This window comes from Bidens hawaiensis, unplaced genomic scaffold, assembly GCF_021521415.1.
Source record: "Bidens hawaiensis isolate Kalapana, Puna unplaced genomic scaffold, B.hawaiensis_p1.1 tig00014686_1, whole genome shotgun sequence".
NCBI classification, from domain to species: Eukaryota; Viridiplantae; Streptophyta; class Magnoliopsida; order Asterales; family Asteraceae; genus Bidens; species Bidens hawaiensis.
The window spans coordinates 94,608-154,116 of record NW_027492284.1 but is presented as its reverse complement, the minus strand read 5'-3'; the positions used below and the strand labels follow the sequence as shown (position 1 = coordinate 154,116).

The 59,509-nt window shown below is 34.6% G+C and overlaps 7 protein-coding genes and 1 pseudogene across 7 annotated transcripts; 4 read left to right on the top strand and 4 right to left on the bottom strand.

Annotated features, from left to right (window-relative positions):
• Positions 1–762: 762 nt before the first annotated feature.
• Positions 763–1,776, bottom strand: LOC143547238 (uncharacterized). Its single transcript, XM_077038712.1, has one exon. The coding sequence runs from the start codon at positions 1,774–1,776 to the stop codon at positions 763–765; it is 1,014 nt and encodes a 337-aa protein (XP_076894827.1).
• A 5,415-nt stretch (positions 1,777–7,191) lies between these two features.
• Positions 7,192–9,393, top strand: LOC143547250 (zinc finger CCCH domain-containing protein 14-like). Its single transcript, XM_077038721.1, has 3 exons — positions 7,192–7,366; positions 7,603–7,663; positions 8,423–9,393. The coding sequence occupies exons 1-3, from the start codon at positions 7,285–7,287 to the stop codon at positions 9,192–9,194; spliced, it is 915 nt and encodes a 304-aa protein (XP_076894836.1). The 5' UTR covers positions 7,192–7,284; the 3' UTR covers positions 9,195–9,393.
• An 861-nt stretch (positions 9,394–10,254) lies between these two features.
• LOC143547265 (nucleolar complex-associated protein 2-like) lies at positions 10,255–16,709 on the bottom strand. The gene is made up of 11 exons (XM_077038735.1): positions 16,580–16,709; positions 16,379–16,497; positions 15,575–15,649; positions 14,939–15,490; positions 14,505–14,807; positions 12,978–13,307; positions 12,504–12,710; positions 12,330–12,416; positions 11,223–11,317; positions 10,848–11,009; positions 10,255–10,705 (listed from the first exon to the last, which is right to left on the bottom strand). The coding sequence occupies exons 1-11, from the start codon at positions 16,596–16,598 to the stop codon at positions 10,423–10,425; spliced, it is 2,232 nt and encodes a 743-aa protein (XP_076894850.1). The 5' UTR covers positions 16,599–16,709; the 3' UTR covers positions 10,255–10,422.
• A 2,257-nt stretch (positions 16,710–18,966) lies between these two features.
• LOC143547248 (uncharacterized) lies at positions 18,967–20,457 on the top strand. The gene is made up of 2 exons (XM_077038718.1): positions 18,967–19,223; positions 19,338–20,457. The coding sequence occupies exons 1-2, from the start codon at positions 19,176–19,178 to the stop codon at positions 20,250–20,252; spliced, it is 963 nt and encodes a 320-aa protein (XP_076894833.1). The 5' UTR covers positions 18,967–19,175; the 3' UTR covers positions 20,253–20,457.
• Positions 20,458–22,418: 1,961 nt separating this feature from the next.
• Positions 22,419–26,327, top strand: LOC143547249 (metal tolerance protein 4-like). Its single transcript, XM_077038719.1, has 6 exons — positions 22,419–23,054; positions 24,126–24,324; positions 24,412–24,590; positions 24,688–24,838; positions 25,851–25,981; positions 26,061–26,327. Exons 1-6 carry the CDS (start codon positions 22,596–22,598, stop codon positions 26,238–26,240), a joined length of 1,299 nt encoding a protein of 432 aa, XP_076894834.1. The 5' UTR covers positions 22,419–22,595; the 3' UTR covers positions 26,241–26,327.
• Positions 26,328–30,634: 4,307 nt separating this feature from the next.
• On the bottom strand, positions 30,635–31,208 carry LOC143547247 (dirigent protein 22 pseudogene; annotated as a pseudogene).
• A 10,254-nt stretch (positions 31,209–41,462) lies between these two features.
• On the top strand, positions 41,463–43,581 carry LOC143547245 (uncharacterized). Its single transcript, XM_077038717.1, has 2 exons — positions 41,463–43,395; positions 43,441–43,581. Exon 1 carries the CDS (start codon positions 42,194–42,196, stop codon positions 43,076–43,078), a length of 885 nt encoding a protein of 294 aa, XP_076894832.1. The 5' UTR covers positions 41,463–42,193; the 3' UTR covers positions 43,079–43,395; positions 43,441–43,581.
• A 990-nt stretch (positions 43,582–44,571) lies between these two features.
• LOC143547264 (uncharacterized) lies at positions 44,572–48,589 on the bottom strand. Its single transcript, XM_077038734.1, has 9 exons — positions 48,506–48,589; positions 47,871–48,203; positions 46,719–46,832; positions 46,599–46,635; positions 46,423–46,505; positions 46,259–46,336; positions 46,131–46,184; positions 45,924–46,058; positions 44,572–45,851 (listed from the first exon to the last, which is right to left on the bottom strand). Exons 2-9 carry the CDS (start codon positions 48,171–48,173, stop codon positions 44,691–44,693), a joined length of 1,965 nt encoding a protein of 654 aa, XP_076894849.1. The 5' UTR covers positions 48,174–48,203; positions 48,506–48,589; the 3' UTR covers positions 44,572–44,690.
• Positions 48,590–59,509: the final 10,920 nt, after the last annotated feature.

Genomic DNA, 59,509 nt, shown 5'->3' with positions numbered 1-59,509 from the left:
GCAAGTCTGCAATTTAAGCATTACCTTTTAAGTACTCTTTCATCTTCAGCAAAAGTAGAAATAACTAAAGTTATAATAACCGAATCAACATCTTATCTCATGATAAAATCTAACCATATGAAAGTAAACGCAACATATAACATCACAGGACACATTTCCAGCTTTTAGACCTGTCAAAAAGCATGTCTATCGACTTCTGCACCCTCAATATATCAATTTTCTCGACCGCACGCGACGCCTTTTGCAATTGTTCAACTCCCCGACCCAGAGACGCAACTGTCCGTGCAGATGGCACCGCTTCAGCAGCACGTACAACACGATCTCTACCCATAACCAAACCGCATAAAGTAGCAGTGCATCACCCAAATGCAAAGTATGGAACAGCCCTGACTCGTCTATTTTTTATCACATCATAAAGGACCACACTCATTACATTTAACATCTTTCGTTCAGCTGCAACAATGACAGTGTTAGCCACGATCCTAATAATCTCTTCAGAGGAAACGGCTTTTACAAATGACTTGGCCTTTGGTCCATAACTAAACACACTTGGGGCTGGAGCGAATTTTAACAGAAATGCAGCACCGATTATAGCAGTTGATGCTGTACCAACCGCCACTCCATGTTTCAGTTTTCTTTCTTTATCACCGGGATGGCTGGTTGAGGGTCGCATACTTAGTTCATCCTCATCCGAGTCTATGAGCCAGCATGCAGGAGCGACACATTTCCAGTGTTTTCTTAACCTGAGTAGTTTGCTCGCATCTAAAAGCACCACAAGTGAGTTATATTTTTTGATTCAGCATGAAGCATGTTCGCAAGGATTGCGTACGCCTTCTCTTCTTGAGATAGTGAATCAAAGTCAACATCAGCAGGCTGACTTTTGGTTTTAAGTGGCGTTCGAGCGGCATCATTCAGTCTAACTCTTAATCCCTCAATTGCCACTCTAAACATAAAAACTCCCGAAACAGTTTGCGTGTCGATACCATGGCCTATACTGACATCATAGAGCAACTTTTGGGCGTAGGGTAGAGCCTGTTGGATCAACGGTATTTCACTAAAGGCGCTATGCAAGTCTCTGAGCAATGCGTATAGGGAGAGAGTGTATCGCGGGGCCACATACTCGTCTTTTGATTGAATGTTGGCAAGGCCCGCGTCTTGATCAGAATCTAACTTAATCAAATCAGAGGTAATGAGTTCCAACTGCTGCACACCAAAAGATTTTCTACCAGTTTCAAGTTCAACCTCACTTGAAGAAGCGGGAATGGTATATCCAGCAGGCAAACCAAGAAACAAGAAGGACGAGCCGTCATCGTTAGCAGCCTGTTCAGCGGCTGAAAGATGACCGGTAAACCGCGCACCAAAAATCTCATAACACACCAAATTCGCAGCCACTTTTTCAAACCAGCCCTTACATATTCTATGAAGAAAGCACTTTTTGAGGACTTGTAATGGTGAAGTAGGAAGCACATTCGGATCATCAGTACCCACCAGTTTAACCGTGTCATCATACTCAGATTGTTTTGCCACGGCCACAACCGCACCCGGCTTAATAGACCTCACGACGCGGTCAACATCAATGGCTGATCGCTCGGAAAGATTCTGAACACACAGGACATACACCACCGATTTTGTTTTCGGTTCACGAAGCGCGAACATGAACCGCTTTGTCTGATTAGGTATATCTAGTTCACTCAGTAATTTGTCAGATTCTTTTAAATCATCGTCTTTAATCTTTGAAAATGGCCACAAACTCCGCAGGTATGTCAAGATTGCCATTTTTACCTAAATGTACAAGTGTAACAGTTAATTACCAAAAATAGCACATGATCAACAAATTAAATATAGAATTAATGAATATAACCCTAACAAGGAAACAAATATAACAAAAGGATTTAACGAGATATTAATAACTAGAGGTGCACAAAAAAACCGAGCCCGGAACCGGACCCGAAATATAAACCCGGAACCGGTTTTTTTATGCTCGAACCCGTACCCGACCCTACCTGTAGGGTACGGATATGGTATGCATTTCGGTACTAAAACCCGAACTGGACCCGATTTGTACCCGGTAATACCCGAAAACCCGAACCGGTTCCATACCCGGAACCGGGATTTTCCAATACCCGAAACTGGGTATTTCAAATCCTAGATCTATACCCGAAAAATACCACTAAAAAGTGCAACATTTTAAAAAAATATTTTATTATACCCGGAAAAAAACCCGAAAATAGGGTATTCAAATACCCGACCCGAACCCGATGCATAGGGTATGGTTTTTAGAAACAATACCTGGGCCCGAACCCGACCCGGGTAATACCAATACTCGATTTTCCAATATCCGGTCATACCCGAACCCGGTTCCATACCCGGAACCGGGTATTTGAAAAACCCGATTTGTGCACTCTATTAATAACAGTTCACACATTGTGCAACATGTTTCACAAACGGGAAATTCCCAAAATAAACGTTTATGAATACGTTTTTCAGGTTTTAAGTGTCATTTCCAACAAATTCCAAAAATATGTATTATAAACTAGTCGGGACGAATAGTTTATGATTACACACGAGTAGTTTGTATAACCATTTAAAACTTGCCACGCGTCCATAAACTAACCGTAACGACCAGTTTCACTAATCATCTACTTGTAGCGACTAAATAAGTTTCAAGCCTCGTAATCAACGCCCACGAGTAAATAAGAAACTGTTTAGTGGCGACGAGTAGATTTTAAAACTTTACGAGACACGAGTAGTTTATCAAACTAACCACGACGATGCGTTTGTTTACCAAATACATCAAACCGGTTAGTTTTACAAAATACTAACCGGAATGGTTAGTTTAATAGGTCAACTAGTCGTTACGAGTAGATCTTGGTGAACGACTAGTTTACGTTCACCATACGAGTATTTTATTAGTAATTAACTCGTCTCAATAACTTTACCTGGTTTACATTACGCATATGAGTAGTTTATATGTAGTTAACTCGTCGTGACTAGTTTATAAAATAACAAATAATTTATAGTTGAAACTAGTCGTTATCGGTATTGAGATTGTGCCCAATATAAATTATTTGTTATTTTATAAACTAGTCATGACGAGTTAACTACATATAACCTACTCGTATGCGTAATGTAAACCATGTAAACTTATTGAGACGAGTTAATTACTAATAAAATACTCGTATGGTGAACGTAAACTAGTCGTTCACCAAGATCTACTCGTAACGACTAGTTGTCCTATTAAACTAACCATTTTGGTTAGTATTTTGTAAAACTAACCGGTTTGATGTCTTTGGTAAACAAACACATCGTCGTGGTTAGTTTGATAAACTACTCGTGTCTCGTAAAGTTTTAAAATCTACTCGTCGCGACTAAACAGTTTCTTATTTACTCGTGGGCGTTGATTACGAGGCTTGAAACTTATTTAATCGTTACGAGTAGATGGTTAGTGAAACTGGTCGTTACAGTTAGTTTATGGACACGTGACAAGTTTTAAATGGTTATACAAATTACTCGTGTGTAATCATAAACTATTTGTCACGACTAATCTATAATACATATTTTTGGAATTTGTTGGGAATGACATCTAAAACTTGAAAAACGTATTCATAAATGCTTATTTTGGAATTTTCCCTTTCACAAATTCAAAATAACATCAACTCTTTCATTCACTCTAGATTTAGGGTTTCAATTTCGTTTAATTAATTTTATTAGCTGCCATTCCTGTGTAAAACAGTTATCGTCGTTATTTTTACGTTTCTGTTCGGTGTCAATCGAATGAAGTAAGTTGATAATAAGTTATGTAATTATTATAATGAAACGTAAAATGAGAGTAAAATCTAAATAATGAATCTGCTGTAACAGACATCGAGTTGTTTCAATCCGGTTTAGGAAGCAAATCAGGTTATAATTCTAAGAAACTTAATTAATTAATGAAGCATTAATTACAGTTCACACATTGTGTGGATTATGATTATTATATTGGGTACCTGAATATAGGGAATTTGGAGGGAAACGGCCAAGAAATTTGGAGGAGAGAGAGTGTTTCAATTATGTCACAACAAAAGGGTGAGTTTTCTAATTATGTTATAAAATTTAATTTTCAATTAGGTCTCTCAACTTTTAAGTGTTCCAATTGAGAGTTCGGTCTAGCTATTTGGTTTCAGTTATTTTCTGTCATGTTTATTTTCAGGATTTCTCTGTTAAATATTCAGCTGAATGATTAATAGGTTTGGGTCTCTTACCTCCGATGCTGCTACGTTTCTAAAAAGAGTTCAGCGGGTCGTGCATAGTAACTCGACGACGCCAAAGAACAACAACTTTGTTTTCAGTGGGATCAAAGGGTGGCGGCGCAACTTGTTGCCCACTTACCTGTCTCTCTATTGTAATTGGATCCTTTTATTTGTTTTAAATTACATTAATTGAAATAATAGGTTTGTACAAAAATGTGAAAATTCAAAGCTCTCATCGGTTTAGCCGAATTTGATTCCTTAAAACCGAATAACTAATTCTAACAAATCAAAACCAAATACGTAATTCGTTCAATTTTAAATGATTGATTTCGGCCCGATTTGATTTTGTACAATTCATGCATGCAAGTTCAAACTTTTGGCATCTAATTCTCTTATAGTTTTGTCTTACATATTATATAGTTCAATTTCTTGTCAAGTCATATAACGTTAATAGAGTATTTCTTCACTGGTTTTGTACAATCCTTAACCACCATTATATTTTTGAGAATCAATTATGGGGAGGTTAAAATAAGAAGTGAAGTGTGTTTAAAAAGTGTAAGAAGTGATCTGGTGCGTTGGATTGTGTGATCTAATGATTAATATTCGTTGTAGTGTTTTTTCGATGTGTGTTTAATTTTTAGACTTGTTTTATAACACTCCAAGGGCATAAACGTCTAGTGTGTTTTATTATTTATGGAAACACTTCAATCCATAATTATCATTTTTTTTAATCCAAATTTAAAACACAACACAAATAACATCACAAGATTTATTACATTGTGTTTTTTTTCAAATAATTATCAAAATTTAAAAACAACACTAAATTTTATCCAAATTTAAAACATAACACCACAAACACCAAGAACAAAAACACACTTTCATTAACAGAAACCACACTTTCGTTAACAATAACACACTTACAAGTAACCAAAATTCAAATTCAAAACACGACACCAAAACTTCCATGATCAACATCATGAGCAAAATGAATAAAAACACACTATGCACTAAATGAATAAAAACACAAAATACACAGTTTTCTTTACGTAAAATAATAACTACATATAAAAGAAATACATCCAATATTTTAATAATTAATTTTATTCTTTTACAACCAACAATATATATAATAAAAAACACGCTACAACATAAAGATTGCATTCAGAATCACACTTAAGTCCTTAAGCCACAAAGCAATCGTTTACCTAAATTAATTAACTACCCTCAAAATACACAGCTTATGAAGTACGCTCTTCGTTTGTTCACACCTTTTGGAATATCTCTTCTGTGTCGCGGAAAAATGGTAGAAACTACCATGTCAACGTCAAAGGCAACTGTGTTTCCAATCGCCCTACCCAATGGTGAGCGCGAGACGGACGTCGACATCATTACGATTGACCCAATGGGCGGCGACATCTATCGGAACTAATCTTCCTTCGTTAACCTATCAACTTTGTTTGTGGTTTAAGTTGGGCGGTGGTTGTTGGTGCGGGATCAGGTTGGTGGCGGTGGCTTGTTAAACGAAAGAGGTGGCTGGTTGTAGATGGTTTAAGAAAAATATTTAGAGGTAGGCTTTTTATTTTGATTTGAAGGTAGTAGATCTGGATATGATGAAAGAGAGAAATTAATTTGTTTATTAAATGCTAAAAAACAGGATCACCATTAATAAATAAATAAATTTCTAAATTAAAAAAAAATTGAATGTTGACCATCCTACCCTCATTTGTTACATTTCATCCGATGGTCAATATCATTTCCTATACTTTTTAGAAAATGTTAGTCTTTTTATTATACAATTATGGCGTCATACATACAAAATGTCCTAATAGCCGTTATGTAAGTAGAATTAGTTGAGATTGCCATGATTGACTTGGTGATATGTGTGTAAAATTTTATAAAATAATCATATTATATATATATATATTGGGTTAGATACTTGCTTTAACAAGCTAGGATGAGTTTGAGTAAAGGAGAAAAGTGAAGAAATCTTTGAGCTTGAGCCCTTCAACTCCTTGGAAATCCTTGAACTTGAAAGCTTGAAAGGTGAGTGTGTGTGGTTACTTTGATATGTTGTATCGCTTGGTGGTTCATATAGTAGCTTGAATGGAGGCTCGCCACAAATCAAATCAAATCAAACCATGTAAAGTATTGAGTAAAAACGGAGTCAACTCTAAACAAATTTGTCGGTTGACCGGAGTAAAACTTTCCATAAGAGACCATGAGTCAGACCCGAGCCTTAAAAACATTGAGATCGAGGGCACGTTTGACCAGTTCAAACAAGCGAGTCAGATGGTTCATGAGCTTATAGTCAACATAAAGTCAACCTCGGGACCAGTTGGACCACAAAAGAACTTTGGTGCGACCCCACATGCGAAGTTTAAGACCAAAATATGTGATAACTTTATGAAGGGGTCTTGTACTTTTGGTGAAAAGTGTCATTTTGCATGTGGTGCGGAAAAGTGTCATTGTGTTTATTTTCGTCATTGATTGTGTCATTTTTTCTTAGCATTGTGTCTTTTTTTCTTGATATTGTGTTATATTACTTAACATTGTATTATATTTTGTTCGGGATTGTGTTATATTTTACTATCTTTTGTGTCTTTTTTTAGTTATTATTGTGTCTTTTGTTTACTTCCGTCATTGTGTCTTTTCGGCGGGGTTTTTTTGGAATGGGAATGACGAGGGAAACATTTTAGTTTTCTTAATGTTTTTGTTTATTATTTATATATTGAGTTATGATTTTTTAATTAATTTTTGATTTTTTGTATGTGGCCACGAATCCTTCTCACATTTTACATTTTATTTATTTCTCTAAAAAAAATTATTACTTAGTATGTAAATGTACATAGTAAACGGGATCAAAATCAAATATATAACCGGAAACAAGTTAGATTTGAAGCCCAAGAAGGCCCAGTATGTGATCAACCTATTCTGGGCTATGATTTATAAACCTTTTGACTTTGACCAATTACAAGTACCCTAGATCCGTTTTCACCTTCTCTTTTGGGTTTTTCTTCGAAACCCTAGAAACCTCTCGATCTGCTTTCAATCTTCCATGGACTTCGCGGGCGCTAAAAAACGTTTCCGGCCGGAAACCGGTCTGAACGGCAACCATGGATTCAAGAAGTCCAAAAAAGGTTAACATTATTTACAACTCTTTCCTTCACTCTAGATCTAGGGTTTCAGTTTCCTTTAATATTGTGTTTAATTTTATTAGCTGTCATGCCTACGTGAAACAGCTATCGTCGTTATTTTCACGATTCTGTTTAGTGTCAATCGAACGATAAAAGTCGAATTAAGTTAATAATAATAAGTAATAATTATTATAATGTAAAATGAGAGTAAAATCTAAATAATGAATCTGCTGTAACAGACATGGAGTCGTTTCAATCTGGTTTAGGAAGCAAATCCAAGCCTTGCACAAAGTTTTTCAGGTTATAATTCTAACAAAACTTAATTAATTATTTATATACATTTTGTAATGTTTTTTTAAACTTAATGGATAGTATACTGTATCGAAGTAAAAGATGTGTCATCTGGACTAATGGATTGGAAATTAAAAGTTTTGGTACAGGTCACGTAATCAAGATAATAACAAGGAGTACAGAACCGAACTACAGTAAATGGTTGTTTAATGAAACTACATTGAACAATTAAGTACATGATATATCTTTATAACTTCAATATTTAGCAGAGTCGTTTACAAGTAAAGTTATATGGTATGCTGGAATTGTTAAGCACATTACATGATACGTATTGTGCAAGTTATGATACTGTTTGATGTAGTATATAGGTATATTTGATCTTTATAAGCAAGTAAGTACATTTATTTTAGTCACTTCTGGTGTTCTTTCTGTCTGGTATGTTTTTATGAAATTGTTTTTACAAACGTGTTTTATAAATTCAGTTTTCCAAACGAGCAAGCCTGCTTCCTAGTGTTTGCTTTTTATTTTACCATTTATTTCATATTAAGTTGCTGAATTTAAATGGTAGTGCTAAGAATATTTGTTGAAAAGTAACACAATAACATGTTATACGTGTCTTCAAGAACAGATAAATAAGAATTTGCAAATGCTAGTGTTTTTGACTTTTTAAGTCATTTGGATAAGTATCTGGTATTGATACAAAAAAGTGTGTATTTATTTATTTTTACACAAACCTTTTATCTTCTTTTTTGTGTATTTGATGTGCAGTACTTCTGGCTGTCCATATGGTGAGGGATGCCATTTCTCGCATTATGTACCCGGAGGGATCAAAGCCGTCAACCAAATGGCAGGTGGCAACCCGTCATTGCCTCCAACCATCAGAAACCCAGTACTCCCACCATCGTTTCCAGACGGGTCGTCACCACCAGCTGTCAAAAACCGCTTGTGCAACAAGTACAACACTGCAGAAGGATGTCGGTATGGTGACAAGTGTAACTATGCACATGGAGAATGGGAGTTAGGAAAACCAACAGCCCCGTCTCACTTTGAAGACCCGCGTGACATGGGGCCTCCACCTGGTAACAGATTTGGCAGTGGTGCCGGCAGAATGGATTTTAATCTGGCGGCTAACAATGCAGCTGCTGTCGGCTTTGGCGCCTCTGCCACTGCCAAGATCAGTGTCGATGGTACCCTTGCTGGACCGATCATTGGTAAAAACGGTGTCAACTCTAAACAAATTTGTCGGTTGACCGGAGTAAAACTTTCCATTAGAGACCATGAGTCGGACCCGAGCCTTAAAAACATTGAGCTCGAGGGCACGTTTGACCAGATCAAACAAGCGAGTCAGATGGTTCGTGAGCTTATAGTCAACATAAAGTCAACCTCTGGACCAGTTGGACCACAAAAGAACTTTGGTTCGGCCCCGCGTGCCAACTTTAAGACCAAAATGTGTGATAACTTTGTGAAGGGGTCGTGTACTTTTGGTGAAAAGTGTCATTTTGCACACGGTGCGGAAGAGTTGCGCACGTCTGATGTTTGATGTTTTGACCGTTCATTCGTTTAGAACATGAGCTTGTGTTTGCATTGTGCCAAAATGTTTTGAATTTGTGATGTTGAGGATGGATATTATTAGACAGTAGTGACTTTTTAAGGTTATTCTTCCTTTTTCCAGTTTTAGTTTGGTTTTTGTTATTGTGGTATGTTTGTTGTGTAATAGTATTGTGTCATGAATGAGGCATGCACCCGAGTTTAGAGATTTTGAAGTTGATTAAGGTTCAATAAAGTCAAATTCATCTATCATTCCAAACATGTTTACATTCTCTTAGTAAAAACTAAAACCCTGACAAGTGAGACAAATTATAAACTGAAACAAATCCTGAACCAAAAAGTATTTAACTGTTCCGGGTATGGAACTGGGTTCGGGTATCACTTATAAGCAATAACCTGGCCGGGTTCGGGTATTGTCTCTAAAAACTATACCTTATGCAACGGGTTCGGGTCGGGTATAGAACCGGGTATTTGAATACCCTATTTTCGGTTATTGAAAAAACCCTATTTTCGACTTTTTTCCGAGTATTTTTCGGGTATAGATAGGGTTTTTTAATAGGGTTGCGCTTTTTAGGGGTATTTATGGGTCTTTTTCATGTATTTTTCGGGTATTTGATAAACCCGGTTTCAGCCTTTCAGGTGTTGGAAAAACCCGGTTTCGGGTATAGAAGCGGTTCCGGTTTTCGAATATAACCGGGTACAAATTGGGTACAGGTTTTGGTACCAAAATGCATACACTTTCCGTACCCTACGGGTAGGGTAGGGTAGGGTCGGGTACGAGTTCGGGTATTAAAAACCCGGGTATAAAAAACCGGTTTTAGATTATTTTTTTCGGGTCCAATTCCGGGTTCGGGTTTTTTGTGCACCTCTAACGTCAACTGACCAAACCGAAACAAGTTGGTCAGTTTGAGAATTAAATAGCTCACTTCATAATTTGTCTGAAACCTTATAAGAAAACCGATCCAGCCAACTTTTAGGACTTATCAACTATATTTTCTAATACAACAAATAATTTTCATGCAAAAAAAATTAAAATCAACTCAAATTGCCAAACTCTTTTTTTAACTTTTTAAAATCTAATGCATTACAAGGACCAAAATTTGCAGGATTTCAAACCCCAATAAAACATAAGAATCAAACAGTACCATCAACTATGAAATGAAGAAACAACAAAACAAACATTTGATTTTATAACAATCTAACAATATCACTATCCTTTGTTAGTTGGCCTTGTTCTTTTTCCTAGACTTGTTCTTTGCATGAAAGTTTCCTTTCCTTTTATTAGATGGTTTCTGTTTCTGCTTTCCTTGTTTCACAGGTGCAGGTTTCTTCACTTCAACACCCTCGGTTTCGTTCACATCTTCTTCATCGTCACTCATTGATTCCTCTTCATCTGAACTTAACACAAAATCCTCAACAACATCCTCATCACCACCAGCCTTTTTACCATCTTTCTTTCCTTTCTTTCCCTTTTCCTTTTTATCCTCTTCGAGATTCTTCGCCCTGCAATTCAACCACCACATTAGGTTGAAAAAAATACACAAACGAGTTTTTGTCAACTCGTTTGTATATTAACGGGTCAAAATAACCACCTCTATAATAATGCAATAAAAGAAAGAAACCAAGAGATTGAGAAAAACCGTACTTGTGGTCCCCACTCGGTAACCATGAAGAGCTAAAGGCAGCAGCACCATCCACATCCACGTCTACATCCAGATCATCATCATCATCATCCTCGTCGTCATTATCATCATCACGGTTTGATCTCCTCTTACCAAAGATTGATGCTTTTTCACCCACAATAACACTGTAAACACATACACCCAATCTTTAGCAAAACCGTAATTTTAATTTCTAGCGTATCATCAAATCTAAAACAACTCTCGAAAATCTGAATTGTTAAAATCTTTAGCAGCAGCCAAATGTGAAATCTTGCAAACAAGTCAGAAAATGCAGCCCAACACAGAAATGTGATTAAATTTAACATTTCTGAAAATATAAAGATGACGCTTATACGAACCTGGACTCAACCAATGAGGCATTTCTTTGTTTTGCTTTTTCGCGCAGTGTGGCAGCATATTTAGACAGAGGACTCAAACCCTCCTTTTTCTCATCCTGTTACAAGTCAAAAACCATATTATTATTCCAATAACGGACTTAACAATTTCATTAGTTATTTATACAAATAAATAACAGGAAACAAAAGGTGTTTGTTTGCCATCCTGACTCAACCTACTTTGCCCCGCTAAGACACTGAAACCGTTTTGACCCATTAGATTATTATAACCAAAAAATCCCCAATTGTTTAATATAGTTAAAAAACATATTTAAGTGTTAAAGAGTAAACTGTGGTTTTCGTCCCTGTGGTTTGTCCAAATCTGCAGTTTTAGTCCAATAGTTTCAAATTTACAATTTTCGTCCCTGTGGTTTCATTTCACTTGCAATTAAACCCAACCACACTAACGTCGTAAAGTCTGATCGTTAAACTCATCAATGAGCCCCTCACTTGAGGGGCAGTTTTGTACTTTTTTTTCCTCAAATACACCCCAACCATCCCGTGAAGGGAGCTTGCGAATTAGGGTTGGGGTTTATTTGGGGAGAAAAAGGACAAAACTGCCCCTCACGTGAGGGGCACATTGATGGGTTTAAGGACCAGACTTAACAGGGGTTAGTGGAATCGGGTTTAATTGCAAGTGAAATGAAACCACAGGGACGAGAATCGCAAATTTAAAACTATTGGACTAAAACCGCAATTTTGGACAAACCACAGAGACAAAAAATGCAGTTTACTCATTGTTAAAATATAGCTATAAAACTAAAAGTCAAAAAAAACAAAAAATGCTTGGACGACCCGCATTTTTATTCGTGTAAAATCAACCATAATCTGCTCACACTTAAAATCATGTAACCCGAACACGACCCGTTTAAATCATTAAATTAAAAGTGTCAAACGAGTTGGGGTGCTGGCTGACAACAACCAAGTTGTAAGCGTGTAAATCGAAAACGTGGGTTGTAAAAAATGGAATAAGTGGGCCATAAAAGGGTTAGTAAATCGACATGTTTAACTAAACGGGTGAGTCAGGTCAACCCAAACACGACCCATTAAATTAAATAACTAAACACACACCTCCATAAATGATGATGCAGCAGGATCATTTGGTAAAAATGAAACCGACATTCGTTTTTTGTTAGTGAACTCAGCGTTAGACTCAATCTGCATAATATCATAAAACACCAAAAACATTAATTCTTTAATCCACCAATATCAAGAAAAACCACCAGATGAACAATGTGGACCCACCTCACGAATTAATTGCCTCATCTCACGACGAAATCTCTCAACTTTTGTAGATTTGCAGAAATTACGCAAACGGACAAGGGGAACAAAAGAAAGCTCAAAGAACGCAGGCGAATAACTCCATTGTGATAAATGTTCAGCAAGTTCTTCAATAACAGAAAAAACACATGCTTCTTGAAAAGATCGTGTCTTTATAGTCGCTTTGCTGACCTGTATTTCAAATCCATTTAAACAAAAATAATGAATTTATTCATAGAATCTTATTCCCTTTTAATATTTTTCAGTACCAACTTTTAACTGTATTCTAGTAAAAAAAGTGACCAACTTTCACAAGCTTAAGGTTTGTCAAATAATATTATTCTTCAAATAAAATTAAACACACTAATATTTCATTAAAAACCAAAAATAATGCACAAAGATATCAACTCTATGCATAATCAACAAAGTTTTTAAAAAAGTAAAAAAAAAAAAGGTTACCCTTAAAATAGTGCGCAAGTCAACAGCTTTCCCAACACCCCCCGTAGGTGGTTTATTTAATTCTTTCATATCCAACATATCGGTAAGCAACACAGCAACTGGAATAAAAGTATTTGTAGCAGCAGCAATACTATTTAGCATCCTAATGCACCTTAATCGGAGAGGAAGATATCGTGCGGTTGGAACCAACCGAACAACACCTGATATTATTTGAGTTAATGGATATGCGAGCGGTTTAAAATCAGCTTCTGAACCGTATGCGCAAATGGCCCCGGTCCAAAGTTGAAGGCAGTTCATATACTTCCATTCGTATACTTTCCGGAATATTTCCTGTTAACAATATAGCAAACAACTGACTATTTAATTTTAAATAATAAAATATATCAACAGACGTAGTTGGTTTGGGTTGTTTTGGGCAAAAAGCAAACCGAACAAAAAAAATTTAAAACTCGAAATTTTTTAAAACAGTTCAGTTTCGGTTATTTTGGCTTTCACAGGTTCAGTTCAGTTTCGGTTTTACCAATAAAGGCTTGAAAATTTTGACCCAAACAGTGGCCCAAAATAATGATTCTGTGACTGAAACTTTGGGCATAAAGTCTTAAACTTTTCTGTTAATTTTTTATTTTTGCACATTTGATAGGGGTGTGCAAGAAACCGAAAAAACCGATTTGACACCAAAAAAAACAAAAAATTCAAACCGAAAAAACCGAACCGAAACAAAAACCGACGATTTGGTTTTATGTACTTGCAAAAACCAAACTAACGGTTCGGTTTTGGTTTTTCATGTAATAAAAACAAAAGAAACTGAACCGAACCTAATTCCTAAATTTTTATTTTTTTATATTTTATATTAAGTAATTTACAATAATTCAATAAATATGTAACTTAAATAATTTTGGTCAAATGTATAATAATCTATAATTTTACAATTAACAAAATTATTTATACATAAATTTATGTAATTTTGCCCAATAAAATTTCAGTTTAAAATTTTCAGGCTCAAAGGTAAAAACCGAAAAAACCAAAACCAAACCGAAATCAAAAAGAAAACCGAAACCGAAAAAACCAAAACCGAACCGAAATCAAAAAGAAAACCGAAACCGAAAAAACCAAAACCGAACCGAAATCAAAAAGAACACCGAAACCAAAAAACCAAAATCAAACGGTTTCAAAAACTCCAAAAACCGAAGTTTTGGTTTTCGGTTTGGTTTTAGCCGAAAACCACACCACGCACACCCAAAACATTTGAACCAAAACATTTTGAACTCCACCGCTACACTCTATATAAATTACTTAAAATCGGTTTCGTTTTGTTTTTTGGTTGACAGAAAAACAAACCAGAAAAATCGATTTAATAAAAAAACATAAAGCAAACTGTCAGTTTTTAATTGGATTCGGTTATATCGGTTCGATTATGGTTCAGTTATTTTGATTTTGTGCACAGCCATCAGAAAATCAAACATAAAACAAAAATGTGAACACTTCCATAACTAACAGTAACAATTAAAATAACATGAAATCAAATACCTTTCTTTTTGTAGCAAACGCTTCACGTAAAATCATAGCTAATTGGCGTATGAAAACAAACGCATGTTGGTATGCAGACGGAAGATCAACCCTAAAAAGCTCATTGACACAATTTCCAAGAAAGTAAACGTGTTGAAGTTTAGTCGCATTTACAAAATGGCAGTTCAAAATATATGCTTTGTATATTCCTTTGAAACATTCGTCTATACAGTCGGAACCGAGCCGAATGCACATGTCTCTTAAAAACAGTAAAGAGACTGTTGGTAATGCACCTCCACCCGTACCCCAGAAATGAAGAACCACCTAAAAAATAAATAAATAAATAAATAAATAAAAGGCTTGGCTCGTTTATTCTTTTTAATTAATTTATACACATTTATAATCATTCTTACAATGTAAAAAGTATTTATACACAAATAAACCGTAAAGCATACCTTTATATACTTCCTTAGAAGACTTGGAAAAGCAGCAAGAAACAAAGCCGAAAACTGTAAGCGTCTTAACGTAAACGCAATCATATCCGTGTCGGTCATTTGATTCAAAACATGAAGAGCATTACCAAGATACGCCTTCACTAAATGATTGTGATTTTTCCAGGCTCGTGTGCCAACCAAATCAAGAATCATTTCCTTCTTTCCTCCTTTTGATGGAAGCTTCAAGAGTGTTCTAAGGATTCCATCCATTTCACTTAATACAAACAATAAGATTTTGTTGAAGACCGGAAACGACATGGACATCAACTTTGACTCGTGGTCGTCATCACCACAATGGCAAGCACTCCTAAAAGCTCTCATAATGTTACGAATTGCACCGATTCTACGTTCTTCGCGAATTGATTTGCACCATGAGTCGACCATTTCACTTGTTATTGTTTTTATTTTTTCTTTTTTTGGCGCACGGACACTGCGATCTTTTGGATATTTTTCTTCATCTTCACCATCATCTTCTTGTGGGTCCTCATCATCCATGTCGGTTTCAACATCTTCCTACACATGATCATATACGTATACAAAGAGGGTAAATGAAATAAACAAACAATAATACTTTAAAAATCCATATGCTAAGCTTACCTCATCACCATCATCATCTGCAAAATCCAATAGATCTTTATCGTTTTCTTCCAAGAACTTATAAAACTCTGGATCCTGTAAGAACAAAAATGTAAGATTCGTATATTCAATCAACATTATACAACAACAACCTCTAAACTAACAAAATTTTTTTTTTTTTGACATATTACTGAAACATGTCAAATTTAATTAAAATGTCATGTTACTATGTAGATTCCAAAAACCATAATAAATGATAGAATCTGAATCATTCGACATTGTTGTTGTACAAAAACAAATTATTCCAAAAGGGTATCCGCTAAAAGTGATTAAAAAACACTTCTTGATAATATTGCTCAAAGATTCAAGCTTTTGGCGCCAGTCTTGCAATTAGGGTTTAGGGTTTAAGCCAACAAATAAAACCCAAAATTGTTTTCAAATGGTTAATCTTTTGGGGTCAGTCTTGCAATTAGAGTTTAAGGTTTAAGCCAGCAAATAAAACCCTAAATTGTGCTTAAAAAATTGATCTTTTGAGGTTAATCTTGCAATAAGGGATTAGGTTTTTAAGCCAACAAATAAAACCCTAACTTGTGCTCAAAGACTTGAGCTTTTGGGGTTAACCTTGCAATTAGAGTTTAGGGTTTAAGCCAACAAATAAAACCCTCAACTATGCTTAAAGAATTGATCTTTTGAGGTTGATCTTGCATTTAGGGTTTAGGGTTTAAGCCAACAAATAAAACCCTAAATTGTGCTGAAAGAATTGAGCTTTTATGGTTAATCTTGCAATCAAAATTCAGGGTTTAAGTGCCAATAGATTATACTCACCTTTTCTGCAAGCCTTTGTAGCTGACTCTTATGCTCTTTAGCATTTTCCACAGACTTTACAGGTGCTTCTTCCTCTGTATTATCTTCATCTTTTTGCAAACGTTTTTTCGGTTTTTTATCTAAAATAATAAAATATCAGTGTTGTAATGTTCTTTTGCAGCAGAAAACAGACAATACAATAAATTTAAACAAAGAATAGACCTTTATTCTTGGAACCCATGATGTATATGGATACTGGAACAAACAGAGAGTGGCTGAAGAGTGGTGGCCGTCCGCCGTCAGTGGAAGCAGAAGGTGAACTCAGGTGAACGGAGGCGCTGAGGTTTTAATGTTTTATTATGCCTTCTAACTTGGGCTTGTGTTTGGGGTTTCATTTGGACTATGGAGCTTGGGTTACTATCTTGGTGGGCTTGTGAGAGTTCATTTTGATAATACCGGGTAGGGGTGTGCAAGAAACCGAAAAAACCAATTCGAAGCTTAAAAAATCAAAAAATCCAAACCGAATAAACCGGACCAAAACAAAAGCCGACAGTTTTGGTTTGGCATGTAATAAAAACCGAACCGAATTCCTAAATTTTTGTTTTTTTATATTTTATATGAAGTAATTTATAAAAATTTAATAAATATGTAACTCAAATATATTTAGTCAGAGGTATAATAATAGTCTATTATTTTATAATTAATAAAATTATTTATACCTTAATTGACTATTTTTGGCAAACCTTTTTTTAGCCTAAAATTTTCAAGCTCCAATGAAAAAAACCGAAACCAAAAAAAAAAAACCGAAAAAACCGAAACCGAACGGTTTCAAAAATTCCAAAAACCAAAGTTTTGGTTTTCGGTTTGGTTTAAGCCAAAAGCCGCACCGAACCACACCATGCACACTCCTAATACCGAGGTGCAAGTATTAATCGGTTAACTAAACTGAAACTCGTTATTATTACCAGTATAGTAGAAACTAGTGTGCAACAAGCCAACAATATTAACTGAATAGGTTAATAAAGTTAATTGGTTACATAGATTAGGGATTTTACACTAAAAATTGATTAGAAACCGTAACTGGTGATTTGTGTTTGTTTGATTAATAACCAGTTACGATAAGTAACCAATATTTCTAAAAACCGTTAACCGGTATCTGCGCCTTTATTCAAGTTAGTAACTAATGTTGTATGGACAAAAAATATACGTGGGGAGTGGATATCTTTAACGTGAATGTCTTGTACATTTGTTAGACATGATTATTGAGTTTTAATGCCCACTATATTGATTAAAAAAAACAAGTTTATATGAAAGTATACATGCTTCCAATACATACCAATATCGCTTTAGCTAATAATATATTTGTAAAATTGGGGTATTGAAACAAATGGTGTGTGTTGATTTGAAAAAATAAAAATAAAATTCCAATGATGGATTTGTTGGTGACAATCTATTTCACCTTAAATATGATGCTCATAATTTTATTTTATTTTCAAAATGGGTTGGACCGTTGTAACAAGTTAACGTTATTGTGGATAAAGTTGGGTAATGCGTGAAAGAAAAGGTGTAGTTGATGTTGAAGCTTGTAAAATAAAAGGCTGATGCAATGCAAGTGCATTATATTATCCTTCTATGTTTTGTCATCATGGTTTGGGTGACTTTATTTTTCAAAGTTGTCCATCCATGTGACTATATATGTTGAATGGGTAAGGGTGTAGAAAATTTGTTATGGTTTTTTATGAAACAAATCCAACTCTCTCTCACTTTATCCTAGTTCAAGCTTATTTTTTTTCTCTAACATACTTTAAATTAGGGGTATGCATGAATAGGTTAAAATGTAAAAATAGGTCAGTTACCCGTGAATTTAGTTATAGCTAAAAAATAAATCAAAACAATATATTTTGACATTACTTAGGTCTAAAAGTTTGGATAACCTATTGATTTGGAAAGAAAAATTGTTAGTTGGTCTAAAGATGAATGAATGATTTCATGATTGAATTTGGCCCGAGTTATATAATATGCTCTCGCATGACTCTAAGTTTTGTATTTATAAGTTTAATTTCATTTAAAACATATAGTTGATTTCAAACATATATTCATATGCATCCATCATATAATATTATAATGTAACTCATCAACCTATCGATGCACTGTTTAAAAGCTTGAGTTTTGTTAATAAAAAAAAAATGGTTTTGGCGAATCTTGTTGCTTGTTTGCTTTCTGTCTTGATATAATCACTTTAAAATATTATTTAATTAATTAACTCTACACATCTACACGATTAACAAGCCTAATATTATTTATATTCCTTGATATTCTTTTATCTAATAATTTAACACATGTATATCCTATTTAAAACACGTTTAAAAAATTATTAAATTTCAATAAAGTAATTCAATATGACCCGGCACAAGTAACCCCTCTTAACCGCCTCATCAAATCCAAAACATCACGTATTAACAGCCTGTTATCCCATCTCAACCGTTCATCTAAAAATCATCTCAACCGTCCATCCCATCCTTCACCTCCTATAAATACCCCCACAAACAACACAGTACCTTCACATAACCCTTTGCTTTTTACAAATCTCAAAAACCAAAACAAAAAAATTTAAATCCAAAATCCTTCAAATTCATAAAATCAAACCCAAATTCATTTCAAAAATCAGCTCAATTCGTTAATCTGAACGTTTGGATCACACAATTACCTGTAATTGACTAATTGATCTTCGTTTATTGCTAGATTTAGGGTTTGTTGATTCGATTTGTATTGTATCCTAGGGTTTTGAGTTGATTATTATTATTATATCATAATCCAGATGCTGAATCATTCGCAGCTTATGCCGGTAGTAAGTCAATCACAGCAGGTAATAAATAATATCAATAATAAAAATATTAATAATCAATACTCACAGATGATGATGCACCAGCTGAATAATAATAATCATCATCATTCTCACATGATTACGAATCAATTGCAGTCACAGCAAGCTAACTGGATGTGGCAACCACCACCACATGTGAATAATAATAATAATCGGAAGGTGAATAGAGGAATTGATAACAGGAATACTACTACTAATAATAACCGGAAGGAAGTAGCTGCATATAAGGACTTACAGAAACAGAATAGAGTTAAACCGAAACAATACATATCGAAGAAGAGGTTTAACAATGGCGGTAAATTCGCTCCGAGGAACACGACTTCGTTTTTAATTAGAGCGAAAAAAGCAGGTGGAATCGCGCCTCTGGTGTCTCCGTGTCCGGTCACGCCTGCGGTGCTTAACACGCCTGTGTTCTCTCCATCCAGGGAGGTGTTAATTGATATGGCGAAGGAGGAATGGGGTGTCGATGGTTACGGCTCGATGAACGGTTTAATTAGGGTTAGATCGCCTGATAATGACGAAAAGAGCGATGTTGAGGATTGTTCGGCGGTAGAACGGAGATTGGATCATGATTTTAGTAGATTTGAGATGATTAGCATTAGCCCTAACTATGGTGTTTCGGATAGTACTAATAATAATAATAATGGTTGTTTGTTGGAGAACAGAGTGGATGATCAGGATACTCATATAGCTAAGCTGGAAGAGAAGAACTTGTTGTTAAAGAATCGGTTGTTGTTAATGGAAAAGGAGTTTGATAAGTTGAGAACGCGGTTGCAGTGCTTGGAGATGCGGGGTCTAGGAGCCAAGGTTGCGAAGAATGATTCCGAGAATGAAGAAAGTAGTAAGCTTTTGGAGGAGGACAAGAACAGTGTTGATAATAAAGAATCTGACAATGGTGACAATGGTTTGCAGGGGTCTGATAATATTCGGAAAATCGAAGCTAATAAGATTGAAGATGAGGATCATGTAAATGGGATAGCTGCAAATGCGGATAGTTGTGTGAATCAGTGAGTAATGTGGATTCAGTTTTAGTTGAATGGGAAAGAAAACAATGAATAGCAACAAGTTAGGCTTTAGCCTTTAAGTTCTTGATTTTTTTTTTAATTTTCTTGAACTTGCAAATTGTGTAAATCTAATGTTTTTAGATAATATTTGGTCTTCTTTTTATGGATAATTTGAGATTTGGGTTGCTTCACATTTTATTTATTTTTTTCTTGAAGCATTTGGTGTGCACTCTTGTGACAAGGTATGAAATAAGTATGGGATGAAATAAAAACCACTTGTAAATTGTTTAAATTGAATAACTTGAGTGATAGTAAGGAAATTGACCATCATAAAAACAGTATTGAAAGTTGAATGGTATTGTAATTAGAAGAGTAAAAAGAAGCTAAAAACCATTAAATTGCTCAAGAATCATCCAAAACTGTTTAGAAACTTAACTTGATTATTATTTTATTATTTTTTATAAATTACATCTTACTGCAATTTAAAATTCTTAATTTTGATACGTATAAAGAGTTTTATGATATGAAAATTGAATGATACTATAACTAGAAAAAAGTTTAACAGCCAGAGTGAATTTAACAAAACAATAAGAAAAAACTTTTCTAATATTGTGTCAATGCACAACTTGGCTCAGAAAGGAGAGGTCAAAATCAATTTTGGTCCTCTTTTTTCGTTTTTCAAGAGGTTTTGTCAATCCAAATAATATGGAACACAGCCATCGACTCAAATGAATAGTATTGTTCAAATTCTGAGCAACTTGGGCCACAAGTAACTTGGGTGACAAGGAAGATAGCGAAACTTGGGAGTACAATATAAGGTGGATAATGACAAGTCCGAGCAAGTTGGCCACGACCATCTGTTTCTAACAATTTGAGTTATAGTTTAACAAGGTTATGTTAATCTTTATAAAGTGCGATTGCGTGTCTCAGTTCTAGTCAAGTATTTTGAGTTATATTTTCTTTATTATAATAAAAGTGATTTTGGGAGCCATCCAATTCAAGATCGTTATCGATTATGGACTTGATGTGATATTAGAGCCTTGACCAATAACAGGTTCATAAACTGAAGAAGTCGAATAACTATCCATTTAAGACCTTGATCAAGAAACCAAAGGCTGATCAAAACTTAATTAGTGATCTAAAATAAAATATATATATAAATAATAACGTGTATGCTAGTGTTCTTTGCATAGTTCGAAATCAAGTCCATTTCACACTCTTTGGTTATATGAGTTCCCTTCCTTTTGAATCAACTTCATATCACAGAGTTAAATAATTTGAAGTACGATAGTAAATTTATTTGAAAGAGATGTGGTAAGAAACCTATACAAATACGTACAGGGGATGTTGTATGTAATAACATTTACAATGAAATCTACTTTATAATTTAACTAAAATAAATATTTATCGCTAAAATTTGTTCACTTTTTTAAAATACTATAATTCCCGATTCTCTATATATATCCCATAACCAGTTAAATAATACATTTCTTTTACTCGCAACCACATGATATGAGATAAATAATGAACCCCCAAATACGACTTTTATTTTAAGTTCTCTGTAATTTAGGGTACAAGGTAAGAAGATTGAGAAACTAAACAAATCTCACATTTCTCTATAATTTGAGTATGAGGAAAATGATAGCTTGGTTTCGTCTAATAAATTCGTCTTAATAAAACTGATCAATTTTTTTTTAAATCATTCCCACAAACTAACCTCACTCATTATCCATCTTTAAAGATGAGTTTTTGTTGTTATTGTCATTGATACTTGGAAATCCCTAATTTGAGTATAATGGTGAGAAAAACATAGATGTTAGCTTTTCAACCCTTGTACCATTGTTCGCGGAATGTTTTCCGATATAAATCATGTTTGACGAGATTATTTTAGGCAAGAGTTTATTATACGCTTATATATATTTCAGAGAGAACTCCGGTTTTGATTCATGTGGTTTTTTTAAAAATCATATTTATTTATATAATATCACATTTAGTTTTTTTTTTAAACAGTAACAAATCATTTTCAACCAAAACTCTAGTAGATCGTTTATTCAAACTTTATATTTTTCTTCAATAACTTTGTCTTTTCATGAATGCCAAACATGACAATGAATAATAAATAATAACACATAAAACAAGCTAAAATCATGAGGTGCAAAGGTCAACTACCTCTTTTGGTTTGGCAGGTATACAAAATGGCATGAAACGAATCACTGTCCTTTTTCTTGTCATAAAAAACCTTAACATAATTAACTACAGAATCTAACTACACCCTTTTATTCTTGTCATCATTAAGTGCTCTCTATAAACATCTTAGTTCTCTCAGAGATATATATTATATAGAGAGAATATGGAGGACGTAAAAGAGGCACTGTTATCTCCATCAACACCAGGAGGTGGCCGCCGAGGACGGCGGTTGAGTCGAGGGTACTCGGTGAACTCACTTAGAACCGAGTTCTTGGCTCGGTTACAAGATAAAGTCCGTTCTGCGGTTGATATTGAGTCGTCTTCCTTCGCGTTATTGTCCAAGTCATCACCTTCATTAACTCAAGGTTTTGATCATGAATATATCATATATCATTACTGTTTCATTAGTTTTTATTTATTTATATATTTATTTGTTTGTTTATATATAGGTGAAAAGGAGTATTATGAAAAACAATTTGCAACATTGAAGTCATTTGAGGAGGTTGATGCTATAGTATCATCTGATCATGGAGTTGATGAGGAAGATATGGATGAACACATTCAACAAGAAAGAGCTATGAAGATCTCTAATTATGCCAATATTTTGTTACTCGCGTTTAAGGTAATCTTTCATTGCTAGTTTGAATTTGTCGGCAAAAACACTTAGTGGTATTTGAGGTCGAACATTCCTTATATGACTCCTACAAGAGAGATATTGGGCTATAAGGAATGCACGCCCCAAATATCATCAACATGCTTTGGACGCATATGGTTCGAATTTATATTTTATATTTTGTATTTCAAAATGAATTCGAATTTATGACTTTCGATTCAATTTCAAATTCGAATATATTGAATCAACTTGAATTCAAATCGAATTGAATTTCGAATTCAATCCAAATTTAAATTTCGGTATCAATGAAAGTTTTCACTTGGTAACAAAAGTAAATCCGTGAGCTCATCGTGATCAAATCAGACAATATTAGTTGGTATAAGAATTAAGATGCCGGATGTTACACCTTATGACCCAACGTCTCTTCTGTTGACGGATCAATGTAGGATTTACCAAAAATGTCACAAGTTTGCTTGTATTCTAGGTTGGATTGCACATGATGGTAAAAAAATTTTGCTACAATTTTATATTCAAGTAATTCCTAATTTACGGTGTAATCCAAAATCTCGTCAGGAATATCTCATAAAATAGTAACAAGTTTCAAAAGTGTTCCAATTAGATCACTCATGCATTTTTTCCCAAATCGGGTCACTAAATCTTCAAATCGAGACTCACCGATTTTTTTGTGCGTCAAGAAAGAAATGGAGGATTAGATGTGGGGGTCGGAATTTGCAATATATATAGTTAAATTTTAAAAAATTTTAAAAACGTTAATTATATTAAAATTAAAAAATACAAAATAAAATCAATGTCGCCACTCAACATCAACATCAAAAAAAGATAAAAAGATTTCTTGTGTGAAACAAAAAAGAAAAAGGGTAAAAGAATATGTTAAAACCTTTAATTTAATAAAATATGAAAATTGAATGATTTAATTGGAACACTTTTTAAAATTGAGTGACATAATTGGAACACTTCTCCCGTATCTAATCCATAGAAAACAAAAAAGTAGATTATAGTGTACTAATATTTACATCACTTAACAGTTTATGTCAATATCATGTCATCTGCGTAATACAGGTATTTGCTACAATAGAGACCGGATCCATCGCGATAGCTGCATCCACACTAGACTCGCTACTTGATCTAATGGCTGGCGGTATCCTTTGGTTCACTCACCTTTCTATGCAAAGCATAAACTTATACAAGTACCCTATTGGCAAACTCAGGGTGCAGCCTGTGGGAATCATTATCTTTGCTGCAATTATGGCCACACTTGGTATACTACACTTGGTTTTTAATTTTTATGATCTTTATATAAATATAAGTAAAATGATAAAGGAAGTTGAATCTTGAATTCTTTTAGGCTTTCAGGTATTGATTCAGGCCGTAGAACAACTAGTCGAAAACAAGCCTGCAGAGAAGATGTCATCTCTACAATTGTTATGGTTATACATAATCATGTTGACCGCAACGATAGTCAAACTTGTGCTATGGTTGTACTGCAGGAGTTCAGGAAACGAGATTGTTCGTGCCTATGCAAAGGTTTCTTTACTTCTTCTGGGATATAAATTCTTGAGAATAATGTGGTGGTTAGTTGGGAATGTTTGTTGTATTTCACACAAATGTGCAATGTTAACAGGATCATTACTTTGACGTGGTGACAAATGTAGTTGGATTAGTTGCTGCTGTTCTTGGTGATAGATTTTACTGGTGGATAGACCCGGTTGGCGCTATTATTCTTGCGGTTTATACGATTTTAAACTGGTCGGGAACGGTTATGGAAAATGCAGGTTGCTACTTTTATTTTCATATACTTGTTGAGAGGTTGTACTTATTAGAAAGCGTTTTTTAGCTGACCCGTTTGAGATAAAACGCAACCCAAATAGATATTTTCATGAGTAACATGTTAAGACATTTTATTCATAATTAATGTGATATGCAGGAGTCTGCTTGTGACGGCTTGGGTCGGGTCGGTTTTGGGCTAGAACCGAATCGAAAACCCAAAATTCGATTTTTGAAAAGCGTTTTTTGGTATTTTTTGTTTTACCATTTGAGCTTAAAATGTTTGGGTCAAAAAGAGTTTTTTCAAAGTAAGACAGAATTACAAATTAAATATATGCGATTTATGAATCAGGTTCTTTAAAAAGTTTATTTGCGGGAGGTGTCCTTTACATAACAAAATACACTCGTTTTTTGTCCTTTACACTAACTGCCATCCAAAAACTTAGTTAAATCCAAACATGCTAAGACTTAACGGGGCTTTTGTTTAACATATTTTATTTAGTTTCTTTTTCTAATAATATATTTAATTTGTTTTTTTAGTTATAAATACTTAAATAGTATGCTAAAAAGACTTAAATGCCCTGACATGCCAAGACTTAACAGGGTTTTTGGATGCCAGTTAGTCAAAAGGGCGAAAATCAAACAAACATACAATGTTAAGGACACCGCCTGCAAATAAACTTTTTAAAAGACCTGATCCATAAATTTCATATGTTTAAAGGACAAAATTTGTAATTCTGTCTGAAAGTAATGATTTTGAGCCTAAATCTTTTTGTTAATTCATTATTACACACTATTTATTAAACTCTTATAAATTACTTTACATTCAAAATAAAAAAAACGAAAATATAATTTCTGTTTGGCTTTTTCGGTTTTAATTACATGCATAACCAAACCGAGCCAAAAATCCAGTTTTACTAAAACAAAAAACAAACCGTTGGCTTCTGTTTAGGTTCGGTTATTTCGGTTATAGATCAGTTTGTTCAGTTTCATGCACACTCATATGATATGGTTACGCAGTTTCGTTAGTGGGACAGGCAGCACCCCCTGAGGTCCTGCAAAAGTTAACTTATCTTGTTACAAGGCATCCTAAAGTGAAGCGAGTTGACACGGTTCGCGCATACACATTTGGAGTTTTGTACTTTGTTGAGGTTAGTGGTTGCGGACTCTTTGTTGCTCATTGTGGTCAGTGAAAGTGTAAATGAATTCCTTATATTATTTTTGAATTAGGTTGATATTGAACTGCCTGAAGATCTGTCACTAAAAGAAGCCCATGACATTGGAGAATCGCTGCAAATTAAGATTGAAAAACTTGCAGAGGTTGAACGCGCGTTCATTCATCTAGACTTTGAATGTGGTCACAAGCCAGAGCACTCGGTTCTAACCAGGCTTCCGAATAGCGACCCGTGAGGTGATCATTTGATGGCTGGTTCATTATTCATGAGCTAAATGTGTGTATTAATTTTGTGGTATCAGTTTTTGATTTGAAATTATGTTTGTTGGGCTCTTGTCTTGCTAAAAGGAGTCAATAAGTCAACCACAAGAGACATTTAAATCTCATTTGTAAGTTAAAAATGGTCATTTTGTTCATGAATGGGTCGACATGCTTAAAAACGTGTCTAAATGGGTTCGACACAAATAACAAGTTTAATTAATTTGTTAAATGAGTTAACAAGTCAGACATGACACATTTAATACTCTCTCTATTATCAAAACGATGTATAGTTTACAAATAATTAAATATAACATAGTTAAATTATCTCTCATAACTGTCTAACGTAAGAGCTAGTGTGAGGCTAGCCCCACTTGGTAGAGACAATTGTCTCTTAGATGGGACGTCTCATGTTTTTCTGAGCGAAGACGTAGTTTAGTATATTTGGTCAAAAAATAGAGTAGGATTAACATTTGTCATTTTGAAATAAATATATTGCGTTCCCGAGTTTCATTTAAGAAAGGAAAAGGAAGAAAAAATTAAAAGAGGTGTTCCCGAGTTTCATTAAAAGAAAGAAAAGGAAGGGAGGGGAGATAAAATGATGAGTAAAATAAAAGAATTTGTATCTTTCCAAATTTGAATGATTTGAAAGGAAAATAAGTTGAAAAGAAAGAGAAGATATCAAAAGAAAAGATAAGAAGAGTAAACTTTCTTTCCCTTGCATTTCTTTCCATAAATGAACTCGGGAACACAGTCTTAATGAATTGTAACCTTTTGATTTTATCGTGTTTATAATATATTATTATTACTATACCACAAGTGTCATGTTGGGTCATTTGGCGGCACTGTATTGATCTGTGTTTTTTTGTTTTAGTTTAGCTATTGTATGAAGGTAAAAGAAATCGACCGAACACTATTTTTTTTTGTTTAAGATCCGGTACCATAACCAAACAATTTTTTTTAGTTCCGGTATCGTAAAGAACATGATGGTAACTAGGGGTGTCCAAAATACCCGAACCCGAATAAGTAATTCGGGTCGGATTAAATAGGGTCAAAAAGTATCAATCGGGTTATTCGGGTTAACCCAAATTATTAATAGGGACGTGTTTCGGGTTCTTTAAAAAAAACGGGCTTTGGGTTAACCTGAATAACCCGATTAGTGGTGATACTTAACTATTAAAAACAATGATGAAAAAGTGAAATAAGCACTATAAAGACAATACTGTAAGCTTTTTAAAAGAGTTAATAATCTACTTGTTCATGAACCGTTCGACGGAAAGTTCATTTATGTTGTGTTTATTTAATTAAAAGAACGAACATGAACACATGTTTTACTTGGTAGTGATTTACTTATATTAAATCGTGCAAAATGTGTGGCATACATCATTTATATTAATCGTATTAAAAATGATCCCGATTCACTATTCTACAATTAACATAAACAAAATCACTTAAATAAAGACCATAACATCCCAAATAAAGAAAAAGATTTACACCAACAATAACTCATCTTATTCTACCTAGAGGAAACCAACGTTCATGAAAAGAAGACTGATGAGACACCATAAACATAAGGAAAACAAGCACAACAGCCACACCCCAAGGAGACCCTCCGGCTCTGTGAAGCGAGTCTTTCTCAGGCAACGGCACCAACGATGGCAACCGCGCTCTTTCACCGCTAGAAAGCCACCGCACAATAACCAAAAGCATCACAGGGGAGATCATGAGGCAGATCTTCACATTGTGCATGAAACTCTCAACCTTTGACTCGTAGTTTACGTACCAAGTGACACACATGAACATGAAAACAACACATATGAATATGAAGAAATGGATCGGGATCGAAAGGTTTCGGATATACTCATAGTATGATATGTTATTGTGGTTGTTGTAGTACCTAGTCATGTTTTTTGAGGAAGAACTTTGGTTTTATGAAATAAGAGATGAAGAGTTTGTGTTTTTTATAGATCAAAAATGTATATCTTGTATTTATAGAACGAAATATTGATATAAGACAAGTGGATTTGTTTTAAAGCAAAATATGTTTGTGTATATGTGGCTTTGCTTGGGCATTGGGAAAGTTTAGGCTTTATTTTAGGTTAAAGGGATTCCGAATATCAACTCAAGAGTGTTATTATTTAGTTTTATATTGGCGAATCATAAGGTGTCACGTAACACCGACCATTGGACAAGAACCTTGGAGAATGAGAGAAAATGAATTAATTAAGGCTTAAGATCCTTCCACACCACCAATGATCCTCACACATCATTTTTTCCTATACGGGTCGTTAAGGGTTATACGGTCGTATAGCACATGAATCGTGTCAGTTTGTGCCTGATGTTTCGGTCATCGTTTATAGTGCCTCGTATAGCCCTATACGAGTCGTATATGCCTATACGGGTCGTATAGGCATATACGGCCGGCCGTATAGACATTTTTTTAAAAAAAAAATTCATATATTATCTGACTTGCATCATATTTTGTAGCAATTTTAAACGTTCTCATTTTTTACCCTTGCGTGTGTTATATAACACCACTGAAAATCTGTCTGTATGGGTCGTATAACACTATACGGCTCGTATAGTCGTTTTCCGGCAGCGATTAACAGTGGTCAAAAGGCAGTCTGAATTTTTCTGCAAATTTTTTCTATACGGTCGTATAGCCCTATACAATCGTATAGGTTTTATGGTTTGTCAGAGAGCAATACGAGCCATTTAATGTCTATACGGCCCGTATAGGTCTATACGGTCGTATAGGATGCACAAAACTGTTTTTTTTTGTCCCCTAGTTAGTCATCCGTATACCCTCTACGGCCGTATAGACCTATATGAGCCGTATAAACATATGGGGGTGGTGTATGTTTTAGTAAGAAATAAAGTTGACACATAAATTAAGTACGTTCATAATATTATTATTCGTGAGCTTTCATGAATACAAAGACTTCTCTTTTAAAAGGTGGCATAAGAATAAGAAAAGATTATTCAATCTTCAAGTGGTCTCGGTGATGACTGTACGTTCATAACTCGATCTTAGGCCTCGGGTTATGTCGTGTGGATACGGTACAATGAACTTGTGCAACATGCATTGGTATTTAATAAACGTTGCAAAGTCTTTTGATTCTTTACACATGGCATGACCTCAATTTGCGATAGCATATTTTCTTTTTCTTGTTTAAGAGCGGTATTAGATTACATGTTTAGCTAAAATAGAGTATAAGCTATTCTATTATATTAAAATATAATATTAGATTACATGCTTAGCTAAAATAAATGGAAAAGTGACTAAGCGAGGATTTTTCATTTTATTTTATCTTTGAATGTAGTGTTGTAAAGATCACTAGTCGCTGGTCAGGCGGTGAGGAGGGGACTAGTAATTAATTGGGATTGATCGAATTAGACTTTAATGTATATTTTTCAGTTTTATATATACATGCACACAATTTTAAATGTAATTATCAGTTCTATACTTACAAAAACATATTTTAGTCGGAAATTGGCTGGAATCTCCCTTGAAACCGCAGGTTTTTGCTGGAATCTCGTCGGATGCCGCTGATTTTGGTCAGGGTCAGACTATCGCCGGAAAGCACTGATTTTGGTCGGATTTGACCGTTGACCGATTAATTGGCCGGCTAGCACAAAATTAAACAGTGAAATGGGAACATCGATTAATCGGGGATCACTCGGTGTCTAGTCAGGATTTTTGCAACATTGTTTGTATGTAATTATTCAACTTGTAAATTAAATAAGGAAAATGAAGCGTGTGTACATGTGATTGGCGACATTTCATTTCACTTGTTCTAAATGTTTTAGAAATACACAACAATTAATTTGGTGGTTATGATGATTCGTCCGTTCAATTTGTAGGTTTTGTCATAATTTCCTATTGTTCGTTAAAAGCGGAGGTAAGCATAGACGTTTTTCTTAAGCATGAGAACAAATTACCCAGTAAACCTCGTTAATACCTTGATAACAAAGTGCATAAGATAAAATAAATTGTAGGCAATGTTGGTCAAGTGATATGAAGTGCCTTTAAGTGGTCATGGTAGTAAACCAATGGAAGCTAAATTCGAAACATGGACAATTTTCTTTGTCTTCACTGATTTGTTTTGTTCATTCACAATCGACCATTTCATTTATGTCCAGCCTATTAATTCGTAAACAGACCTATAATACACGCAGATACAAGTTTAACTAGCCAAACTATTCATAAACCCTAGATGCATATCATTCCACATTGGGTATCATTACATTAACATTCTCTCACTTGCATCATGTGGAACTAATTGCAAGTTGCAACTATGTAAAAATGACACGTTTATTATAACCTCTTTATTCTCTTTTTAAAATAATAATATCAACACAACACGTACTTTCAATAATGTAAAACATAAACATTGTACCTAACAATAGCATCTCGTGTTTGTGTGTTCAATGTATGAGCGGTCGCATGAATATACCCTCTAGCAAACCTAAACAGCCCGGTACCTCCGATCACCGGCATTTCTCTCGTCTTCTGAAACACCGGATTCCGCCCCATCACCGTCAACGTATTCCCACTATACCTACCCGTCGTAAACACAAAATTCATAACCATTAATGACGCGTACTCCTCTTGCGAAACTAACCCATAAAACCCTTGAGCATGTCCTAATATCCTTGAACCATTTTCTGGCCTAGCGGTCAACGGGTCATCAAACATGTTAACAATGCCAAACCCCGTGGTGCGTGATACGTTACTAGGCGGTGGATTAACAATGTTAATGGAGGTCGGGTTTAATCCGCTTTGGATGTCATGCCAGTAGAACTGGAAGTGGCTGAGTTTGGTTGATCCGAGCTTAAATGGTTTGCCTTTGACGGGTTTACGCCAAAAGGTTGCGGTGGCATGAACCGGTATAAGGGACATGGAGGTGAGAAGAGAGAGTAAAGATTGAACATAAGTAGGCCATGTTTGTGTTGAAACTTGAAACCAAAGGTTTGGTTTGATTTATAAGAAGGGTTTCATGGACCAAAAACTTGCCTGTCTTTGCATGTTTATTATGAAACTAGTTTACATTCATTTGGAGTGACTTCAACTTTAATCATATGTTTAATAAACTAAATTAGTTTTGATAGATTTGATGGAGAGTAGATGTGAAATGTCTTTTATCTTTTATCTTTATAATATTTAGAAATTAGAACATGAACATAATCAAGTCATTTGCTAGTAAAAATTTATAAAAATAGTCATGTCTACCGGATGTTCAGAGTCAAACTGAATACATATGCAAGATCACACAAGAATAACTAGGCAATCATAAAACTAGAAAATTTTAGCATGATCACCTAAAGAGTCTATTTTTCATTGATTAATAAAAATTTATAATTTTGTCGATTTAAAATAAAAATATAGGGTCTCGGTCATATTCTTGCATTGCATATTCTAGAGGCGGGCATGAGTCGGTTTTGGGCTCAAACCAAAAACCAAAAATTCGTTTTGATGGTTTTGAAACCGTTTAGTTTTAGTTTTTCCAGTTGGTTTACGTAGGTGGGTTGGATTCGCTTTGCAATTTGGGTTATAACTTTTGGGCTGAAAAATATGACCCAGCATAATAAATTTGCGTTTAAAACATTGGGCCTATTTACACATTTGGGGTCTAAATTTTTTGGCTACATCGTTTATTATTACTAGACGGGTGCCCGCGCGATGCAGTGCGTGCTTGAACCTGTTAATCACGTACAAATATAAGTATTCATGGTTCGGTTAAAACCTTGAAATCGTTTAAATCGGTTATTGGTTTGACTTCTTTTTTCTTTTTTACTTTCGGTTTGTTGGTCGGTTTCAAAATTTTCAAAACGTAGTGAACGGTTGGTTCGCGGTTTATATCGGCAACCGGCCATATGAAACCAGAAAAGACTATATAAATTAACCTAATTGCAATATGCTTCCTTTTGTAATATTTGTTGTTATTATTTCACATCCTAGATCTTCCATTAATATTTACCATTTATGTGGCTAAAATTATCATTTTTTATTTATGACCACCTCAAGTATCATATTATGTTGGTTTTTAGTTAAAATTGACGGTACATTTAAATTATTAATTATTTTAAACTAAATTTATTATTGAAGTTTAAACTGTGAAACCAAACTGGAATCAGGCCGTTAGTAACGATTCGGTTTCAACTTTCAATGGTTGAGTTTGGTTTTGGACGACAAAAAATCAGTATTAACGGTTGGATTCACAAGTTTAACTTAAAAACCATCAAAACCGACACTGAACACCCCACGTAACATATTAATTTATTTAAAATGAAAAAAAATTACAACAATATCATATCCAAATTAAAGAGAATAAAATGCTCGTTTTAATGGTGCAATTTGTTTATAAAAATATTAACGTATGAAAAGGCTATAGTCGTTTAAAAATCATGGGTGAGAAGTTAGTTTACAAGTGAAATTAAAAACATAATATGGTTAAAGATGAGGGACCAAACTTGTAAGTTGAATGGATTGTGTTTAAAAGACATGTTTACCCTTACTAACACATATACCTCATGCTTTAAATGTTATAAATTACTTAAAAATGAGTGTCTTAATTTACCCTTGTTTGATGTATTATATATAGTATAAATTATTTCTTTTTTAATAATGTAGTTAGCATTCAAAATAAAAAATATAATCTATAAATTAAATATTAAAAGTTGGTTTTTGCAGGACCAGTTTCGGTCATAAAGACGGTTTAATTTATAGTTTGGTTTTCGGTATATGCAAAACCGAAGGCGAACAAAAAATTTGGTTCCTTAAAAACATAAAATCGATAAGTCAGTTTACGATTATGTTCGATTATGTTGGTTATTTCAATTTCTTGCCCGCCCAAAAGAAAGTCTTTAAAAGTTGTTTTTCTTCTTTTAATCTTGGGTACGTAGATTAAAACAAGGCTCATTTCTGAGCCCGATTATTTTTAATTGCAGCCCAAACAGTTTAGCTGACTTTTAAACCCATTTTCACCTAGACATGCACAAATTGGTTAACCGGTTATTCGAAAACAAGTTAATTTAATAACTGATTAGTGGTCAACAGTCAATTAATTGGTTAGACGGGTTAATCGGGTCGGATGCTAACCGGTTTTCAAGAACAAAAAACCTAACCGGTATTACCGGTTTCGGGTATAACCGAACCGGTTAACTAGTTAATAACTGAAAAAAAACGGTTTTAAAAAATCCAAAATTGGTTTCGGTTAAACAGTTTTGCAACAAGTTATTAACCGGTTTCTGGGCCAAAATGTATAACTGGTTACTAACTGCCGTTTTTTAGGTGAAACCGGTTAAATGGTTAACCGGTTTGGATGTGCACCTCTATTTTCACTTGACAAAAGATTTTACTAACCGGAAGTTTTAAAACACTCACGACCTTAATTATTTCATTTATGAAGCTTTTTGATGTTTAAAATGTGGTCCGTTAATTAGTTTTACCGTAGCTTAATTATGAGTTTCTTCAGGAAAATTTCTGACAAAATATTTCAATTTTGATGTCGTTTGCCGCTTAGGTGACAAGTATTTTTAATATGTAACCATTAGGTTTTTTTAGAAGATCTATATAAACATAAAAAAGTAGGTAATAAAAAAAGTAACGGTTTTGGCCGTTATTTTTTTATTAGATTATCTAATTCAAGTTGTAAGAGGTTATTTTCTTTGTTTTTTACCCGTCAATTTCTCAAACTCTTTAAAAATTCAAGTACAAATGTGATATGACATTTCACCAGCATAATTATTACGGTATTAAATAGGTCATGTTTTCTGATTGATGAATTAATGGGTTTAATATGATACGGACACGAAAGTTCAATGAACTTGCGTGACTTAAGTATTTGCATTTTGCAAGATGACACATACATGACCTGTTTAACATTGGGATTTTAACTTTTTCGTACTATTCATTACCGCTTTAAAATTATATGTTTATACTCAAAGTTACAAATATATGTAAAACAATTACACTTATACCATAGAAAGCCAACAGGATTTAACCTGTGAATTAATATAAGACAACCAGTTAATCAATGGATATCAAATTGTTTTGATTTTATGTAAACCTAATCCAAATTTGTTTGGGTGAATATATTATATTCGTGCCATATTTTTATATAGCGACATATGTGTTATGTACCCCATCTCTAGCTTACAGTGTTACACACTGTTACTCTTTTTCATTTGTTTTATTAATCTTTTTATAACCCTTTTCATCAGACAAGTAAAAGGTCATCATTTGATATATTGACACATGGATAACATATACTTTTACAATATACGTGTTCGATTCGAATTGTTTCATGTATTTAAAATATTCAAACATGGAGATTAAAGAATTCAAATATAAATGTTATTAGCAAATAAAGTGAGTTAGAAGATTCACGTGGTCAACAAGAAAGTATAGTACGTGACGATCAAGGATTCAAATACTGGTTGATGCTTGAAGCTTCATGATCCTATTCCTCGTGATTATTAATATAAACAAACGCACCCTCTATGAGTCTCTCTTATGTAATAGTTTATTGTTCATATTCATATTAAATATTATTATATCCATTTTGGCTGCACTTACAATATGTTCAGCACTTCAGCTATTACGTAACATGATAGCTTAGCTTCAATAGTTCAATGACGAAACTTAAACATTTAAATTAGAAGAGTCACTTCTAGAAAACATGTAAATTTGCGACAGCAGTTTTGTGGCAAAAGTGTGGCAAATGGCTCGTATCCACAATTTTCCGACAAACCTGATTTGTGTGAAAAAAAGCCGTGGCAAATCCTGTTACTGACAATTATGCGACAAATTTTGCTTCAAACTTACTACAAATTCTAGTTGTCGCTAAAACCTGCGACAATTTTGCCACAATAGTTTTTTAATTTTTTCCTACAACTTATCGACAGGTTTGTCACTGTTTTATAAAAAATAATTTAAATTGTTAGATAACATTAATAAAAGTAATTAATCAGTAAAGAGAGTTAATTAACTAATTAAATTTTAGTTACGACAAATTGCCACAAAACGTTAACGGGTTTTACCACAATCTTCCAACAAAAGTTTCATAAAATTTACCACAAACTTCCCACAAATTCATTAAAAAACACTTGCCACAAACTTGCTACAAAACCTGAGAACAGATTTGCAAGAAAGTTTCCATAAAATTTGGATAAATGCTGCAATAAAATTGCTACAAATGGTTAAAAAATTAATCTTACAATACTAATAAAAAAAAATATTAAAGCTTATATGTCAAGCTCACATTTATTCTAATTCCTAATCTCTCATCTCCATCATTTTAGCTATCCATGGGTCATGGGTCAAAATCATTTTATCATTTGGTTATAACATAGTATGAATTTTATTCATTATTGAATTAAGTGTTAATTCCATACCTGATGTTTGACCAACTATGCAACTTTAGTGCATTTTTTTAATTTTCTCAAATTAACACTCGTCGTTTTCAAAATCGTTATTTTAGTATTTTCGCTGACCCTGTTTGTTTTTTTTTCATTAAGTTTATGCTAAATTAATTCATAAGTATTTTGAAAATCACAATTGAAATAACGAATTCTATTTATTTTTATAATTTGACGAATCTGTGTAATACACGGGTTCAAAAGCTAGTTTTTTTATAAAATATGCAAAACAAAATTTTTACAAACATGCATTGTTCAATGCACAATGGCGGATCTAGGGAGTACTCAGGGGTTGCCCGGGTTACCCCTCAACTTTCACGGCGATGTGCAAAATTAGTGCAACGCTCTCTTCTTCTTCTCGGTTTTGTGTACTAGGATACCCCTGAGTAAAATTAGGTTACCTCTAAGAAGGCTCTGCAAATGTGTCGTTAGTTTAAGGAAGATGACCGACATGACCTAATACTAATGTTGGGCCTTTTTAAATCCAGATCCCATTTCATTATAAAAAAAGAAAGTGTTTAAAATATAATGGGCCTTTTTAGATAGGTATCATATATTTTATATATTTGTTCAACAAAGATTTTTTTTCATTTATATATTTGTTTATCATTTTATTAAGCTTTGTACACAAAAGTTCACATTTTTATTTACTGTTAAAGTTTGTTTAGTTTATTGTTTATTAATATTGGAATAAGCATTTAATTTTTTTAATATTTGAATAATGTTTTTTTTTATGGTTCGGAGGCTAAATTAATATTTGAATAATATATTTTATGGTTTGGAGTATGAATTTATAACAAGTTATTTACTACAAGTTTGGTATTTGTTATTTTCAAAAAAATATAAAGTTTATCAAGGTTTTTAAATACCAATTTGATATTAAGATAATGTGAAACAAAATTTACATTTTGGTGTTTGTAGTACATTGTTTATTAAAAAAAGTAGTTGTCATACAATCGTAAATACAACAAAAGTTAGCTCAGGCCCTCAGATTAAAATTTTCTGGTTCGGTCAAGGCGTTAGGGGCAATACATCAAAAAAATTGTGTTACCCCTGATTTTTTATTCTAGATCCGCCACTGTCAATGCATCTTATTGGCATTATGATTGTTTCTTGCTTTAAATTTCAGACTCGTAGTTTTATTATCTTGCATGTTAAAACTCAAATGTTTGTTTTCGTTTGTTAGTGTTTTTTTTAAATGTAATCAGGGGCAAATCTAGCATAGGTTTAGATAGTCCGAACCATCCCTCAACTCTCCTGGCTAAATATATTTAAAGGCAACTTTGTTTTTCTTTATTCGTTTTATGTATTGACTATCCATTAACAAAATTTGTTAGCACATGTTACTTTTCAGCTTTTCTTTTAGATCAACCACTTATGTAATAAAAGTTGGTGCATTTTGTATATTCGAATTTTAATTTAAATACACAATATGTCAATCTATTTACTTTAATTTATAGATATCAACTTGTGGTCCACTACAACTCTACAAGTCGCTTCAACGTTTTAGTTCATTAATTATTCCGAAATCATTGTATTTCACGATATTGTTCATGATGATTTTCATGTTATTGTTTGTAATGTGTACACTAATTGTCTTAAATATATAGGACTGACCATGCATTTGGTGTGATAGAAATAACAAAGTCTTTAATAACACGACCCTATCTATCCAAGTTAATTGAAAAGATTGAGGTGACTGATTTTATTTGGGTTACAAGAGGTAACATTCTAGCATCTTGTAACTTTCGTTGTTAAAAAAAAGTTATCAAATAATTAATTTATTTATTAAAAATCAACAATTACTAGCATCCAAAATACATAATCACCCACCATCATCTACTAGGACCACAACATCACCATCAACATTCGCCCTATGATTAAATCATCTTCTATAACCATCACGCCATTTTAACCGAGTTTAATCCATTTTTGATAGAGATAGGAAATTCTTCATGATTTCCGGAATGGAGAATAATGATTGCATGATGACGGAATAGGGGTGACTTGGGAAATCGTTCTTGGCAAAATTAAAGCTTATGATGTACGCTAGTTCCTCAAATCAAACATCGGATCTCACCGAAGCTTGTCACGTGTCCACATAGGGTTGCAAAATTCAAGTCTTATAAGTATTAACTCAAATTTCTGCTATTACAGTTGACGGAACCTCCTAAAAAGCCACATCATTAAACAATTTTGACATACGACATGGCGGGTCCAAAAAAAAAAGAGTAAAAACTCAATCTTAATTGCCTCTTTGTGCAAGTCTCGTTAAACCAAAATACACATAGACCCGCCAACACAACCCGTAAAATTAAAACATAACTATTATACCCTCATACAAGGGGAACAGAGGTAAAGCTAAATATGTTAAAATTCACAAAACCCAAATTAACATTTTTATACAAGGGATGCATAGGCATATATGAAAAGGTTTATGCAATATGATAATTTTATGATTATAGCCGAACCAAAGCAAATGGATAAATATGTAATTTACTAGAACATTAACAAGAGCTATGAGGGGTCATCAAAACTTATATCAGCCGTGACGCCATAGATTTCCAGAGTTTCTATTCTTTTCTTTGGCTATAAGATAAAGAATATTCGTTGACAAAGAATAGTAAAACTTATACCAATTGAACTATGGAAGGTCCCATGTTCAACAATATAAAATCAAACAATTAATAACTTAAAAACATATACATATGATTTTCAAATCTAAATGTATCAACGATTTATTATTTAATAAAGAGATACGTATTTAGGAGTTTATTGACTTATTTTACTTTCTTATTAAAATTATACATACATACATTACTATATATTTTACTTAAAAATTGCATTTTGATAATTACTTTATAATGTAATTACATAATTACTCTACATGTATATATAATTATTATACTTGATTCTCACAATTAGCACGTTAATTTCATTTGCACGTTAACTTTCTCATTTGTACTGAGAAAGCTAGAGGTGTATCAAAATGCAAAAATGACTAGTCTTGTGATTTTCTTTTTTTGTTAATTACCTAAAATTTGTTCATTTTTTTACTAATCAAGTTCAAACAAAACGTTATTCATATTTAGTGATGTATTATAGTTTAAATATAATTAAATTTAATACAAAATTTTGATGATTATGAATTTATGAGTGTACACAACACATCATCCTTTCAGTGAAAAGTAAGCTAGAGAATCATGCTTATATAAGACTAGCAAAGGTATCACATCGATCGGGTAATTATCCTATGTGTTAATATCTTGTAAACAACTTAAAATCGAATACATAAAAGTTCGTTGATTTGAGTTAATGTTCTTCACGTTACATGTTTTTTGAAGACATAGATTGTGGGTTGGTAATTTTATTTGTATCGTGTAGTTCCAAATGGACAAGCAATCATGGTTTCGCATAATGTTTAACTATGTTAGTTTCTAATATGAATACAATATAACAATATATTGTATGTAAAAGTTTTTATGTATTGACATTTAGACTTTATATCTTTTTTATTGGGATATTGGTTTTTAATACTCTCAATTTTCCCTCATTGGTAGATAACACTCTCAACTTTCGATTTGTCACCCACCACTCCCAACTTTCACTCTATTTTCCTGTACCATTCCTCGTCTAAATGAACACTAACCTCGTTAATGTTTTGGACTAAAAATGTCATTCAAATTAGTTGAGGGGGTAAAACAGAAATTTAATATTTAACACACAACCTCCATTTCCGGTGACCTCGTTTTTCCGGCGACCTCTTTTTTCCGGCGAATTTGAGTTTTCCGACTATCTCGTCTTTCAGAAAATGGAGATGGTTCATAGGTGTAAAAAGGTGGTGGAGATCATGAATATTGTGCATCGGTGGAGATATGATGAAGATGATGCTCGCCGGAAACCCGCAACTCGATTTTACGGCACGCAGGCGATCCCAGAAGGTGGTTGGGTGAGACACTGGTGGTGGTGGGGGGCGGGGGTTGCGGTTTTGGGGCGGTGGGCGGTGAAATGATGAATATGGTGTTCGCCGGAAACCTGCAACTCGCCGGAAAACTCAAATTCATATGTGAAGCTCGGTGAAATGATGGATATGGTGTTATGAAAGACGAGATAGCCGGAAAACTCAAATTCTCCGGAAAAAATGAGGTCGCCGGAAAAACGAGGTCACCGGAAATGGAGATTGTTTGTTAAAAATAAAATTTTTGTTTTACCCTCTCAACTAATTTGAATGACATTTTTAGTCCAAAACATTAACGAGATTAGTGTTCATTTAGACGGGGAGTGGTACAGGAAAATAAGGTGAAAGTTGGGAGTGGTGGGTGACAAATCAAAAGTTGAAAGTGTTATCTACCAATGCGGGAAAGTTGTGAGTATTGAAAACCAATATCCATATTTTTTTTATTATGTATATATTATTTAATAAGAGAGAGAGCCCATTCTTAACTCAATTTCATTGATTATATTAAAAGTCGAAATCAGGTCATAGGAACTAAAGATTTCGATTTGGGTCTTTTGTTTGTGTCGCGTAACAAAAAACTATAAAGTTATTACAATAATTAAATTTGTATTAAGTGCTTAAGGAAAACAAGTCAATAACGTAAAAAATATGTCAGATTTTAGAACTCACTAAAGTAAAAGAATAACAAATTTAATATACTTTTTTTATAAAAGGAACAAATTTAAATAGATAGAAGTTATTATAGTTAATCCACTTCTAGATACCTGCCAAAAGAAAAATGCGAGATGTAACATTTATAAGTATTTAATTCATTAGTCATTACCTTTCGTTTTCGTTTTCTTTTCGTTTTACTTTTTTCAGGCCCTTTATTTAATGTTTCAAGTTTTTTATGTGGCTAACCTTGAACCGGGTTGGTATGGCTATGTTGGGATGAACTAATTGGACTTCGTTCGCATATCTTCTTGGTCACAAATTGCTCTCTAAAAAGTTTATAATTATAATTAATTTTATTGGTCAAAATTTCCCACCCAACAATATCCATAATTTTTTCAAATAAAACCGTATTCAAATTTATAAGTTTTTGTTTTTCAATTGTCAAATTTCTTTCTTTATAAAGAAAATTTACCGGACCACTAATACTTGTGAGTTCTAGTATCACTTAAGACATGGACACTCCGACGAATGTTAGAAAAATAGTTTTAAAAAAAGACCACCAATATTTTAGTAACCAATAAGATATAAGGTAAAATAAAATGAAGTTTACGCTATGCATGCAACCTATGTCTCTTTAAGATGCTTTAAATATGGATTTGAACTTAACACTTACTACTTTTTTTCTCTCATAGATGCTAACAAAAGGTTAACCTGACGGCTGACATATTATCTTATAAACAAAATAATGATTTACAAAAAAAAAAAAATTGGGAACAAATAAGATTTCAAAGAGATTATGACCATCATACACAGTAGCTGGATTATTTTGACAAATAAACGAGGGGAATTTAATTTTGTGTGCTCAATGTTTTAATAATTTAAAAATGAAAACCCCCAATTTTCTACTTCTAGAAATATGCAAGGTTAGCGATGCCAACTCATCACTTTTTTTTAACCAACACCACCTCATCACTTAGCAAAGAATTAGTGGTTGGCGTCCCTTCTCTTAAGGCTATGTGTAGGGTATGATTGTTCACGAATTGAGCCGAATCGAATACAGACTTGCTTATATTTGATTTGGTTTGAAAGCGAGCCGAACCGAGCATATTGAATTTTAAGAAACGAGCGATGTTTTTATGCTTGAACTTGGTTTGGTTTGAAACCGAGCGGCTTGGCTTTGCTTGGTTTCTTACAAATTTTTTAATTTAATTTGTAAAAGTAAAAAAACATCATTAATCCAAGACTTTCTTATCCAAAATATCTAGACTTCAACCCTAAAATGCAAGAATCGTAATGCACCTTTGGAAGTTTGGATAGTTTCAACTTTTAATGTTGTTGTCAAAACTAAACTTTTAGTAAAACAGTGAAAACGATTTACGAACATACAAGGACATCATAAATGCACTAACAAACCGTATCGAAAATGTCAGTTTTACACTTTTACTTAGAAATATTTTAAGGTTAAACTATGTTCTCTAGTACTACAGTTTAAAATACAAATAAGTGAATTAAAATATTATAAATCAGCTAATAAAAATGGTGATAACAAAATTGATTATCCCTATTTCCTTCTAAAAAAACCGGTTTAAAAAAGAGTGGGCTGTTTAGTCAACTCTTGCTAATTTCATTCCTTTAGCCACCACCAAATGAGGTGCCCCCAAAGGCCTAAGTTTGTTCAAAGCTTCCAATCTCATTCAAACTCACAAGAAACATATAGATTAATATTAAAAAGATCTTGACACATCTTATGGAAGCCTCTAGGGGTTCAACCCAACCCCCTTTAAAACCCCCTTTCTCTCTCTCAATTTTTATCCATTTTTTAAGGTTCTTTTTAATTCTCTCTCTACACACATTTCTTGCACACACACAACACTTTGAACCCACACAATCTAACACATGGGCACTTTGGTGGGACATGTTGCACCGGGGTTTGGTTTTCTTGTAATTGGTTTATGGCACCTTCTTAACCATATTAAACTTCATGTCCAAAATCCCAAAACCTACCATTCTTTGCCATGGTTTCCCTCTACCAAAATAAGGTATTTAGAACTTTTCTTGATCATGGTTGGTTGCACCATGTCCATAGCAATGGAGCTAGTTATCGGGCCAGATCGTCACCAACCGTTTGACATGGATGGCACCATTCCTTCCAATCATCTCCACAACTTTGAGCACTCATTCATTTCCATGACCTTTTTGGTCTACGCCGCTTTCGCAATATTACTAGACAAGTTTGTCCCCAAAGTCCAATATGAACTCACTCAATTACTTGGAGGTATCGCATTCGGGCAACAACTCCTCCTCTTTCACCTTCACTCGGCTGACCACATGGGCGTCGAAGGGCAATATCATATGCTTCTACAAATACTCATTCTTGTGTCTTTCATCACCACACTTATGGGCATTGGTTATAAAAAAAGCTTCATAGTTGGCTTCATTAGGTCCATTAGCATATTCTTCCAAGGTCTTTGGCTCATGGTCATGGGTTTTATGCTTTGGACACCAAGCTTGATTCCTAAAGGTTGCTTCTTGAACTTGGAAGAAGGTCACCATGTGGTCCGATGTCATGGGGATGAAGCCTTGGAACGCGCTAAGTCATTAGTGAATATTCAATTTAGTTGGTACTTAATATGGGTGACAATTTTCGCAATGTCGTTATATTTGGCTATGCATAAGATATACGAAGGAAGAATTGAGTACCAACCACTAACAAAGTATGATCAAGATATCGAGGCTCAAAATAAAGCAATCAAACTTGACGAATCGAAATGCCTTCTTTGAATGGAAAACGCATTTGCCCCGGTAGAAATGGAAAGGTAGCGCGACAAGTTTTAGGTAGTTTGGGTTGTTGATATAGTTATCAAAAGGTAAGTAGTTGTAAGGCAAATACATGCTAGGAAAAGTGGTGTGATTATATTGTTTGGATTGATTGATTGTTTTACTAGCTTTAGGGGTGGTTCTTTGTTTTCTTGTTTTTCAAGTTGTGTTTCAAGAAAGTAAGGGTTCATATGATATGAACCACAAATTTGTATAGGGTCGTGTTATAATATGAAAGTAGTAAATTAAATATGACTTGTTTCAGCCTTTTAAGAACATGTGTTATGTTACTTTCCCAGTCTGTCTTATAATAAGATAGTAGTAAGTCAATGTATAATATAATAATTTAATGAAATAAAATAATAGTAAAAAGATAAACTTCAGAATTTACAAGATAGTGATGGGTTTGGAGTCGTAGAAGCAAAGGTTTGGCTTGGCTTGGCTGGATGGATGGAGTAGGTAGCCGTAGCCACCCTCACCTAGTTAGCCGCCGTGCCTTCACCTTCAAATTTCAATGCCTTTTTAATTAATATATAAAAAAATTCAATACAAACAAAACAATGTTTAATCATATAACTAGTATTAGAATTTTAGGTTAAATCCATGTTAAGTGATCAGTATACCTTTCCCAATTATACCCTGTCATAACCAAAAAAAAAAAGGAAAATAAAAATCAATATACCTTCACCTTCTTAATTGAAGGTTTTAAGAAGTTAATTTCTTGACATGGTTTATAATTTTAAGAAGCATAAACGAAAGCTTTCACTAGAAGTTGGATAATAGTATATTCTAGTAGCAAAATCTACAATTATAGTTTTGTTTGATGTTAAATTTGACCAAAATAAAACATTGAACTTACAAAGTTTTAAGATTGTACTTATGCCATACCCTTCACATAAAGTTAAACAAGTCAGAGTTTCAATTAAACGAGTTCATGTCATAAACGAATTGGCACGTTAATGAATTAAAACCTGGTTAAGAACAGGTTTTAAATCGCCTAGCCCATTTACAACACAAATGACATGTTTAACTATTCGTGTTGAGTGATTAAACTTATCTACACGTTCAATAGTAGTTTATCAAGGTTTTGTGAGACTGTAAATGTTAGCTCTATTATTGTATATTAACTGAGTTAATTGAGTAATCTTAAAAATATCATGCCATTCTTATTATTGAAATGCTTAGACTTTACCTGTGTATAAACATTCATGCGTGTGACATTCATTTTATTAAGCTGGTTAAACTTCATCGTGCTAAAACATATCATGTCATGTAACAGCCTATGTGTTGGTGTTCTAGTAAATGACAGGTCTAACTATACAACTTTTTGCCGCCAACGACAATCTCAAGAACAAGTATTCACAATCTCAAATTCAATACAACTATCGGCGTAACCTGCCACACATTAAAACAAATTCAGAACAAGACACAATATCAGCAGCTGCTACATGACCCAAACCCATTATGCAAAGTAGAATGTGTCAAGAATTGTGCATCTAGCTTTCATCTAACTCTCACATGTTACACTTAAATAAAAGGTCCATTACATAAAGAGAATGCTATAACAAACACCTCATCATTTCACTCCAACCGATGCCATCAGGTCATCGTACTCAGGATCACTATCTTGCTTTCTAGAACTTTGTAGGTTACCATGCTTATGTGGCACGACAGTAGGAGAAAACGGGTCATACACCTGTTGTGGCCCAGACACGTTCAAACCAGGCCTACTCAAAGAATATGGCACATTGCCACGAAATGGCTGATTCATATGGCCTGATAAGTTCTGGGGTCGAAACCCCGGTTGACTTTGCTGAACCGGTCCAAAGTTTCCAGATCTGGGTGGGAACGAAATAACTGGTGGACCTGGACCAAACTGCCTAGGCCCGGGTCCGGGCCCCACATGATTGGGTGGTGGTCGTGGACCATGCCCATGAAAAACTGGCTGTTGACCTGGACCTTGATGTTGACCCCTTTGATGACTATTTTGTGGCCTATGAAAACCTTGCATGACAGGAGGCGGGACACGATAAGGGGTTTGTGCACGATTGGTTTGAAAGGTGAAATCATTAGAACTTGGTTGCTGCGGTCTAAGGGTGGCGGTTACGGGTGGGGACAGTATAGATGGCGGTGGTATTGACGTGGGTGTGGTTGGTGAAGAAAACCATGAGGTGGGACCCAGGTTACGTGGCCCTGTCTGAAACCCAACCGGTGGTGGCGGTGCAATTGGCTGTGACGGTTGAGGACGAGCCATTGGCTGCATTATCTGTGGCATGTTTGCACCAACGGTTTGAGCCGGTGGTTGGGACCAACCGGTAGTGGTCAAAGGTCGTTCGGTGAATGTATATGGCGGAACTGGTCGAGGAATAACAGACCCCATTTGACGCGGGCTCGGGTTCGGGTTCGGTTCACTTGGAGTTAAAAAGCTAGGCTGGCGTGGCAAAGAAGGATTATTCCTAGGTGGACCAGGATAACCCATATTATGCATCTGAACCATGGGTCGTGGACTAAATGATGACGTCATGGGTCCAGAATTGGAAGGGGTAGCAAAGGGCGGTGCAATGAACCGTGGTGACTGTGACTGTGACTGACCGGGTGGGACCCATTGATTAGGGTATGGCTGGAACCGAGCTAATGGTGGTGCTAACGCAGGTCCTGTAATTACAGCCACAGGTGTGTCTTGGTTGAGACTAACTGTACTTAGGTTATCTCCAGAAACTGAATCATTAACATTTGCCTAATGAAAGAAAATATGATATGAGCAAAACAAAATATATATTTTAAAAGATATTATTAAAAAATAACTTACTGAAACTGGTGTGACAAGTAACTCGATAAGAGAAACTGCAGCATCAACTTTCTCAAAAGTTTCAGCAGTCACGACCACATACAACTTATCATAGTCACTATTAACTTCATTTCCATCAGATGCAGTTATCTCACTCTAGTTGTACCATAGAACGAGTTAAAAAAAATCAATAAAAAAACATTTGACAAGATAAAAATGTAAAATTACCTCTTTCTTTGTATTGGCTTTGGTTCCATAAACTCGTATTTTCGCCCCAGTTTCCTAACACATAAATTGTAAGTTTGTAACAATGTTTCAAGTAAAATTGGCATCAATAACATTGAGAAAAATGTTACCTTTTCTAATCTTTTATGAGTATCACCCGCATGCCCAAATGTCAGCCCAATAAAATTGTGTCCAGGATATTCTTTGAGCTATTCATCAAAAGAAACAAAAGAAGTCATACAAAATATAAAGGAGTTCTAACTTCTACGTTCCAACATGTAATTTTTGAACTTACCGGAATTACAACTCTATCCTCTTTAAGCAATGGCTTGTAATCAGGCGGGGCTTTATAACTTGGATTCAGCTTTAATATTTCTCCTGTCAAACATTAAAAACAACATATGTAATACGAATCCACATGTATATGCATAGAAAGTAGAAACTAATGTAACGAGTTAACAGTTAACCTACCAATAACCTCACGCCTTTCAACTTCCAACTCTGATTTCTGCATCAAAAGCTATAATCTTAAGTGTTTTTTCAGTTGGAAATCAGTAACATAAAAATTAAAGTACCAAAAAGAAACTTAACCAAAAGAGCTTGGTGGTCTGAAGATTCTTGAGCTGCTGACGAATCATGATCAAGATCACCTCCAACCTCCAGAATTCCAGATTTTAGTTGTTGTGTAATTTGATCCAATCTAGTCTACCATGACAGAGGCAGTGATGTCATTAACAGACACCTGGGTATCGGAGTACATGCAGAACATTCACAGCTAAGCAATCAATGCGGAAAAATATCGGATATCGTTCAAGGACCGATATTTGAGCTTTCAGTTATCGTGGTGATACATCGGCGGGATATCAGTAATTTTAATATAATGTAAAATTCATATATATAGCAATTAACACTAATAATTCAGTATACTCTTCTACCATTAACATATTAACCGTTTGAAACTTGCAAAACACTAACAATCGTAGCTAGTAGAAACTAATAAAGACTTAAAACACCAACACTGAGCATTAAAAACTGATAATTAAGACTTAAAACAGTAATATCGGTGATACATCGGCCAGATATCGCCGATATTATCGTTACCGATATTTTACCAAGGGACTGATAACCGATATATCACTGATATATAGGTGATATATCAGATTATCAGTGATATCGACTATACATAGATTCACAGAAACAACAGACATATAATGTCCCTTCCTTAATTATAAAAACAGAACGTATAGCAATTAACATTTAACACTAATAATTCATTATACTCTTTTACCATTAACAAATTAACCATTTGAAACTTGCGAAACACTAACAATCGTAGCTAGTAGGAACTAATTAAGACTTAAAACACCAACATTGAACATTAAAAACTGATAATTAAGACTTAAAACAGGAATATCGGTGACACATCGGTCAAATATCGCCGATATTATCGTCACCGATATTCTGAAGACTGATAACCGATATATCACCAATATATAGGTGATATTTCAGGTTAGCAGTGATATCGACTACATAGATTCGCAGAAATAACACTGACATAAAATGTTCCTTCCTAAATTATAAAGACGATTATAGTTGTGAGAGTATGAATGTACACTAACAAATGTGTTCATAAATTAAACTTCAGACTATAATGAAAACAAAATGAACCATAATAACGCGAAACTCGTATATGAAAAGCCTACTAAAAACACATAATCTCAGAGAGAATTCTAGAACAAGTACCTGATAAGCCGAAGCTCTTCCTTTTTTAACAAAAGCATCTTGTGTCAAATCCGGGCCCCATTTTGTTTTTCGCAGTATCTGTTTAGCACTTTCTTTGGTGTCCACGTCAGCACCACCTGGCGTTTTCTTCCCACGAAATACAGGCACCAAGGAACCTGATAGCTTGTTTTTGGGTATTAAAAATCCAGATTTCTTGGCAAACAGAGAAACTTTAGGGCTCACTGTTGACGAAACAGATGCGGTAGCTATTACAGCATCCTGATTATTGTCCTCCATGGATACCGGTTGAACCTTTGAACTCATTTTGATATTGTGTTCATTACCTTACCAAATCTTCTTAACATAAACACACAAATGCATATTAATCAAGTAGTGAAAGATTGGGGCATAATATCTACTTAGTCAGAGTAATTGTGTGCGAAAGAACAAACAAAATTGGGGGATTAAACTGTGTTTAATATGATCAAACAAACACTTGATATGGATTAATAATTGAGCAACCAAAACGAATATCTAAGCATAGGATGTAAATTAGATAGAAGAATAAGCAATTAATTAAATAATAAGGAAACATACATGCCATGCCCTAAATTTGACAAGTATTAAAATTAGACAGAGAGAGAGGGCATAGTTACCGGGAACGGTTAATGAAATGAACAACGGTGGAGATCCGGTGACAACATTTATTAATATTATAGCTCTGGTGGTCTCCCGGTGTTACAGTCGACGGGAAATTGGCCGACGAAAGTTAGTTGGTTTATATTCGACCCGATCGGCTTTGCTTTGGTTCTTGTATTTTGGCCAGCTGATTGATACTTGGGCTGGGCCTCTACTTTTCACATCATAACATTTATGTTATTAGATGTTTTAATTGGTCAAAACCTTTTCATAAATTCTCAAACTACGACTTAGCTAGATTCTAACATATATATTTACAAAGCAATAACCTATACCGTAACAAACAGATTAAATTTTTATTGATTCTAACATAACTTCGACTTATGATACGTCGGGTATAGGTAATTAGTTGGATGACACTTCTACTTAGATTAAGAGATTGGAAATTCGTCTACGATCTCTTATCCGAGCGTCAGGATATCATAATAAGCTCGAAACATACCGTTGGTGTCAAGAATTGAGTATCGGATTTACGTCTCGTTGGGGAGCGGGTGGTTCATTGTGATGGTTTTGACCACCCAATGAAGATGTGCCACATTACCCCACCTAAATCCATCACTAGTGATGCAATTTAGTGAAGGTGGTGGTAGTGTGATGGTTTTTGTTTTTTTTTTAACTTTACAATAATACAACTTAAAAATAAAAAACAATATTACTAGAACATTGTACAACTTAAAGATTATAATTAAAAAAATAAAAGTTACATAAACAATCAACTAGATCATATCTCAACCGATGGTGAATATCTTCATCCCGCAAGTCTAATTTCACATTTTCAGGAACGGGAACTTGAGTAGGAGGATCCGGCACCCAATCTGGAGAAATTGCACGCCCGTTTTCTTTTATTAGCATATTGTGCAATATGATGCACACATATACTATGCTATAGATTATGGGTTTTTTCATTGCATGAACCGGCCGACTAAGTATGCATCATCTACCCTTTAAGACACCGAAAGCTCTATCAACATCTTTTCCTGCCGATTCTTGCAACTTCTTGAACGCATTTTCCTTGACCTCGACAGGAAATGAAAAGGCTTTCACAAAAACAGACCATGTCGGGTAGATACCATCGACAAGAAAGTAGCCACGTCTGTAATATCTCTCGTTGACAAAATATGGACAGAAGGGTGCGATACCATCTGTTACGCTTTGAAACAACGGTGATGTGTATAAACATTGATGTCGTTGTTTGAGCCAGGAACACCAAAATAAGAATGCCAAATCCATAAATCATTTGACGTAACCGCTTCAAGTGCGATGGTCCGTCGTTTGATATCACCCCTAACATACGCCCCTCGCAACTCCCGTGGACAATTCCCTGGAAAATGTCATCTAGCCTCATGCGCGGCGTAAAGACGTGTAATGTTGTGTCTTGTTGGTTTTCGTAGAAACTCTTTGCCATACAATTTAATAATCGCGTTACAAAAGAATTGCAGACATTCACGTGAAGTTCTTTGAGACATTTGTAAGTACTCATCGAATTGGTTGGGTGGGTTACTTGTCGCTAATTGACGAATAGCGGATGTGCATTTTTGAAGCGGCGTAAAACTTCGTTTGCCCCTCGCGTCGTAAGATTCTTGAAACCATTCTCCGCTTGCTCCGACGTCGGCCACAATCTTTATAAATAAATATTTCGGCAAACGAAACCGATCCCTAAACGTCTTGTCATTGTATTTCGGCAAACGTTCCTCCACAAAATAGTCGTTCATTAGCACTTTGTGGGCATGTATACGATCACGATCCACCATTTTTTTATTTGGATGGTTCGAGCCTTCAAGTTCTTTATATAACAACAGGAACCATTCAAGAATGTTATCGTCTGAAGACGAAGAGCTATCGGTGTCTAGCGGTAACAAGTTGCTCGGAAATTCCATATTTTTTTTGTTTTAAAGTGGTGAAAGAAATAGGTTTTTATAGTAGAGTATTGAGAGTGTTTTGAGTGGGATTTGATTTTGAGTTGGATTGAAATGGTAGGTTATTTATATTGTTTAAAAAAATTATTATCTTTTAATTCTCAACGGTCAACCCACCCCCACCCCACCCAACGGTCATAGTCATCACACGTGATCACCACCACGGTTTTTCCCCATCACGTGTGATGGAGTGACCGGTGGCGGTGTTCCACGCTATACAACGTGTGGTGGGAACCCCATCACGCACCACCCCCCTTAAAGGGTTGCTATGTGTTAAAATGGGCTGTTAACGCCCATTGTTTATAGCTAAGGTCGGATAAATAATCGGGAATCGGCGAGGGTTTGTCGGGCTGCCTTTTACGCTGCCTCTGCCCCGTGCCAATAATATTCTAACATCGAATAATCCATAGCCGCCATCTGACTGTCGCGGTGACATGTCACAAACACATGTCATTCTTTAGCAATTTGTTAACTAGTCACATTCTGCTTCAGTCCATTCGTTAGCACCGGTTTCCGAATTGTGTATTCAGTCCACTCTGACACAATTGTTCAAAATTGGCCATATAAACCCTTTGCTTCAGTTCATTCTTTAACAATTGTGGATGTTCAAGGTCCGTTTGAACCAAACCGGCTGACACAATTTTTACATGATTACTATGATTTTTGTTCACCGCTGCATCACCCGGGCACCCGTCTAAAATATAATTATTTTACACATGTTTCATTCAGATATGCAATAATTGATATTTCATAATTCCTCGTAAAGGGGACCTTGAAAACATGTTGACGAGGTTTGTAATTGGGCCCAATAAGGGGACCATGAATACACGTTATTTTCATACTTAGATTGATATTCTTATGCATCCCCTTTTTAATATATATACCCTCCGTCCCTTTTAAACATTGTGGTTTAAAAAATACAAAGTTTAAGATAGATTAAATTAATATAAATAACAAATATGTCCTTAAAAATTTTGCCCATCAATGTTGTTTAGTAATGCTAGTTAAGTATTGAAAATTTGTTAATAAATTTTGAAAGTAAACATTTTTAATTGACAAATAAAAAAGGAAATATAAACGTTTTTAATAAGACTGAGGGAGTATTAAAAAGCAAATAAGTCTCCTCTCACAATTTTCAATTGCTCATGGATTATGCCACTTCTTTTGCATCAGGTACAACTTATGTTTGCAACATCTTTTCCCCCACGTCTATGTATCCTTGCCACGCAGGGGCGGATCCACCTCTAAAATTGGTGGATTTTACTTTTAGGAACCATCAAAGTTTTGAAATAATAGTGTATCTGTATATAAAAGTAATATAGTGAACCACCTTGATTAGAATATAAGTTGTTGGTATGATGGAAAACTCTCTCAATTAGTTAACTAAACTACTGAAGGTCACATGTTCGAATCCGTTTTATATTACCTTTTTTTTCAAATTTTTATGCAGTCTTTTAGGGTTTTCTAAAATAAAACTTTTAAACAAAGATATAATTACAAACGTTGCTCTACGCCTTTCTCCCCTCTCCACCACGATTACACAGGCGCCACACCTCCTTCCTCCGGTATTTCAGGCATCCGACCGACCACTGACCACTGCCGTCCGTCGCGAGCTCATGCCTCCGACCGTGACGGTGAATTTAGATTCATTTGTTAATTGTTCTTGATATTGTTAATTGTTTAGATTTGTTTAATTGTTATGTTATTTTTTAAATTTTATATTATGCAAATAAAACCAGTGGTAAAGCATTGACCTGAATCGTTGAACCGATCCGAAATTTTAATATTTGATTATATGAAATTGAAGCATTTAAAACTAGTACACCAGCTGAAAAAAATCATGAACCTGCATGCCATGTACCATATCCTTCTCTCTTTATGACTCTGTCATCAAACCACAAGACCTTCGTCTTTATCGAATCAAGAAGCAAACCCACTAAGAAGGTGCATGACGGTTGCTCTCCTGACGTTAGCGTTTCCGCTTGTATTTTATTGAAATATGTAAATACGGCTCGAGGATGAAAGCTTGAAAACGAATTCTAGATTTTTTTGATTTACCTAGGTAGACATACATAGTCAGGAGGGGGGTTACGGGAACCCCTGGGTTTCGAAATTATAGTGGAACATTATATAGAAAAACTTGAGTGAACTCCCTTATAAAATATGGGGTAAGCCCCCAAGAAAACTAAATAAGTGGTGTAGTGAATAAATCATGGGTTATTAACTATACGACACCTGATTCGATTCATGTATGTGATTTATATATACATGTTTATTAATTTGTTTGATTTATTATGAAAATATCTAGCTTTCTTTTTTATTATTTTTATTGTTTTTAGAACGGCGATAATTTTCTGTATGACTGGATGGTCGTAAGTCTGCTTGCGGTCAACCCCGAAGGACATAACCCTCGACTAGCCCAAAATGCTATTTGTTTATCACTTTATTTTTTTTATATATACACACGCGTATATACTATTTTATTTAACATATGTAATACATAGTATATGTTATTATAGGTATTACAAAGAGAAATTCAAAAAGTTACAATAAAAATTTACAGCTAATTGTTACGTATATGTATAAAAACGTTACAATGTCAATGTAATAAAAAAAATTAACTATAACACTTCTTATTTCCTTAATCTTTACCGCATAAACCCACTTGATTTATTGTAACGTGTGTTGAAGAATGGGTATCTTGAATTTTCTCAATTCAAATGATTTTTATAATATCTTCTCTCTCTCTCTATATATATTTGCATTACCATTTAATTCATATTAACAAAATCTCTAAACAAAATCCTGATCGACCTCATCGAGTTGACACGTCGCTACGAAATGGGTGATGCCTATTCATGACTAGCTATGGTGGGAGGTGATTCAAGCTATTGTGTCGGTTACATGTTAGAATATTTGGTCGATGAGGAATGATATGGTGTTCAATAAGAAGACCTTTTTTACGGTGAAAGTAATAAATGACATTAAAGTCAGGGACGGATTCAGTATTGAGCTAGGAGGAGCGTATGCACCCCCCTTAAATTCGTATTTTCTTCTATAAACTTCTACTATACTATGTTCAAAGACTCCAAGTGCCCCATCCGTGTTTTTTAGTGCCCCAAACTCAACTTTCCAAGCCAAACTTTTCAAACGCAAGTGCAGTTTTTCTTTCACAAAGTAATAAATAATTAAGCTTAGATTGTTTAATTGTCTAACCACTTCATCAGTTAGTTATTAATAGTGATATGTTTTGTTAGTTTAATTGGACCATTATAAAATTTAGACCAAAATATGATAGTATTCAGAGTATCATTTCATTTTTATAATTTACACTGTTTAACTTTAAATTTTTTTATTTGTGCATAAGAGCGTTTTGTGCCGTAACAATTATGCAAAGGTTTTTATCAACTGTAATATGTATTTGTTATTGTGTTTTGGGGGAATTTATTGCTTACATTTCTATACGTGGTTTATTAAATGCAATTTCATTTGACCTGACCCATTTTGGTTTGACCCGTTTTAGTTTGACTTGACCCGTTCTAGGTTGACCGTTTTTTGTACCCACTGACAAAATTTTCTAGATCTGTCACTGGTTAAGGTCATGTCTTATCTTTGGGTGTGTAATCAAAATAAAAGGTTGGGCTAAGAATGAGAGAAGTGGTGTTGTTTTTTTTCCGTTGTAATTTGATTGCGTGTTAGGTCGTTCTGTTTGTTGTCGTTCTTGTATCTTTGGGTTCCCTTGCATCTTGTAAGAGTTTCCTTTTTGTTTTCTTTTATATAAATTGGCATTTCAACCCCCCCCCCCCCGGTTTTTCTGCTAAGATTATCACATTGTTAAATAAGTGGCCAACAATCTTTTTTGTCTCCTAACAGCTACCACTATTTGATGTTGAACACTTCTTCGGTACCGCTTTTAATTATACACGTGACAAATTATTACGAACTAGTATGGTTTAGTGACAAATATGTATAGCCTTCAACTGAATAAGTGTGAGTTCTATACTTAAGACAAAAAAAAGGGAAAGAAAGATATTAATTGTTCAAGAAAAAAAAAAGTAAAAATGAGTTAATAGTATGTTTAGCACAATCCTATAAAGTTAAGCTAGTTAATTTTTCTCTTGAGTCATAATTTTTGTATTGTATATAATGTTTGAAATTCATACTATTTTGTTTTCGTGTCTAATAACGTTACAAAATCCTAAAAGACCCAACTAAGTCATATTATCAATATAATAATTTTAAAGCCAAGTAAATACAAATTTAAGTATGCACAAAAGCGTAGACAAAACCACAAAACGGTTTAGGGGTTCACTACCCCTCCGACCAGTAAAATCTTGTCTTTATATCATATGGAAGTCGATGTTTATTAATTTAGTTTGCCCTGTTATAAGTTTGTGTGATTTATTCAAACCATACAAAAAATGTACATGTTTCTTTGAATTGAAGTATCATAATCTATGTCTAGTCTCAAAAAGTCTAAAAGAATTTAAATTCCACTTAAACCAACGCAAAAGGGCTAACACATTTTGGTGGTTGATAATTATTATTTTGTAAATCAACATTTTCTTAACATTAGAACACTTTATTGTGCAATCTGAAATGAAGCGATTCACCAGAATAATCGGTTTGTATAAATTTTCACTTATAACTCATATGAATAGAGCTAATTCGTGGTTCAAGGATGCTTACCAGTTGAATATTTGTATCTTCAAATTCATAATTTAACATCAACAAATTACTTCCATAACTAAAACCATATATCCTGATATACTGTCACACCCCGACTTAGGGCCTAGGCGTGTGACCACAAGTTGGTACCTGTTTTTGTAAATATATCAGAGTTTATGGATTAATTTTAGCGGAAGACTTTAGGTTTGAATATAATATTAATTTACATTGAAAACTTACTCGGGAATTAAATACCCGAGTGTAAGGCCCCGTTACCGGTAGCCCTACTTTGGTGTTGGATTTACTCATAAACACAATTCTTAATATCAGAGTTAATTAAAAACCTTGCGCGGAATATAAAACATTCATAAACATTTCATAACAATCCAAAACTTGTCTTAAACAAACAACTTGTCTTTCAAAAATTAAGTAATTAAAACATAACACGTCTTGAGTCTTCTGATGCCAGCCTCTTATTCAATGCCACATGTCCCTTCAAGCGAACTGCCTCATTCTACTCACCTGCGTGCATACTAAAAGCCAGCTACGCTGAGTGAGTTTTAGTTAATCACATAATATACAATATATCCATAACTATGTACTTTCATACTTTCGTTTATAACATACTTACTTACCTTCGCACTTTCTTTCTTTCATATACTTACCTTACGTTTTAGAGAGCATTACGCCCTATAACCTTCGCATATATTATTAGGGTATGCAACCCTTTAACCTTTGCAGAATTTGGAAGAGTCTGCAACCCTTTAACCTTCGCATATATTATTTGGGTATGCAACCCTTTATCCTTCGCATATATTATTAGGGTATGCAACCATTTATCCTTCGCATATATTATTAGGGTATGCAACCCTTCAACCTTACCCTATCTTACCTTTCATTATCATATTCGTGCAATTAATACCATACACAACATAATCGTACATACTCCCTTATTCACATACACATTTCATACATAATATACTATACTTACCTTAAAAATACGTGCAATACCCGAAGGTCGTTCACGTACGGTCAAGCATACATACTTAACTATCACAATCTTCAATAAGACATACACTTACCATTTAAGGTAAGTGTATTAACATTCACATCGAGTATGCACACACCCCCGAAAACATAACAAGGAAATGGGGCTAGAAACTCACCTGAAGTCGGTTACGTTCATCGTTGATGGTAATCCCTTTCTTCAGTTGTGCACGGCTGACTGTATAATAATTACACGTATCAATTAACTATCACTACTCATATCATCTTTCTAGTCTTAGTTATTACCCACAACGAACGGGGGTCCGGGGGCAGCGCCCCTGGCAGCGGGGTTCTAGGGGCGGCAGCCCCTAGCAGGGTCCAAGGGGCAGAGCCCCTGGCTGGGGTCGAGCTGCTAGGTCAGCTTGGAAAAATTTTATTTTCATTAACTGCCTTAACACATTTTTCATTAGGATTTTAATTCATTTCTCAGCGAACTTAATATTAAACGAATTTAACATTAGCGAACTTGTATTAGGCGAAGTCCACAGCTTGGCGAACTTATAACTAGCGAAGTTGGCCAGCGAACTTAGTATCTGGCGAACTTGACTATCGGCGAACTTGACCTTTAGACGAACTTATCTTCAAGCGAACTTAACTTGGCGAAGTTGGCTTGTAAGCGAAGTTTAGCTACAACGAACTTATGCAGCGAAGTTATACAGTAAGCGAAGTCCGTGGTCTGCTGCTCACTGGTTCGCTTCGTCCCACATTTCACAACTTCGATACTCATTTTATGATTTGGCCTTAGTCCTAAACGTTCCCTTGACCATTTGCGGTCCAATCTTGACCCGTTTATAACATAAAGCACGAACCTTTATAGTGAACGTTTAGAGAATGGATCTAGGGTTTCATTTTAAACGAGCCGTTTAGGTTCGCGGGTTCGTTAGGTTCATTTTATCATCAAGTTTACAACTTTACGTTTCGTCTATATTCGATCTACTCCCGTTCTAAGTTTCAAGGTAAACGTTTATAAAAACGTAAACTTTAAGATCAAAATGTACCTTTTCGTGTTTGTTTGGCTTAGTCACGGACCTTAGATCTTGTATTTATCTTGCGTATTGAAGGATCTATCAAGAATCTCGTTTGCTTGGCCTTGGATCTCACTCTCGCTCTCGGCCGTATATAGGTGTAAGTGTATGTGTGTGTTTTTGAGTGTGTAGAGATTAGGATGGAAATGAATGAGGGTTTAGGGTTTTAGGTTGGTTTAGGGGATATTTATATCCCTTAAAGCCCATGGACCTAAGGCCCATTCCCATTTAACCCACCTTAATTAATCTAAGTCCATGATCCGTTCTTTACTCGATATTAATTAATAAATAACGCGAAATCCCTAAACACAACTTTCTTTATTTAGCATCATAATATTCAGGATGTTACACCGAGTATCGGTTTACAAAATATACGTTTCATATTACAAGGATTTGTTTATAAAAAATGGAGCCATCTTGTCATGCGCTTCTATCTTCATATAGACTCCAATCCTTGCTAATGCTACTTATGCTTAATTACCTGCAATGGGTTGAAAAAATACGTAAGCTATATGCTGGTGAACACGTATGACTAAATAAAACATTTTGAATGACATTACAATACAAACGTAGTTTTCTTGACAATCTCAACGGAAGCATTTCTACTTCCGGTATGTGTACCACTGCCCTACACACACAACGGTATTCCCCGAGCCAAACGACCCTGAACTGAGAACTGGTCATGACCGTTTAAGCTCGCTGCTTCATTGCCTTTGATTGATTGATTGAGCTTTAACGGTTATGTTTGGATCCATACACATGCGTATTCGGTCTAAGTTGATATTATTCTCTACTTTGTATTATAACGTTTTAGAGATTTTATTATCTCATGTAGACATTGATTGACTCGTTGAGACAAACGCCCGTTCGTCTCATTGAGTATAAATATGTTTTGACTGATTAAAAAGGTTAACGTATTCACCTGTACCGTCGGTGTTGGAAAAACCTTGACTGATTGATTGATTGATTGAGAATGATACTTAACCTATATACAAATAGGTTCGTATGAATGTTTTGAATGATGATTAAGCTATGATTGTAAGCTTAACCTTGAAATCGTTTATCTTTGATCGTGATTGAAAACTCTTGGTTTTATGTGACGTTTGATATAACATGCTTTGGCCTAATAGGTTTTAACACGTTGGTAAGTTTCTCCAGGTAAGTAAACGGGTCCCTCGGTTGATTGGGATTTGTACGAATTACTTTTCCTTAGGCAAGAAACTTACTACTAGTGATATCCCCCTTCCAGTTACTACATGCCCGTCAAAATATCTCTTTTGCTTAACATTACTTCTTCATGAAGTAACGTTTATGAAAACATGATTGTGAATGAATATTTGTAAAATACGATCAAGGTTAAGGCCATAGCCATGATTGATAGTCTAAGCTATAATTCAAATAACTTAAACGTAACTCCTACCTTAGATTGAATGCTTAGATTGATAATAAGAAAAAGACAGGATCTTGATCTACTCGCTTATATGATTGCTACTTGATTATGACTTCGTTTCTTACAGGAACTTCGAGAAAACAGCACGTCAGCTTGCTATGGCAACGGGGCACGCTTTCAATGCTATGTGTGTGTAAAGATAAGTGTGTTTGGGATGAATGGAGCTCATACCCGTCACCCCCCTTTTAGAGCTGAATTTGACCCCGTCGCGGTACGCGATGGGGTTCTTGTGACCAGTCGCGTACCGCGGCGCCGCACTTTTACGCCGCCTTATGTTGTGACATGTGGCCTGTCATATTGCGCCACGTGTCGACACGGTGTTCAACACGTGTCCACTGACTCAGCATCCCCATCGCGCTACGCGATGGGTTTGAGTATTATCCCGTCGCGTACCGCGACGGGAGAGGATTTTCAAAATTTTCATTTTTAGTTCCTGTACTTTCTAAGTTTAATACATTTGGGCTTAAATTAAAGAGGGTAAAAGACGCAATGTTACATCCTCCCCACCTTTTGAATAATCTCGTCCTCGAGATTTATTGGAATAGATTGGGATATTTCTTTTTCATTTCTGACTCGAGTTCCCATGTATACTCGGGTCCACGTCTTGAATCCCATTTGACTTTTACGAGTTTTAGTCGTTTATGCTTGAGAAACTTGATCATGCTATCTTCTATTTGAATCGGCTGTTCTATAAACTTAAGCTTCTCATTGATTTTAACATCTTTCAATGGCATGGCAAGAGTTTCATCGGCTAAACACTTGCGGAGATTGGATACGTGAAACACGTCGTGAATACCTTTCATCTCATCGGGTAATTCTAGGCGATAAGCAACCGGTCCTATTCGTTCGAGTATT

Excerpts from the sequence above, each read along its gene's own strand:
- LOC143547248 (XM_077038718.1), top strand. The coding sequence starts at position 19,176 with ATGCTGAATCATTCGCAGCTTATGCCGGTAGTAAGTCAATCACAGCAG. Across the intron at positions 19,224-19,337 it reads TAGTAAGTCAATCACAGCAG|TCACAGCAAGCTAACTGGAT; the intron begins GTAATAAATAAT and ends AATCAATTGCAG.
- LOC143547250 (XM_077038721.1), top strand. The coding sequence starts at position 7,285 with ATGGACTTCGCGGGCGCTAAAAAACGTTTCCGGCCGGAAACCGGTCTG. Across the intron at positions 7,367-7,602 it reads ATTCAAGAAGTCCAAAAAAG|ACATGGAGTCGTTTCAATCT; the intron begins GTTAACATTATT and ends CTGCTGTAACAG. Across the intron at positions 7,664-8,422 it reads CCTTGCACAAAGTTTTTCAG|TACTTCTGGCTGTCCATATG; the intron begins GTTATAATTCTA and ends TTTGATGTGCAG.
- LOC143547265 (XM_077038735.1), bottom strand. Across the intron at positions 14,808-14,938 it reads TTCTAAGGAAGTATATAAAG|GTGGTTCTTCATTTCTGGGG; the intron begins GTATGCTTTACG and ends TTTATTTTTTAG. Across the intron at positions 11,010-11,222 it reads GCCTCATTGGTTGAGTCCAG|TGTTATTGTGGGTGAAAAAG; the intron begins GTTCGTATAAGC and ends ATGTGTTTACAG.
- LOC143547238 (XM_077038712.1), bottom strand. The coding sequence starts at position 1,776 with ATGGCAATCTTGACATACCTGCGGAGTTTGTGGCCATTTTCAAAGATT.
- LOC143547264 (XM_077038734.1), bottom strand. The coding sequence starts at position 48,173 with ATGAGTTCAAAGGTTCAACCGGTATCCATGGAGGACAATAATCAGGAT. Across the intron at positions 46,833-47,870 it reads GAAGAGCTTCGGCTTATCAG|ACTAGATTGGATCAAATTAC; the intron begins GTACTTGTTCTA and ends CTGTCATGGTAG. Across the intron at positions 45,852-45,923 it reads TACTTGTCACACCAGTTTCA|GCAAATGTTAATGATTCAGT; the intron begins GTAAGTTATTTT and ends TTCTTTCATTAG.
- LOC143547245 (XM_077038717.1), top strand. The coding sequence starts at position 42,194 with ATGGGCACTTTGGTGGGACATGTTGCACCGGGGTTTGGTTTTCTTGTA.
- LOC143547249 (XM_077038719.1), top strand. The coding sequence starts at position 22,596 with ATGGAGGACGTAAAAGAGGCACTGTTATCTCCATCAACACCAGGAGGT. Across the intron at positions 24,839-25,850 it reads AACGGTTATGGAAAATGCAG|TTTCGTTAGTGGGACAGGCA; the intron begins GTTGCTACTTTT and ends ATGGTTACGCAG. Across the intron at positions 25,982-26,060 it reads GAGTTTTGTACTTTGTTGAG|GTTGATATTGAACTGCCTGA; the intron begins GTTAGTGGTTGC and ends TTTTTGAATTAG.